The following is a 72089-nucleotide window of genomic DNA, read 5'->3' on the forward strand; positions in this document are numbered from 1 at the left end:
GCAGATGAGGTAATCTACAATTCAATTGCAAAGAAATTATAGTTGAAATTAGAGTTATGTTGATAATTGTGAACTATTTTGTACAAAAAGATTCTACCTTGGCTTTTTAATTGTGGTCATGCAACCATCTACATAGTTGTGTATTGCATCAAAGAAGCTCCATTTTGATGATCCACCATAACTATATGAATCATATAGTGTTAGTTGTGGTCATTGAAGGACCAATACATCTAGATATAGTCTAAATTTTTATTGTATATCAATCTGGACATGGCACATGCCATATTTTTGTAAAATTTTTATTGACTTGGCATATATTCCATTTTTTGTATACATACACAATTATTGTGCATTTTGGTATATATAAATGTTGACATTTGATCCAATAAATGTGCATTGCATTCATTATTGTGCATTTTGTTGATATTGATATTGATATTTTTTACATACACAATTTGTTCATTGTGTTCATTATTATGCATTTTGATATATATAAATGTTGATTTATAATTGATATAGTTATTTTTTTCTCAAATAAAGACATACAATTAATTATGTGAGTAATATATCCAAAGCGCTCAACGAAATAAGTTTGAATGACAACAAACAAGCTTACAAAATTATAATAAAAGAGCCTCTAGCACACAATCATTAAAATTTGTCTCTACCTAAAATAGTAGTTACAAGATAGGCATTGCCAAAACCAGTGTCTTTCTAATCAATTACTTCAGCTAAACAAATTCTTTTTGTTGAATTCTACCCCATATAAAAGACTTAACAATTGCCATCAAAGAATATGAAGCATTACAACTATGGAATATTATTTGATAATCTTTTTTAGATATTGAACTACCCCTAGAAAACTCCATGTCTCAATCACAATGAAAGTCTTGGATCACTTCAAAATAGCTTCCACTGGATGTTTTTTATTCCTTTCCTTTATATTTGTCAATGTGAGTGGTGTAGGAGCACCCTCATGCTCGCAATGGTCAAATTTGGGTTTTTGTATTGTGTTGTGTTGTTTCATCTAAATAAGGTCATTTGGGACCATTAATGGTCATTTGGAGTCATATGTGAAAGTTTGGGGTCATTTGGATAAAATATGTAAAAGTTGCTCAGTTGTTGTCAAAGTTGCTCAGTTGTTGTTAAGGTTGCAAGTAGGCTAAATTTGATTTCGTTCATCATGGGCATGATCTAGAACTAGGAGAACATCTAGGTGGGAAGGTTTACAATAGGAATGCTCCTGTTGTGCCTCCCAACTCACTGGAACATCCAGAGCCATACCCTACCAGTGTGATCTCTCAAGTTCCCTAAGTCCAAAAAATTGTTGAACTTTGACAGACTGTTTCTCGCAATCTAGGATGCATGTGATTGATCTATTTAAACCTATAGGGTCATGTGAGTCTCGTCTAAAATGACCTATTGTCTACAATGACCTATATCTATTTTTTAAGACTTAGAGCCATTTTCACATGGTAATACTTTTTCAGTTGGTGCAAAAATTGTCAGATGCATGCAATGCAAGGTTGCAAGAGAGGCTAAGTTGGATTTAATTTGTCATGGGAACAAACCAATAGCATGAGAATGTCTGGGTGGGTAGGTTTATAGTAGGCATTCTCTTGTTGTGCCTCCCAGCTCATTGGAACATCGAGAGCAATACCCTACCGACATGATCTATCAAGTGCCCTAAGTCCAAAAAATTATTGAAATTTGACAAACTATTTCTCACAATATAGGATGCATACAATTGATCTGTTTGAACCTATAGGGTCATGTGAGGCCTGTCTACAATAACCTATCTCATTTTTTCAAGACTCAAAGTCATTTTCACATGGTAGCATTTTTTCAGTTGGTGTGAAAATCATCAGATGCATGCAATGCAAGGTTGCAAGATAGGTTAAATTTAATTTTGTTCGTCATGGGCATGAACCAACAACATGAGAATGTCCGAGTGGGAAGTTTAACAGTAGGCATACTCCTTTTGTGCCTCCCAGCTCACTTCAACATCTAGAGCCATACCCTACCGGAGCGATCTCTCAAGTGCCCTAAGTCCAAAAAATTATCGAACTTTGACATATTGTTTCTCGCAATATAGGATGCATACGATTGATCTGTTTGAACCTATAGGGTCATGTGATGTCTTTCTAAAATGACCTATCTCATTTTTTGAAGACTCAAAGCCATTTTCACATGGTAGCATTTTTTCAGTTGGTGCAAAAGTCGCAAATGCATGCAATACAAGGTTGCAAGATAGGCTGAATTTGATTTCATTCGTCATGGGAATGAACCAATAGTATGAGCACATCCAAGTGGGTAAGTTAATGGTAGGCTTGCTCTTGTTGTACCTCCCATCTTGTTGGAACATCCAAAGCCATACCCTACCAACGCAATCTCTCAAGTGCCCTAAGTCTAAAAAATTGCCAAACTTTGATAGACTATTTCTCGCAATCTAGGATGCATACAATTGATTCGTTTGAATGTATAGGGTCATGTGAGGCCTTTCTACAACAACCCATCTCATTTTTTGAAGATTCAAAGCCATTTTCATATGGTAGTATTTTTTTCTATTGGTGCAAAAATCGTCAGATGCATGCAATGCAAGGTTGCAAGATAGGTTAAACTTGATTTCATTCATTGTGGCCATGAACCAACAACACAAACGTGTCTAGGTGGGAAGGTTAATAGTAGGAATGCTCCTATTGTGCCTCCCATCTCACTCAAACATCCAGAGCCATACCCTACCAGCGCGATCTCTCAAGTGCCCTAAGTTCAAAAAATTGTTGATCTTTTATAGATTATTTTTTGCAATCCAGGATACATACGATTAATCTATTTGAACCTATAGGTTCATGTGAGGCTCATCTACAATCACCTATCTCCATTTTTGAAGACTTGGAGCCAATTTCACATGGTAGCATTTTTTTAGTTGGTGCAAAAAATTGTCAGATGCATGCAATGCAAGGTTGCAAGATAGGCTAAATTTGAATTTGTTCATCATGGGAATGAATCAACAACATGAGTGCATCTAGGTGGGCACGTTTATGGTAGGCATGCTCCTTTTGTGCTTCCCAAGTGGCTCGAACATCCAAACCCATACCCTAATGATGCTATCTCTCAAGTGTCCTAAGTCTAAAAAACTTTCAAACTTTGACAGATTGTCTCTCGCAATCCAACATGCATACGATTGATCTGTTTGAACCTATAGGGTCATCCAAGGCCCATCTACAATGAGCTATCTCAGTTTTTGAAGACTCGGAACCATTTTCACATGGTAGCATTTTTGCACTTGGTGTGAAAATCATCAAATGCATGCAATGCAAGGTTGCAAGATAGGTTAAATTTAAGTTTGTTTGTCATGGGCACAAACCAATAGCATGAGCACGTTTGAGTGGGTGGGTTTATGGTAGGCATGCTTCTGTTGTGCCTCATTGCTCACTCGAACATCCAGAGTCATACGGTAGGCATACGCATGTACTCATAAATAGTCATAAATTAGGTCATGTACTCATAAATAGTCATACAAAATTTCAAATATAATAAAAAATACAAAATACATCACAAAATTCCATTTATGCACAAATTTACATATACAAAATTTGCGTATACACAAATTTACATATATGGAAATTGACATATATTCAAAAATTTGCCTCTAAAAATGGACAAATCAGCTCTTGGCTATTTAAATATACAAAAAAATTATTTACAAATCAGCTCATGGGAATTTATATATACAAAAAATGAATATAGAATAATTCACTGACGATATATACAAAATTCTAAAATCATTCTACCCTGAACCATAGAATCATTGTAATGCTGCAACAATTGAACACTTGTAAATAACCCAAAATCAATCAAGTGAGCCTTTTGGATCAACTCTAACCCATATTGTGTCAAGTATTGCCTCATGGTCAGATTCACTAAATTCTTGTTATGAGGTCTACCATGATACTTAATCAATTGAATATTTGTTGCAACAAGGTTGGAGAAATGAAGAATATGTCTATGTGTTTCAAAGTCCTCAAACAACCAAACATCCAAATTCCTGATAGAGTATATACTAATCCATGTGCTTGTCATGACAACAAAGCCTATTGGGTCCTCAATTGATAAACTTATAAGGCACTGAGAGGGTAGGGTGAATCAGTGCAAGCAAAAACAATATGAATCTGATCACCAACTTAAACAACTTAAAACTTTACAAGCATAAGAGGAATATCACCACATAAGCTAATACCCAATAAAATAAACTCCACATGACGTAAGGTATTTATATGTGGAAACCCAAAAGGGAAAAACCACAGTGGGAGTTAGTACCCACAAGATTCACTATCTTCATAATACAAATCTTGACCAGTTAAGGTCTTACAAATATCCCATGTTAGGAGCAGACCCTATTAGAAGTCACCCAGTTAAGGGATTTGCTATGATAAGCCATATTAGGAGCTTTGACCTGTTAGGATCAACCTCGCGAGAGAATTTAAACTCAGATGTTGAGCTACCCTATTAGAGGATTTAAAAATTAAGGCATGTTAGGACCTACCTGGTTACAGGATTTTATTGCTGCAAACTGTTAGGAAAACAAAAGTCAAATGATATTCATGTAACACCTCTATGTCAAATAAGATCTGCTTAAGATCCTTAAAACTTCAAGAACACATCAATACGGAGCTTCACTAATCACCGCACAATCAAATTCGTATCCTTTGCTAATGATCTCTCACTCTTACCAACTCATAACTCATCACACTTTTTATAAACATCTCTTAGTCGGCTACAACCTTGGAACAATTTCCTAGGTTCAATGAATCTAGACAAACTTACATTACACGCTTTACTTAAGTTGCCCGCTGACATAAGAAACTAAAAACACAATAAAAATTGTACTAGTTTACTGATTTAAGTGACTTTATCACTACCGGTTAAGTGTTCATCCTGAATGTCTACTCTATACATCAAATCTCTCTTTTCTAGTTGAATCTACCAATGCAGTCATGGACATAGCTCCTAGTGCCTATTTTCATTACTCCTATAAAACCACATCATCCAACTCTCTATCGATCGCATGTACCAGTTGTTGGAAAGAAACTCTATTCCTAGTTTACCGGTTGAAGTCCTAATTACCGGTTCACTATTAAATTGTCTTATGTACCGGTTAAGTCTTACCGGCTGGTCTACAAGACTTAAATGACTACAAAAACATAGTTTTCATCAATGACAACATAAAACTTAGTCAGCAATCTCAATCTCTTCATCATATTACAACATCAATCCTTTACCAATTGCATATCATCACCAACAATCCTTACCGGTTGTTCATCAACTATGCCAACATTCTCCAAAACATCATCAAAAATGCCAACATTCTCCCCCTTTGGCATTGATGGCAATGCTTAGGAAAAATTTCATCAACTAAGTGTGCAATAAAAAAATTGACTCTACTCATGGCACATACTCCCCTTTAGTAATTGCATGCTATTACAAAAATTTAAATACTCATACTACTACTCCCCCATTACAATTACAACAAAATTTTGATTGACTAACTGACTCTTACAACTACTACTCCCCCTTTGACAATAATGACAAAGGAAAGTAAATACATGAAAGATAAATACATTTACATCAAAATTGCATAACATATATAGATATGAAAGTTTAAATGTCTTTTACAATGCACTTTTAGAAAAAGCATCACTAAAATGAGATTTCAACTACTTAAGATCATTGTGCCAGGTCTCCAAAATAGTGTCAGTTTTCTCCACATGTGTTCTAATATATTTAGCAAGCTCCTCCATGGTATCTATAGTGCTCATCTTTGGTGTTGCAAGAATAGCTTCAATTTTCTCATAAGCTCTCTGCAACATTTCCACCTTAGGTATCAACTGCATATGTAATTCCTGCAGGGATCTAATCCTCTTTACTTGTTCATTTTCATAAGCTTTTAGCTTCCACTAAATTTCTACAACAAATCATCCAAAATTTATTGCAGAGTCATTCAAGGGCTTAAATGACTCACATATAACATCAAGTTCTTTCTCAGCTTCCTCCTTTTTCTTCTTCAAGTCTTCACAAAATAAAGAAAATTTGGCCACAATAGAAAGGATCTTACCACTAGTTTCTAAAGCTTCTTTCAAATAGTCCTTATTCATAGTCAAAGCAACTTTACCTTTATCAATATCTTTCATTAACTGTTCAGTCTGTTGCTTCTTGTACTCCTTTTCAACACTCACATAGGTTGCATCTTCAAAATATTTCATCTGTTCACTGACATCAGTAACCAGTTGACCAAGTTTGTCAATTGGAGTAACAAAATTATCTATATCAGTCTCTATTAGGAGACTTGACAAAATCTCAACATCATTCTTTATTGTTTTTGCCTCCTTCTACTGCCTCTTCATTCTCTTCTTCTTTTCCCAGGATTGCATGGCTGTTGCAATCTCCATCAACTCAGTAGAACTCAGATTGTCCATATAAAGGGGTACTTTGATACTTATAGCATCATCATCATCTTCATCAATAATTTTCTTTTTAGAATCAAGTGACACAGGTGTCACTTTGGGCTTGCTATCCTCTGGTTTCTTCTCCTCTTCTCCTTTCTTTTCCTTTGTTTTCTCTTCTACCTCATCCTCTTGTTTTTCCTTTTCCTTCTCCTTGTCATTATCTTTCTCCTTTACTTCTTTATTGGCCTTTACTAGTGGCAATTGTGTATCAGCAGTTTGAGTTACTACTGGTGGCTCCTCTTCTTTCTTTTCTTCTTCATCTTCCTTCTCTTCCTGTCCCTATTCCTATTCATGTTTCTCAGACATTTGAACATCAACATCATGTACATTAGCATTATCAATTGTGTCAACATCATCATTTTTACTAGTATCATCATCATTTAGGGAAAACCACAGATTTAGTGTGTGTGTTCACCGGTTGATCATCTACCAGATCATCTCCCATCATAATTTCATCCAGCTCAAAGTCACTTATTTTCATACCTTCAGGAATATTTTCAGCCTTAGGCCACTCTAGTTCATCATTTACTTCCTCTTCATCAGGAATAAGAACCAGTATCTTCTTCAAAATTTTCTCAGTCTCTTCATGGACTGATTGGGTCTCTCCAATCAACAATCTAGTCAACCTCTTCTTTGACCTAAAGGATGATTTTGCCTTGGCTAAAATTTCTTCTAATTCCTCCTTAGTTGCTTTAGGTTGCAAGTTTTTTAGATCAAATTCAAAGTATTCTCTATCTTGCTTCATGGCTTCCTACCATCTAGCATTAATTTGATTATACAAAGAATTAGGGATTGTTCCTTGCAATTCAATAAGGGCCTTGTTGTATTTATTCATGCTATATACAACATCATCTTCAATTTCCCTTTTCTCCTTTTCATTCAAATGATTAAGCAATGTATTCAACCCTTTATAAACTCCATAATTTTTAATAGACATAATCATTTTCTCAAAAATGTACTATAATGTTTCCAATTTCTTTGAAGATTTCACAATTATTTACCACTGACCTTAGACCTTATACCACTAGCCCTTAGGGCTTTCTTCTCTCCTTCAAATTCAGTCTCTTCATCATCTACAACTATCGGTTTTTGTGCTTGTTGCTTTTTCCTTTTACCAATTGCTACTGGTGCATCACAAGGTTCTACTATCTTCCCTTTTCTCTTGAATTGTATCTTTGATGGTTTCTCCTTCTTTGTCTTTGTTGGATTATCTTTCTTTGCAACTTTCTCTTTTTGAGCTCTTGTTTTCATACCACTGGAGCTACCAATTGGAACACTTGATGCTCCTACATGTTGTGTAACATGGTTTTCTCTTGCTTCAATAATGGCTTCCTTTGTGAATCCTTCTTTCTCTACAAATGCCTCAACTTCTTTCCTTACTTTCTTTGTTATAACCGGTTTATTAAGTTCTGAGTGCACTTGTAGGGATTTCTCCTTGTAAGTGCCAAATCATTCAATAGTTGTGTCTACCGGTTGGGGAAAAAGATGATCAACATATGCAATCAAAATATCTTTGTCCACTTAATATCCCATGGGCATCACCCAAGTTGTCATGGGATCAGCTGCCTCTATCATGCATGTATCAGTGTCTATCATAAAACAAAGTGTTCTCATACTAGTTGACAACCTTTCTCAGTATTCTCTCCCTTGCATGCATTTTCTTTTGAAAATCTTTGAAATATCCCCATGTAATCTTGCTAAAATAATTTCCAAGCATTCTTATGGTGTTCTTCATTTGCATTAGTGTTGGAGTACCATCTATCTAGTGCACATCACTGATACCGAGGAAACAATTTTGAAAGTAAAAGAATAAACCAAGAATCAGTTGACCAAATTTAAACTTCAACCTCTTATCCTTCTTGATGGATTCTAGGTTCAACATAAGTTGACTCCTCAACGCCTCTAAAAGATCATAATCATTATCTTCCTTGATCAGCTTGTAGGCAGTATGAATGGCAAAAACAGGGATGTTGTTCCTCCTTCTGGAGTGATAAATCCGGTAACCGATTATCATAGAAGCATATTTAACTATCAGATCATTAATATTATTCACTGTCATTGTTCTTACATCCCATTTTGAACCTATCAAATTATCTACATCATCCTTAGGAGCAAATCTCAATATTGGAACCTCACCGATGGCACAAAATTTGGTGACTGCGTGAATAGCTTCTTTTGAGATTTTATGTGGTCTATCGAGCCAAATGAACTGGTCATGAATCCTAATAAGAACATATCTTAAAAGTTCATCATCAAAATCATCAATAGAGTTAAGGGCATGGTGAAACCATTTCTTGGTAACTCTCTTGTATTCATCCTTCAGCACACCATTCTTATCACACAACACTCTATATTGATAAAAAATAGCAGCAATACCCAAATCTTCAAATTTTCTATGATAAAATGATCTAACATCTTCAGCATGTAAGACACCATAAGGAACTCCGAATAGGGCTCCAGCGGGATCAGTTTCCTTAGACTTAAACAGGTGCCTTTTGAATTCAGGTCGAGGTCTATCGGTAACATCAACTAGATCTAGTGTGTCCATTCTCAAAGATTCAGGCTAGATAAACAAATAACAAGATAAATACCTTTCAATGCTTCCACACTAGGGTTCCAAACACTAAAAATGTTCACTCACCGATTACCGATCATAGATCACCTCAAATCTCTTCGAATCTATGTCAAATAGGTTAGATGCTACAAGCACAAGCTTGTCTCTGCTCTATTTTCTCTCTGAGTGCTCACAAGAATGCAATGTGACAAATGACATTCAAAAAGTTCCTTTTATTTGTCCATTATCTACTGCATTAAATTCTATTACCAATAAAACCCTAAAACTCTTTTAACATACTACCGGTTTCCAAAAATATAACATTTCTACCAGTTATGATCCAAAAGCACTTCATAACGTCAAAGAGTATCAAAATATATAGATCTGACTCACCGCACTTCATCCAGGGGTTTCTAAAAAGATTTGACAATAAGCTTTGTTGGCAAATGCACACTCCAATTAGAAATTGTAGGTGATTGAAGGTATTGTAATTGATGGCAACCTTACAATCCTATGGCATTGGAAGACATCGACATCGGTAGATAGTTCACCAACAGAAACCAAGAAGATTACTAGCACCCTAAGCCAACAAGATTTTTCTTATTGCATAATGTATTTAATTGTAATATCTTTTGTAAGCCGACATGGTATATTGTAATAAGACTCATATAAGTATGAGATCTTGTAGGAACATTTAGTATGAAATGGTTATAGATGGATATAATGAGCAAATGTTGAAGTAAGGTTTATGATTATTGCAAGAGCTTAAACCGGTACTGAATCTGGCATAGCAGATGCTTTTTGTAGCAGTACATCACTTTGGATTTCTATAATTCACTTTTGTAAGTCAGTGAGACTTCCTTTGTAATTGAGCAGTGAGCCTTCCTGCATGTGCAGGCACCACATTTTGTAAGTAATATTCACTTATTAACCAGTGAGCGAATATTGTGGGTCACAAATCCCACTGAGGTTTTTCCCCCACTGGGTTTCCTCACTAAAAATATTGTGTTATGGTGTGCTTTCTATGTTGTGTTTACTATTCTTATTTACTGCATTAATTCTTATTTACCAATACACTATTTTGGATTTCAATTCACTTAATAAATCAAGAAAATCCATTAACCGGTTAGATATTGATTCATCCCCCCTCTTAGTATCTTTGGAAATCCTAGCAATTGGTATCAGAGCCTGGTCCTCTATTTTCAAAATCCTAATAGCTTGAGGAAGATTCTGACACCGGTAGAGATGGAAAACTTGAGAAAGCAATTGGAAATGACTCTTTCAGATTATGATGCAAAAAAGTTAAAGAATATGAAACTTAAAGATGATCTAAAGATTGCACAGGAAATCATTCAAGGACTTCAAGAAAATATCACTATTGCTAGGAACAAAAGAAGATAACTTTCTGAGAAGATGCAGAGTGATGATGGTGAAAAAGACACTCTTAATGACCTTGTGAACAAATTGAGACAGGAAAACAGTACAATAAGGAATGAGATGCAAGATATGACTATGAGGTTTTGTAAAGACATTGAAGATAGAAAGAAGAATGAAGATGACTTGGTTAGAAGACTAAATGATGTTGGAAATGAAAACACAAGACTTAGTCATGAAAAGGATATGTTGAAGATAGATTTGATGCATACAAAAATGATAGAACTGAACTCTTGAGACAGAAGGGAATCTTGGAAAATGAGTTGGCTGCTGCAAATCAACACAAAGGGAAATTCAAGAAAAGTTCAGAGGAACTTGATAACATGCTAAAAAATTAGAAACCTGATGGAGATACAAATGGCCTTGGCTTTGAAGTTGGTGAAAGCTCTGGTACTGCAAACAATCATGATCACAGTAAACCTGTAAGACAACCTAATGCTTACAAATTCAATGGGAAACACTTTAACTGTAACAAGTATGGTCATAGAGAAAATCAGTATAGATCTAGAAACTATCAGAACACTAATGCACCCACCGATGAATGTTCTAAATGCAACAAAATTGGTCATAACTCAGAAAATTGCAGAATGAATATAAGATGTTATGTTTATGGAAGATTTGGACACTTATCTAATCAATGCAGAACACATAACAACATAGGATATGGAAAAGCTATTAAGAAAAACAATGTGACTTGTTATGCTTGTAACAAGATTGGACATATTGCAAAATTTTGTAGAAGTAAGGCATCACCGACAAATAACAAAGGACCCAGTTTGAAAGGTAAAGAGAAGGTTGAAGAAGTAAAGCAAGAATTTTCAAAACAATGGATTAGAAAGTCAGATCAGAATATTAATGAAGTTATTCCTTCACTGGTAGAACATAGTATCACTCCACTAGCAAGAGATTTTTCATCTAACTAAAAAGAAACCTTTTGGGGGTATGGCAACAAATTGAAAACTATGCTAATTTACCCTCGGCTGATAGTGAGAAGTTGAATTACTTCTTTACCGGTAGATGTGTTAAGTTTCACTTAACCGACATGCATTTAATGTGGTAGTTGAAGGAAATGACATTATAAAGCAAGTGTCTTTGGCTCTTTTTCATTCACCGAGCATTCAAATTTCCTTAGAGCGTGAAAATATCGAGCGAAGGCATCCATAGCGAGAAGTGAAGAAAATCATTCAAGCACTCATACCTAAAGGTAGATTAAGGTATTTATACAATGGCTTCCTCCTCTGCACCTGAATTCATTGCAAACCCTATAGTAATTGAAGTGATTAAATGCCTTAGGCCTGTATTTAAAATCATTCCCAAAATTGGGAAGAATGATGATACCCTAGGAGCATTTTCTAAAATACCCAAAGGAGTTACATATGCTGAGGATCCTAGAATTTACATACATTGTCATATTGAAGAACTAGGTGTTGATGAGATTATGAACATGTATAGGACCGTTATATGTGATGTTAATGGTAATGTAAAACCGAAACACAAGATAGTTGAAACCCTAGGTTTTGTGGACATATTTAGCATTCCTGATTTTACCAAGGATGTTATAAGGATTGTATTGAGTAGAGTACATGGGGAGTTCTTCTGGTTAGATTCCATTCATAAGATAACAAAAGAAGTAGTTAGGGTAGTGACAGGCTTACCTTCCAGTGGTAGCAAGCTTGATAAGACTAAAAAGGTTTCAAACGACATTGTAATGACCCTAGCTAGTGCAACCTATGACAAGAGATCCTTAAGAGTCAATGATGTAAAGGATATCAATGTAAGATTCATTAGCATGATTCTTGGATACAAGGCTACACATGCCAATAGATTAAACTTTTTTTCTAGTTTATGTATCAAGAGTGCTTATGACATGGTAAATAGTAATGCAAAGATTGACATATGTTAATGGTTAAAGGATGAACTAATAGACAATCTGAAGAAAATCAAAGGTGACAAGAAAGGCACATTCAAATTTGGCAACTTACTTGTATGTCTATTTCTATATATCACCAATGAAGTTCCCAGTATAGGTAGAAAAGAATTTGGATTTGACATACCGGTAGTAAAGCAACTTTTGGATATTCTAAATAACATGGGAGATGAAAGAGAGAAGAACATAAATGAATATTTTCAAGCACTGAAGGCTAGAATGAAAACTAGAGAAAGACTATCTCAATCCATAGTTGATAAATATCAGAAGGAGATATGTTTTGTCATAAAGAAGGATGAAATCTGGATGGAGGCAGTGGTTCCAAGGATAGTTTGGGTTATAGAGATGGGTTATGAGGCAGATGAGAGCATAATTGAAACTTATTCTAAATCCCTTCTAGAAGCCCCTAAAGAACCAACAGAAGAAGTATTTGGAAATGCAGAAACCATTGAAAGCAAAGTTCAATCACAGAAAAGAATAAAGAAAATAGAACAAACAATTAGAAAGGCAACAAGATAGGAAAAAGTAATTAAGGAAGATATATTGAATAAAATGGGTATTAAGGAGAGGAAGGAACACAACCGGAAGCACATCTTTCACAAGTTGCTACCTCCTTTGACAATGAAATACCAGCAAAATTCAAAAGGGTAGAAAGAAAAAGAAAACCTTCATCGGTACCCTCTCCTGCACCCAAGAGAACAAGACAGAAACAACAGGCAATTAGGTCTCCAGCAAAGAAGATGACACCTAAGAAGAAGAAGGAAAAACAAGTTATCCCTCCACTTGATAATCTTTTGAATGAGATAACTAAAGATGGTAATTTGTGAAATGTTAGCAAGTTGTATAATACATTTTTAGACAAGGAAAAGGAAAGTATAGAAAGCAGTGTTATCTTACACTTAGATATCTACAAGAAATTTTTGATAGAAGTTGTAGATGATCTACCTAGTGACTTGTACAAAAGGTTAGATGCAAAAAGGTTAGCAATTGTTGAACTAGACAAAAAGATAAAGATAGAGAAACTACTTGTAGTTCACTTAGTTGTTGGCATTACAATAAGTTTGTTGGAGATTGATGATATAATTGATAAAGGATGATTACTATCTTAATAATATTATTTTGTCATTGATGTCAAGCAATTGATTTTCTGATTCAATATGATGTTGCCATATCTCAAAGAGTATGTTTTGAATGAGTAAAGGTTTGATACTATTGTATTTTATCGAGCAAGGAGCTAGTCGGTAAACACCAAGGTTATCGGTATCGGTTAAAGAAGAAAGAAGTTACCGAGTGTCATCATCAAGAAAAGCTATCGAGACTATAACCGAGATGAATATAGAATGTCTACCAAGTAAAGTTCGGAATTAACTGAGTATCAACCAAGTAGTAACAGAATGCATTATTTGAATAAATACATTATTAAATGAAGGATGCCAATGAGTTGGAGATTTATAGAAAATTGGAATGTCGTGCAAGAAGTTTGTTAAGGATCAATGGCAATGAAAATTCAAGAGTTAGATCTACAACACAGATTGAATAGTCATAATCAAGCACAAGTACCAAGGAAGGAATACAAGTTCCAAGGCAAGATAAAACATTTTTCAGTTTGAAGGATTCAATGAACCTAGTCAAGTTTGAAGATTTGATGGCTAATATTAATCATGGGAAATGTGATTAAGGAGATTAGGCGGTTAGTAATTGCTTATAAATAAGGAAAATTTGATGAACAAAGAATGCAGGAAAATAGAAGAGCAATGATACTATAGAGGTGATTACCAAGTACAGAAGATTGAAGATCTGATTGAAGAACAGATTGAGAAGCCCATCAAGGAGGAAGATAAGTCTTATGACAAGATTATTTTGAGCAGATAGAGTCTACTTTAACATTTCAGATGTGAATTTGTAGATATATTTTATTACTGTTATTTATTTCTGTAAGTGACAGAAAATCTCTTAACCAAGTGGACCTAACAGTCTTATTTGTAAATCCTCTAGCAAGGTAACATTTTGAATGAGTGTTTGAAATCCTTTAACAAGGTCACTTCTAACAAAGTGCAAGATTCTGATAGATCTAAGGGAAATCCCTTGACCGGGTCACATCTAGCAATGTGTTTATGTAATCTTTAACAAGATTGGCTTTTAACCAAGCATACTCTAGAAGAGTATATTTTCTTTGTGGGTCCAAAATTCCACAATGGTTTTTCTCTATTTGGGTTTCCACATTAAATTTGGTGTTAAATGTGTTTTGATGTTTCAAGTTTATCAGTTTATAAGTTTGAATGATTTACAGTCATAGTTGCATATCAAGTAAGTTCTACCGAGGTTGAATCTGATGAATATGTTGAATTGTGAGTTTATCTAATTCACCCCCCCCTCTCATCTAACTAACAATTGGTATCATAGCTAGAACTCTGAAAGAAAAGTTTAAAGGAACTTGAGGAAAGATCCGAAGATGTATAAAAGGGATGCACCAAAGTTGAACAAGTCAAGTTTCTCCACATGGTAGAAAAGGATGAAGCTGCACTTATCAGGAATTGGAGAATATGCAACATATTATCTGGAGAATGATTACACTGTACCTAGCACCTACCCTATGACAATGGAAGAAATAAAGGCAAAGCAAGAACATATTCAAGCAATGATTGAAATAACATCAGCTTTGACCAACTCAGAGTTTAATGATCTAGAAGGTTGTAATGATGCCAAAGCTATGTGGAATAAGCTTATATTTGTGTATGGTGGTGATGAACATGTTCAAAGAGAAAAAGTAGATAGTCTAAGAGGACAACTTGAATCCATGAGAATGAATGAAGGTGAGAACATAATCTAATACAGTACAAGATTAAAGGAAACTATCAATCAAATCAAAGGATCGGGAGGAACTATTGAAGAAAAGGATGTAACAAGTAAGTTGCTGAGAACACTTCTACCTGCTTATGCCATTCGAGTCTCTACAATTAATGAATTAAGGTATGTACCAAACATGCCAGTCTCTTTGGATGCTACTATTGGTAAGCTACATGCTTTTGAGTTAACTAATTTTGATAACAGTGGGTCTTCAGTAAACAAAGTTGAATTTGCATTCAATTCTTTTCATCTTGGTGAATCTGATGATTACAATGATAGAATGTATAAGTATGTTGAAGGATATCATAGTGGAGCAAGTGAAAGATTTCACAAAAACATGGAACAAGTGCACAAACTATATGAGGAAATCAGAAAGCAAGAAGAGTTTGAAGCATTATTGGCCAGAAGGTTACCGAGAGGCAAAGGTAAGTATAAAGGAAAGTTACCTTTAAAATGTTTTAACTGTGATAAAATTGGACATATGGATTCTAACTGTCCTGACAAAGAATCTAGTGAAAAAAGAGAATACTGAGATGATAGATAGAAAGACAACCAATACAGAGGGCATCGAGACTTCAGAAGGAGAGATAGAAAGACATGCCTAGTAGCTGATGAGGAATCCAATGATGATAAATATGATGGGACTGAGACAGAGGAAGTTGTATATGTGGCTATCAAAGATGGATCAGATGAAGAAAGGTATGAAGAAAAAGCCTTAATATCACACATAAATAATAATGATTCTTGGATCATAGATAGTGGATGCTCACATCACATGACAGGTGATAAACACAAGTTTGTTAATTTAGAAGATTATGATGGAGGTTATGTAAGATTTGGTAATGTTGCACCATGTCTGGTGAAAGGTAAAGGACCTATCACACTTCTTGACAATGCTAAATGTGATGATGTATATTGGGTTGAAGGTCTGAAATACAATTTGTTGAGTGTAGCACAGCTAAACAATACAGGATACCAAATAAATTTCAGAAAGGAATTGTCAAAGTTCATGACAAACATGGAAAGTTGGCTGCTATCGGGACTCAAACAAGAGGTAATACATTTCATCTTGACTCAACTTGGAACAATTGTCTATATGCAAAAATAGAAGATACTTGGTTATGGCATAAAAGGTTTTGTCATGTAAATTTTGATAACCTAATCAAAATAAGTAAGAAGCACCGAGTAAGAGGTCTACCGAGCTTGGAAAAACTTGAGAATGCAATATGTCGAGGATGCCAGATGGGTAAGATGACAAAATCAAGCTTTACAAGTAAGTCTTACACTTCTAAAGGAATTTTAGATCTTGTGCACACTGATCTTTGTGGTCCTATGAAAGTTCAAAGTTATTATGGTGATAAATACTTTATATTATTTGTGGATGATTACTCAAGGATGATGTCAGTTAGGTTTTTAAAAGAAAAATCAGAAGCCTTTCAAATGTTCAAATGGTATAAGGCAAGAGTTGAAAATGAAACAAGAAGGCAGATGAAATGTCTAAGATCTTATAGAGGAGGAGAGTTCATTTCAGATGAATTTAACTTATTTTGCAATGATCATGGTATAAAGAGACTAGTATAAGCACTGAGAACACCATAGCAAAATGGGATAGCTAAAAGAAGAAATAGATCAATTGTAGATTGTGCCAGAAAATTGATGATAGAAAAGAGAGTACCTCAAACATTTTGGAGAGAAGCAATAAGCACTACAGTTTACACCCTGAACCGAGTACAACTGAAGAAAGGAACTATGAAGACACCATATGAAATCTGGTATGACAAGAAACCAAATGTAAGTTATTTTAAAATATTTGGAAGTAGATGTTATGTTCACAAAGATGACAAATGGAAAATTTGATCAGAAAAGTGAGGAAGGAACATTTCTTGGTTATTCCTCTAGGAGTAAAGCATTTAAATGTCTAATCAAATCATCTAATAAAATAGTGGAAAGTGCAAATGTGAAAATTGATGAATTTGTAGAAAGGAATGATGAAGGAAATTCCAAAGAACCAGAAGATTATGAAGAGTTTGTATATGTACAACCGAGAAGTCTTACCAATAAAGCCAATGAAGAAAATGAAGAAAATACTAAGTTACCGAGTGATGAAGAAGATCATACAAAGCCTATCAAGCCTATATTAGCAAAATATGTCAGAAGAAATCATGCATCAAGTCAGATTATAGGAGATAAGGATGATCTAGTGATGACAAGGAACAAACTGAGACAGAACACATGTCTGATATCTGAGTTTGAACTAAGGATAGTAAAAGAGGCATTAAGCAATGAAGATTGGGTGAATGCTATGACATAAGAGATTAAACAAATCTAGAAAAATGAAACATGGACACTGGTCCCAAGACCTAAAGAGAAAAATGTAATCGGCACAAAGTGGATTTTCAGAAATAAGCTAAATGAAAAAGGTGAGGTCATTCAGAATAAAGCAAGGCTAGTTTGCAAAGGTTGTGCTCAAGAAGAAGGAATAGACTATGGTGGGACTTTTGCATGGCAAGACTTGAGGGAGTAAGAACATTGTTGGCACATGCTGCTTACAAAAATTTCAAGGTATATCAAATGGATGTTAAATCTGCATTTTTGAATGGTATACTAGAAGAAGAAGTTTATATTGAATAGCCTGAAGGATTTATTGAAGAGAAGAATAAAGATCAGGAATGTAAGTTGAACAAAGCTTTATATGGCCTAAAGCAAGCGCCTAGAGAATGGTATGAAAGGTTGCACTCCTACTTAATTAGGATTGGATTTATAAGGACTAGTGAAAACAACAACATGTATATGAAGAATGATAAGGAGAATGGAATACTGATTTCAGCCATATTTGTTGATGATATTATTTTTTGTGGAAATGATTCTTTATGCAAGAACTTTGGAAATGAAATGTGCAAAGAATTTGAGATGTCATTAATTGGTGAAATAAAGTATTTTATAGGTTTACAGATACTTCAAATCAAAAATGGGATTTTCATTACTCAATCCAAGTATATAAAGGAAATCTTGAAGAAATTTGGAATGGAGGATTCTAAACCTATAAGTACTCCTATGACTACTAATTGTAAACTATCAAAGAATGATGAATCTACATCTGTTTATGAGACACTTTACCAATCTATGATTGGAAAGTTACAATATGTAGTTCACAGCAGGCCTGATATAGCACATGTAGTAGGTATAGCTGCAAGATTTTCTGCAGATCCCAAAGAAACCCATATGATAGCAATCAAGAGAATTTTCAGATACTTGAGAGGCACTGAAGATTATGGTTTACTATATAAAAAGAGGAATGATTTTGACTTAACAGTCTATACTAATGCTGATTGGGCAGGAAATATTGATGACAGTAAAAGAACAAGTGGTGGAGCTTTCTTTTTGGGAGAAAGACTAGTGAGTTGGCTTAGCAAGAAACAAGGATGCATTTCATAGTCAACAGATGAAGCTAAATATGTCATTGTAGCATTGAATTGTACCAATATAGCATGGATCAAACAACTGTTGGAAGGTATGAATGAGATAGTTACTGAGGCAGTAACTATATTTTGTGATAATACTAGTGCTATTAACATTTCAAAGAATCTGGTAATGCACTATAAGACAAAGCATATTTCTATAAAGTATCATTATCTAAGAGAAGAAGTTCAAGAAAAGAAAGTTGTGCTGGAATATGTTAGCACAAAGGAACAAATAGCAGACATCTTCACTAAGCCACTGCCAAGGGACACTTTTGAGTATCTTAGAAGTAAGTTAGGGGTCCTACCCCTATCTAGTACTCATTGACAGAGTTTGGTGAAAGCATCAATTCTATGACTCTACAGAATACTATTTGTGAGTTGATGCTGATTTACACACATTAGGAGGGTTTCTAAAGTTGTGTAGGAAATAGTGAATGAAGACAAGATGCTCTGACCGAGACTAAGATGATACATTTGTATATGTTTTAATAGCAAGGAAATTACTTCACAGGGGAAGTAATCATTGATTAGTTTTACTTTTGGCATTGTTGTCAAAGGGGGAGAAGACTAATGACAGGGGGAGAAAATTACAGGAGAAGTTTACAACTCAAGGATAATAGGAGAAGAATTATAGCAGTCTGAACCAATTAGAATAAATCAAAAGTTGGTATTGCCATCAATGCCAAAGGGGGAGATTGTTGGCATTACAATAAGCTTGTTGGAGATTGATGATATAATTGATAAAGGATGATTACTGTCTTAATAATATTATTTTGTCATTGATGTTAAGCAATTGATTTTCTAATTCAGTATGATGTTGCCATATCTTAAAGAGTATATTTTGAATGAGTAAAGGTTTGATACTGTTCTATTTTATTGAGCAAGGAGCTAGTCAGTAAACACCAAGGTTATCAGTATCGGTTAAAGAAGAAAGAAGTTACCAAGTGTCATTAGCAAGCAAAGCTACCGAGACTATAACCGAGATGAATATAGAATGTCTACCGAGTAAAGTTCAAAATTAACTAAGTATCAACCGAGCAGTAACAAAATGCATTGGATGAATAAATACATTATTAAATGAAGGATGCCAATGAGCTGGAGATTTATAGAAGATTGGAATGTCATACAAGAATTTTGTTAAGGATCAATGGAAATGAAAATTCAAGAGTTAGAACTACAACACAGATTGAATGGTCATAACTGAGCACAAGTACCAAGGAAGGAATACAAGTTCCAAGGCAAGATAAAATGCTTTTCAGTTCGAAGGATTCAATGAACCTAGTCAAGTTTGAAGATCTAATGGATAATATTAATCATGGGAAATGTGATTAATGAGATTAAGTGGTTAGGAATTGCTTATAAATAAGGAAAAGTTGATGAACAAAGAATGCAAGCAAATAGAAGAGCAGTGATACTGCAGAGGTGATTACCAAGTACAGAAGATTAAAGATTTGATTGAAGAACAGATTGAGAAGCCTAGTAAGGAGGAAGATAAGTCTTATGACAAGATTATTTTGAGCACATAGAGGCTTCTTTAACATTTCAGATGTGAAGTTGCAGATATATTTTATTACTATTATTTATTTATGTAAGTGACAGGAAATCTCTTAACTGAGTGGACCTAACAGTCTTATTTGTAAATCCTCTAGCAAGGTAACATTTTGAATGAGTGTTTGAAATCCTTTGACAAGGTCACTTCTAACAAAGTGCAAGATTTTGATAGATCTGAGGGAAATCCCTTGACCGGGTCACATCTAGCAATGTGTTTATGTAATCTTTAACAGGATTGGCTTTTAACTGATCATACTCTAGAAGAGTATATTTTCTTAGTGGGTCCAAAATCCCACAGTGGTTTTTCCCTATTTGGGTTTCCACGTTAAATCTGGTGTTAAAATTTTTTTGATGTTTCAAGTTTATCAGTTTATAAGTTTGAATGATTTACAGTCATAGTTGCATATCAAGTAAGTTCTACCGAGGTTGAATATGATGAATATGTTGAATTGTGAGTTTATCTGATTCACCCCCCCTCTAATCTAACTAACACTAGTAAGATCAGCTGAAGAGATTGATTAACTGATAAGTGAGGCTAACTGAACTGTATTTTCCACTGGTCACCGGCATGTAGCATTAATGGCTGGCAGAGTAAGTGAGATATCAGAAGAAACCGTAGACAAATGGGATATCTTCTTTGTTGAGAAGGAAAAACAAGAAGAGCTTAAATGACCAAAGGCTTTCAAAGTCTATCAAAAGGACAACGATAAAGGTAAAGGTAAGGTAGGTGGTCCTCCGAGCATAAAAATAACAGATAACTTGCCCCCACCTCCTTTTGATACTCCACCGATTGTAAATATTGATACACCACTGATAACAAAAAATGTGGAAAGTATGGAGACAACACATGAAAAAACCAATCCTGATTCATAGGTGTTGTATAAAATGAATATTGACACACAAGAAGTCAACATTGTGGTTGATAAGGAAACAACTAAGAAGAGAGATGTGGCAACTGAGCCACCAGCAAAAAATATTGCAGTTGAGACAAATATTGAGGATATAGTTTGAAACATTGAGATTGGGATTGAAACTCACACTAAAAAATCAACTGATACCCTGGATACTGGAAGGACATGTACCACTGATGTACATACTAAAAAACCTACTAAGCAATCGGCAAATGATAACACTGATAAATCTATTGAGATACCGACAGTAGACAGTTCAAAGGTAAATACAGAGAAACTGGTAGAAAACATTGAGACACAATAAGAAAAACCAGCAGTGGAAAGCTCAAAGAAATAGATAGAGGTACACATTACAAAACCGGAAGAGAAAAAGATTGAAGAAAAGGTTCAGACAGAGACTGTGCCACCGACATCAGCTGAGAAACCTAGACCCTTGTTAGTAGATATGCAGACTGAAACTGACCTACTAGAGGTCACTACAAGCAAAGAGGTTACTCACACTGGTGGATTACAAATTGTTAAGGCAGTCAGACAGTCATCTGGTTCCTCCTTAACAGAATTTAGATCGACAAATGTAACAGAGGTATTGTTGGATTCTATTAAGAAAATAACTGATTGCAATGCAATTGCATACAAGGCAATTGATGACACCATTCCAATTTTGAAGATGATTGCACCCAAGTGTAATATAGAAAATAATGATTCTTTAAGCCAAATAGACACATTGTCTAAGTACATAACCGACAATCTACTAACAATTGATCATATCAATGAGGAGACTTTTAGTGAGAAAATGAATAAAGGGAAAGAAAAATTCTTTGAGTCAGTAAAGAAGTGCAAGGAACATGTTGACGCATTATTACCGGCACGAGGCAAGACAATTATGGACTTCAAGAAGTTGTATAGAGATTCATGCAAGACTAACTTTTTGACAGAGGATATAGATAAAAAGATCAGCAAAGCTCAAAAGGAAATAAATGACATTGCTGATAATATAATAGGTTCATCTATACCCTTATCAGTAATAGAACAGGAAATTGCAAGCTTTGAAGAGAAAATTGAAAAACTTGAAAAAGATAAGGAGAGATTAAAGTTTAAGGCTAAGGAACTCAAATGCAGAAGAGATCCAAAACTAGACATCCTCATCTCTTTGAGAGAAGAGATTTTTGAGGCTCTTGTTCCAGGACTTAAGACATCGGAAGAGAAAATGCACATATTCACCGGTACCATCCAAAGGACAGAAGCAGCTTTGAAGGAAAGTGAGAGGTTCACTAACAACCTAAATTTGGCATTAGTGGATCTATTTCAGATTGTAACCCACTGGTTACAGGGATCAAGATAGAAACTACACTCAATTGACATTAATTGACAGCCTTTGTCATTGATGCCAAAGGGGGAGTAGTAGGATGAGAAAAATGAATGACAGAAGACATCATCTGCTCAGGGGGAGCACACAGTTTTGGTAAGATTTTTGGACAGCACATTTTGGATACAATTTTGGCTTTTTCTCATGAATGTCGCCATCAATGTCGAAGGGGAGATTGTTAGCAAATGCACACTCCAATGAGAAATTGTAGGTGATTGAAGGTATTTTCATTGATGGAAACCTTACAATCCTATGGCACTGGCAGACACTGGCACCGGCAGATAGTTCACCGGCAGCGACCAAGAAGATTATCGACACCCTAAGCCAACAAGATTTTGTTTATTGTATAATGTATTTAATTGTAATATCTTTTGTAAGCCGACATGGCATATTGTAATAAGACTCATATAAGTATGAGATCTTGTAGGAACATTTAGTATGAAATGGTTATAGATGGATATAATGAGCAAATGTTGAACTAAGGTTTATGATTATTGCAAGAGCTTAAACTAGTACTGAATCTGGCATAGCAGATGCTTTTTGTAGCAGTACATCACTTTGGATTTCTATAATCCACTTTTGTAAGTCAGTGAGACTTCCTTTGTAATTGAGCAGTGAGCTCTAGGCAATGAGCCTTCCTGCATATGTAGACACCACATTTTGTAAGTAATATTCACTTATTGGCTAGTGAGAAAATATTGTGGGTCACAAATCCCACCAAGGTTTTTCCTCCACCAAGTTTCCTCGCCAAAAATATTGTGTTATGGTGTGCTTTCTATGTTGTGTTTACTGTTCTTATTTACTGCATTAATTCTTGTTTACCAGTACACTGTTTTGGATTGCAATTCACTTAATAAATCAATAAAATCCATTAACCGGTTAGATACTGATTCACCCCCCCCCCTCTTAGTATCTTTGGGAATCCTAACAATCTCTCCCCAAGTTGTACAAACAACTCAGTTTACTGGTGAAGGGTTCTCCATACTAGGTGAAGAATGGGACACCTCTGATGGTTTCTCATCACTCTTCTTTCTCTAGATTTTGTTCATTTCATCTCTAGTTTCCTCCACATCAACTTTCTTCTTCCCTTTTCGGTCAATGGATTGATTTATCGATTGATTTATCTTTGCTCTACAAAACTTTGCAATGTGTCTCGGTTGATGACAATGATAACAAGCCATACCAGATGCTCTCCAAGGTCCTACATTTCCTCTACCAGTCCTTCTGCAATTCATAGCCAGATGTCTATATTTAATATAGATTGTGCAAAGCACATTATTTCTCTTTTCCATCTCATAGGGGATAGACTGGTTAGCATAGGGTCTCTGCCAATGTGTATTTCTCTAGTCATTAAAATTTATTCTTCAATCACCACTAGATCTCTGATTCATGTGAGGTGTTGGATTATTTGCTCCATACCTACATTCAATAGATCTATGCCCATACATTTTGCATGTGTAACAATATCCATTAAATTTTCTAGGCACATTTCTTTGATAAGTATTATAACCAGTATCAACATTTGTTTTGCTTCTACAAACATTAACAATATGTTGTGGTTTATGACAATTAAAACATACAGGCTTATAGGATTTCTTATCAGTGGATCTCTGAATCTTGGGTGAAAATTTACCTTCATGCATGTTGTCCTTAGTACCAGAAGACTCACCTTTCTCATATGATGTATAACCCAATTTAGTAGTGTCACCTTTTATCCTCTGAGATTGAATCTGTTCATCAAGCATGGTAGAACTTTTGTTAAACTTTGCAAGTTTTTCATTTATATCAGCAAGTTCTTTTGTAAGATATTCATTCATTTTCATAAGGATCTCTCTAAGAGACATTGCCATATCAAGATCAACCTTTATCTCTTCTTTTTCTTCTTTCTCCTCATGCCAATAAGCATACATGGTACTGAGTTCCTGATTTAACTTAAAGATCTAATGTTCTTTCTCTCTAACCTTGTCTTCTATTCTCCTTCTCGCTCCAAGTTCTTGACTCATTCAGATTGTTAGGGCTTCTAGCTCTCTCCTTAGGTTAGACTTCTCATCATTCAACTTTTCAAATTCATTAACCAATGCATCCATGTTTGTTTCATCAGAAGAGTTATTTTCAGTAAATTCCATCAATTGTTCAGCTAGCTCTCTTCTCTTAGCAAGTGAAGCCTTAAACTTTTCTCTCAATGTTTCTAATGCTTCCTCATCTTTTGCAAGTCTAATAGACATCTCTATAGCTCAATCCTTCCCCCATCTCTATATTAGGGATCCTTCCCAAGCGATTAAGCCTCAAGAAGTTAGGCTCTGATATTAATTGATAAAGTTATAAGGCACTGAGAGGGGGGGTGAATCAGTGAAAGAAAAAACAATATGAATCTAATCACCAACTTAAACAACTTAAAACTTAACAAGCATAAGAGGAATATCACCACATAAGCTAATACCCAATAAAATAAACTCCACATAACACAAGAGATTTATACATGGAAATCCAAAAGGGAAAACCATGGTGGGAGTTAGTACCCACAAGATTCACTATCTGCAAAATAGAAATATTGAACGGTTAAGGTCTTACAAATATGCCCTATTAGGAGAAGACCTTGTTAGGAGTCACTTGGTTAAGGGATTTTCTATGATGAGCCCTGTTAGGAGATTTGACTTGTTAGGATCAACCTCACAAGAGGATTTAAACTTAGATGTTGAGCTGCCTTGTTAGAGGATTTACAAATAAGGCCCATTAGGACCTACCCAGTTAGGGGATTTAACTACTGCAAACTGTTAGGAAAACAAAAATCAAATGATCTTCATGTAACACCTCTGTGTATGATAAGATCTATTTCAGATCCTCAAAACTTCAGCAACACATCAATACAGAGCTTCACTAATCACCACACAATCAAATTTGTATCCTTTGCTAATGATCTCTCACTCTTATCGACTCATAACTCATCACACTTTTTATAAACATCTCTTAGTCGTCTACAACCTTGGAACAATTTCATAGGTTCAATGAATCTAGACAAACTTACATTACACTCTACTTATGTCAGCCACTGACATAAGAAACTAAAAAATACAACAAAAACTGTATCGGTTTGCTGATTTAAGTGACTTTATCACTACCAGTTAAGTGTTCATCCAAAATGTCTGCTCTATACATCAAATATCGCTTGTTCAGTTGAATCTACCAACCCAGTCATGAATATAGCTGCTAGTGCCTATCTCCATCACTCCTATAAAACTAGATCATCCAACTCTCCATCGATCACCTATATTGGTTGTTGGAAAGCAACTATGTTCTTGGTTTACTGGTTGAAGTCCTAATTACCAGTTCATTGTTAAACTATCTTTTGTGTCGGTTAAGTCTTACCGGTTGGTCTACAAGACTTAAATAGCTACAAAAACATAGTTGCTTTCAATGACAACATAAAACTTAGTCATCAATCAACAATATCAATCTCTTCATCACATTACAACATCAATCCTTTACTGGTTGCATATCATCACCAACAATCCTTACCAGTTGTTCATCAACTATGCCAACATTCTCCAAAACATTATCAAAAATGCCAACACTCAATACCCTCTCCGTCAATGATTGTGGTTGTCAATTTTCTTTTAGGCTCAATACAATGACACAAAAAGTAATATGTTCCTTCTTCATTGTTCTCTTCTACAACAACTACATACACATGATCTTCATTTTATAGAATGATAATTAATACCAAAAAGAATGTGTGATGTAACAAAATGAGCCAAAAAAATTCTTGCAAAAAAATTAACCAAAAAAATCACTCAGTTCCACTAGCTCGGATAGATGATCGAAATCCATTAATGCTTCCATCTGGTTCAATTGCAGTACTCTGGGAACTTGATAGGTATCAATTGGAAACAATGGTGTAGAAGACCATTTTTCAATGCACTCTTGTGATTCACATTCTTCCCACAAAAAATACATACATGAAGAGCAAAAGCATACAATCTGTATAGTATAAACTACTAGTGAACTTGCATTTGAACTTCTAAATGAGTGCATTTCACTCGATCCCACAACTATACAATTATCTTTCTAGATTTCAATGTTAGATTCACTGATCAACCAAAAATATCTATGAACCATTGACATACCTGCATTACCTAGTCCCATTATAGAGTTACACCATCACACAATTGTTGCTACATCTATCAACTCAACACCACCTTCGTACTTTAATTCTTCTCTAGCTAGGGATCTTTTTATGCATTCTCCTACACGATCATGCTCCCCCTTTCCATGTCAAGCCTCAGTGAAATTCCAAAAATGTTGTACATCGCTTGTCATATGCATCCTAGTTAACCAATAGAACGCTCTTTCATTCTTGAATTGTGAGGTACAATTATCTGACTATATTATGTGTTGGTTGTATCGTATGTTTCTTTCCCTTAAATTATAATAGAAAACTTTAAAGAATCCTTGCAATTATCTGACCATATTATGTGTTGGTTGTGTAGACACCCAAAAATGATCAACGCTTGCAAGGTCATACTTTAACAATTGCGCATTGCCTCATTTTAGGTTTTTGCGTCGCATTAACATTTCTCCTATGTCACGCACTTGGTCTTTATCATTTGCGAACATCGAGTCATTTTTCTACATTATTCAATCATCTCGTCCTCAAATTTGGTCTTCTCGACAACATTATCCAGTCATGATTTTGATCAATTTTATCCTGTCGCATCAATGTGCGTATTCATTTGTCATCATTTTGGACATCGTCAATCCTAATTAGGGTTTTGTCCTCCTGTCAATCTTATCAATTTTATCATCAATCTCATCATTTTGGACATCGTCAATCCTAATTAGGGTTTTGTCCTCTTATCGATCCTGTCAATCTTACGATCAATTTATCATCGATCGTTGTCCTCTTATCAATCTTGTCGATTTATCATCAATCCTTCAATCTTGTCGTTTTACGATCAATTTGTCATTGATCGTGGTCATGTCTAATCTTGTCATCTTGCAATCTATCTTGTCGATTTTGTCATTTTGCAACCGATTTGTCATCATTTCACTATCAATCATTATCTGTCTCAATTGTGTCAATTTGGATCAAATCATGTCAATTGGCGTATTTCTCAATCAAATCATTTTGTCGCATGGGTCATTTATCAAAATCAAATCATGACATTAATTATCTTCAATCAAGACCTAATTGTCATTTTCACATTTCTAATTCGTCTTCTAGGGTTTTATGATTTAGTCATTTAACCTAATGTGTCATTTCTTCCTCTAGGATTAAATAATTTATTTATTTATCCTAGGTCTTCTTATTACAATTAAATCTTTATTTAATTGGCTAATTATTCCTCTTTGTGAATTGATTAATAAATGAAAAATTATTAATTAATTCACTAATTCCTAAATTCTAATTTCTATCAATTTCTAATTCCAATTTCCTAATTGGTCATCAATTTCAATTTCCTAATTTCAAATTTCTAATTCTTTTTCCCTCCTATTGCATCTCCTAATTCTATGGGAGTGGCATTTCAATTTGTCATGAAATTGTCATAATTGATTAATCAATCAATTTTGACATGAAATGTGTCATAATCAATCAATCAAAATTGTGCATGGAAAGTGCATAATTTGCATAATTTGTCATAATTAACATATTGATTTGCAATTTCCATTTGAATTGCATCATGCCAATCTTGTCACTTCTCCAATTTCTCTATAAATTGGATAATTTTTCTTCAATAACCCCTTCAATTACTTCTTGAAATCCGAATTGCTGTCAAACTATCAAATCTTAGTTCTAGTACTCTTGAGCTTTTTGCTTTCAATTGTGAGGGCACTTGTAGGTGAGATCCACAAAACTATTGAAGAGGAAAGAACAACAATGGAGCCGCATGGAAGGAGTATTCAATCTTGGATCTGGTTTGCTTCATGTTTTCTTTTGAATGCTTCATTTTCATACCTTCATTGAATGGTGAACCCGACGTGAATACTAACCTTCTAACCATCTTACTGTGTTTTTGAGTGCTTCTAAGTTGATTTGCAGGTCAAAAACTCAAAAACAGGGCTGTGCAGTGCATTCTGGACACTTCTGCGCCTGTGTGAAGCATCTTGCGCCTGTGTTGAAGAGTCTTGCGCCTGTGTCAAGACATTTTGCACTTGTGTCAGACATCTTGCGCCTGTGTCATGACTTTTGCGCCTATGTAAAGTCCAGAACAGAGGTAAAAAATGTAGTTTTTACTTGAAAAATTTTCTATGTTTTAGTAAATTGCAATTTTGAGGGTCTTCAGTGCATTTTTGGACAAATGTTGTGCGCGGAAACATGAAGAGATATCTTCAATGTTTCCGAAATTTGGTTCTAGATTATTTGAATACCTTTCTAACGCATTAAACGGTTTGTAATTTGGAGCTAGGATGAGAAAGTTATGCCTTCTCAAAGTGGACTGAAATTTTGATAGTTTTTATAAATCAGATCATCTGTGTTTTGGATTTTGGTACTAATTGTTGGTGCAGGATCTTGGCGTACGCATGACAAAGACTACAAATCAAACTACTAACATGTGTTATGCAGATTCGATGGTCAAAGATAACAAATCAAACTTCTGACATGTGTTTTGCAGGTTGCCTTGGAGAAACAACCAAATCGTGTGTTTGATTTTTAATTAGGCACTTAGTGATTTTTTTAAGTAGGTGGAAATGAACCCTTGTTTGCTTTGTTTGTTAAGTATGACATTGGAGTAGGAGAGTATGCTCTCATCCTTTATAGGGTGATCAGAAATCCAGATCTTCAATACCATGCTTATGTTGTTGATTGTTTCTCTCCATTAGAGGGCCTGCCTTCCCGACCACTTTGCTTTAGCAAGCGAGTGATAATCGTGAGAAGGGAACGACCCAAAGTGAGTACGGCTAGAATTCCTGGGCATTCTAACTCACTATAAACAAATACCTGATGAGCGAAAGCTTTGAAGGAAGTGTTACGTGGGAATTGTAGTTACTTGGGAAGTGATGCCCCTTGAAACTCTTTCTCATATCAACATCTAAGTAGGGCCTCTTGGTCTAAATCGCGCTTGCGTGACTACATTTGTTTGGTATCTTGATGGGCTTAATGTCTCAATCATGCTTGCATGACATCAAGGAGTAACGCTTAACAGAAATCCTTACTACATACCTTGTTTTTAGAGGCCAAAAACCCTTCTAGTTGCTTGAGAAGGACAAATTCGGATACTTGGAAGAGATACTAAGTTCGCCATGGGGAGATTCCATGGGGACTGATGCTTGGCTGCCCTGAGAAGTGAGTGCCGTGGAGGGGAGCCCGTGGGGTCAAGCATCTATGTATTCTCCTTGAATCTCATAATGAGTCTACCTCTCAAGTACCTAATGTCTTTGCCTACCCTAAGAAATGTGGAAATGAGCATGATTGTCTTGAGTCTAAGTTGAAATATCTTGTATTCTTTGATTGTCAAAAGTTGAATCCCATTTCAAGAACAAACACATTGATCAAAACAAGATTAAACACAAGAGACATTCATCCAACAAAAATTCAACAAGATTCAAAGATCATCTTCCTAAAACATGGTTGTCAAACATTGTTCCAAATCTTGTCTTAACATTCATGTCACTTGCATTTAGGTTCATCCTAGGTTGCATTTTTCAAAGTCATTGTCAAGTATCAAGGTTAGGTTTCACCTAAGTCATACTTCTTTTGCATATCAATAAAAGTCATCCATTTGCATATGTCCTCTTGCATAAGAGTAATATCATTTCATAATTAAACCCTAGGTTTCATCTTAGGTGGACATTGTCATACATCGACATTTGCATATCCAAAGTCTCTTCATTAAACCTAAGTCATTGTCATATCATAATAAAATCATTTGCATATGTCCTCTTGCATAAGAGTAATATCATTTCATAATTACACCTTAGGTTTCATCTTAGGTTGACATTGTCATACATTTGCATTTGCATAGCCCAAGTCTCTTCATTAAACCTAAGTCATTGTCATATCATATTAAGATCATATACATATTAATTATCCTTTCGCATATAGTCTCAAAACCTAGGTCTTGTCATACTTAAGCAATCCAAATCTTTGATAAACCCTAAGTCATTGTTAAGAGGTCTAGACCTTATCAAAGTCCTTTGTCCTTTTGTCATCAATATCATTTCGTCAAACCTAGCTTAGTATCCAAACATATAGGGGAGACATTGTCATCTTATCCTTTGTCAATTAAGTCCTTTTGTCCTTTGAGGTCTAGATGTCATTTCAATATTCTAAGGGTCTCTTTTAGATTTGCATTTCAAAAGTTTGTCAAAATCTTCAAAAACAACCAAAAACATAGATTGCATTTTCATTTATTTAGTTTGCATTTAGTTGCATATCATATATTATCCTTGAAAAAATTCCAAAATTATTGCATTTGCATAGTGACATGTCTATTGAAACAAGGTTCCAAGCACCAATGATGCAACAAAGTTTGACATATCAACCGACAATGCAATCACAATTCTATTCAACCCAACAACAAAGCAACATTGGTCAAACTTATCATGATGATTTAAATGTCCAAATACAAAAACTAGAGGAGAAACTAGCTCAAGAAAAGGAGATATTGGAGCAAAAAGTGATAAACAGTGAGAAGATAAGATCTCAAATGTCCAAAATGTTTCGAAAATTTCCAGGTCAAAATTTTGAGCCAATTAATGTAAGATCTCTTCTTGAACGATCAGACATACCAGCTCTCCTCTCCCAAATAGAGATGATGAAACAATTACAAGAAAGGAGACAACATCAATTTCAACATTATGTGCCTCCACAACAAGAACAAGAAGGTGTTTACTATCAATCATATTTTCAACCATCACAACCAATGACACAACCAATTGTTCAACATATGCAACCAACACAATCAATGGTCCAATTTCAACAATATGTCCAACCAACAATACAATGTCAACAAATAGTTCAACCAATGGTGGAATATCAATGTCAACAACCGCAACCAAACATTCAAAAACAAAACTTGCAACATGCACCAAGCCGAATTTTGAACATGTCAAACCAAAATGATCAACATCTAGTTCAATATCAGAAAATGACATCAAATCAAAAACAAGTTCAAGTTCAATCAACATATCAATGTCAACAACTGCCACAAAACATTCAAAGGTTGCAACACACACCAACCCAAGTTTCAAACATGTCAAACCAATCTGATCAACATCAAGTCCAATATCACAACATGACATCAAATCAAAAACAAGTTCAAATTCCAAGTCCAATCATGTCAAAACCTAAAAAGAAGGGTGGCCTTATTGCAATGCTCTTAAGGAAACGACTAAGTGAGTCTTTTGAGGAAGATAAAGATAATACACTTATGTCTAGCAATGCCTCATCCCCCCGCAAGAAAATTGACTCTCCAGTGGCATCTATCCCTACACCTTTAAAAGTTTCACAAGAACCTTCCATATTGTCCTCATCAAACAATACACCCAAGGCTGCAATTATCCAAGAGCTATCCATAATTGATTGCCAAGATAATCCAATTCATGATGCACATCCTTGCCATGTTTCAGAGATACAAGACCCAATGCCACCATACACTTTATTGCCATTACCTGTTTTAGAGGACCCCATTCAAAGTCCCTCTTCCTCATGTTCAAGCATTGATTCCTTGCCAGAACCCATCACAAATGTTCAAAGTGCATCCCCTTCATGCCAAAGCATTGATTCCTTGTCAGAATCCTCCATGCATATCCAAAGTCCAACCTCATGTCAAGAGGATAATTTAGAGCACGAAGAAATGAGTCCTAAAGCAAATCAAGATCAAGATCCTGAAACCTTATCACCCCATCCAATTGTTGACCAAGATCCCATTTCCCCAGACACTCATAATGATTCCCCTATTCTTGTACATCCTATCCAAAGTCCTATTGGCACTCTATTCCCCAGGCAAGATCAAGATATCCCAGTCCATTCGATCCCAAAGGATCCCATTCCATTTCATGAACACAATGTCCTTTCCAATCTCATTGGCATTCCACTTCCCGAGCAAGATCAAGATATCCCTTCCATCCTTTCCGATGATCCCATTGAAAGTCAAGAGCAAAGCACCTTTAAAGAAGATTCCAATGATCTTCCTCCTTGTCAAGATCAAATCATTCCTTCAGATCCTCCACAAGATCCACTTGTTCCTCCATCTCCATGTCCTAATGCTCCATATACACCCCAAGATCCCATTTCTTTTGAGGATCCCATTATTCCTCCCACTCCATCTCTTGAAGAGCCTATCATTGAACCATGTCCACTACATGATCCTAATCCCCCTCATGATCCTAACCCCCCTCATGATTCTAATGTGTCAGTGCAAGATGTTCATGAACCCTCGACATGCACAATGGGTTCTTCCACTTTAGTCCATTCTAACTCGCTTCAAGATCTCATTATTTCTCTCATATCACGCCCACCTCATAATGGACTTGCGTCTTCTTCCCAAAGAAAAGAGTGTCCTATTAGTCAAAATATTCGTAAAGGCAAAGGGGTAGACCTTCACAAGCAAGAACCCTTCCATATCAAAGAGTATACTAATGGTCATGGCTACAAAGCTCACACTCAAGGCGTTGGTATCCCTTCAAAGTCAAAATCCAAATGTCCACCTTCCCCATCATCGCTTCCATCCATTCTAGGTCCCTATATCCCTCCATCTCCTATGCAACATCAGCAAAGGCACACATCTTGGAGAACCTTCCATCCATCCCACAAGCCTCCATATCATTCCCATCCACACCGACATTCATTCCCTCCTCCAAGCAATTTGGATGCCAAGCATAAAAGTCATAAGTCTAGCAATCCACATGTATTCAAGGATCAACATGTCCAATCTAATCGACATGTCAAAGCAAAGAACAATATGATCTATAAAGAAAAAGCAATATCCAAAAGGCCACAAAGGCCCATTGAGCAAAATCAAGCAAAGTCAAAATATATATGGGTTCCTAAATCCCTTGTGCAAGCAATGCACTCCAAGGAACCACAAAAGCATGAAAAATCAAAAACCATGTGGATCCCTAAGAAGCTCCTTGAAGCACAAAAGCCTAAAGAAACATCCAACTTGGCATCCAAAATTGCTATTCCTCCATCCAAACCTTCCAAGTCTATTTCTCCATCACCTTCTTCATCCGTTTTGGGCCCTTATGTCCCAAAATTCATAGCCTTTCCTCCATCCACATCTCAATATCCAAAATACATCTTTCCTCCATCAATCCATCACCCCTCAAGGTGTGTGCCAATGTCGATATTGCCAACATTTCCATCTACTCAAGCCCAATTCTTCCAATACCCTATCCATTATCCAATGCATATTTTCCATCCTTCCATCCCTCTTATCCCATCCTTTGCATAAATCCTCGCCTTAGTTTCATCTCATTTTCCATGTCCTTATCCTACCAACGTCTTTGAGCATACTTTTAAAGGTCATGGTCCATTTATTTCAAGGCTACTATCCAAACAAAAAGACGCTTGAGTCCTTCTTCCATCCCCTATCATGTGTCCATCTTCTTCTGAAAAGGTCAAAATACAAAAAAAGAAGAAAAAAACAGTGAAAAGCAAAAAAAAAAAGAAAAGAAAAAGAAAAAAAATAAAGAAAAATAATTCGTCCACTGGTGAAAACCTGGCAAACAGGCGCTTTGGGCAAGTACCATGATGAAAACCTGGCAAACAGGCATCATGCGTAATTTATGAACTTCTTGCACACCACACTTGGGGGCAGGTTTCCTCCTTCATATCCTTTTGTCCTTCATTGTTCCATTATCCTATCGAACCCCTGTCATTACCCTTCATATCCTATTGTCCCTCATGTCCAGTTTTCCTTTCCACCTTTGATCTTGACAAGGCTGACGATCTTCATGAGCATCACGCATCTTGTTTGCAGCTTTTAGTCTATCATAGCTTTTGGTCTTTATCCATTTGCTTATTACAACCTTTCATCCATATTCCCTACCTTATTGCAACTTTCTGCCACTATCCCTTAGCCAATCCCGACCTTCAGTCCCTGTCCCTTATCCATTCTTGGTCTTGCTTATCCTATCCATATCTTATCGCTATCCATACACTCTTTTTGTCCCTTGATCTTGATCTGACATAAGGACATGAAATGCAAAACATATTTTTCAAACACCTCTTGACATGTCCCTCATGCCATGTCACTGCTTTACATTGTCATATCTAGTCTCTTGTCCCATCACGCCATAGCCCTTGGAAATTGCATCCGTATTGTCTCCATAATAAAAGGCCTGTGTTTTCCCTCTATCCACCATCATTTCAGCAAGCCTATTTATTCACCTGTCATATTCCTTGCCTTGCTAGACACTGGGGGCAAAATTTGAAAAAAATCCAAAAAAAAAATTGAAAAATGTCCTGAAATAAATCCATAAAAAATTGAAAAATGTCCTGAAATAAATCCATAAAAAATTGAAAAATGACCTGAAATAAGATCATAAAAATTGAAAAAAGTCCTAAAAAAAAAAATTCTAAAAATCAAATAATGTCCTGAAGAAATCCATAAAAATCGAAAAATGTCCTGAAAAAATCTCTAAAAATCATATAAAGTCCTGAAAAAACGAACAGAAAAATTGTAAACCTCCAAAAACCAAAACACGCATTTTGCAATAAAGTATTCCCTTTATGCATCGACAGATCACTGAGCATTCCTCCAACGACTCGCAATCAAAACATTGTGCTTTAATGAAATCACGCATTAACAGATGAACTTTTTCAACTCAAACCAAGCATTCAAACTGATCCAAATTGTCTTATCAATCGAATATCAGCATCAAAAATCATTTGTCCTTGTCACATTATCATGGGTCTTATACAGGGTGTGGTATACTCGAAACCAGACTGTGTCCTGTCTTAGACGGGGTACCGCATTTCCTGAAACCAGACAGCATGATCGTCCTATCAGCACGTTCAACTTTTGACAATGAAGATCAAGATGTTTGTTTGATTTGCTTGAATTTGTGAGTCTTATCTTTTTATTGATTTATCTTTGGCTTCGATCATGTTCCTATGTTGCTCGATGATGTCACTAAGTGATTTAGAGTGACCGGGATGGTTCATGATCCTTTTCTTTTTTGATTATGATTGTCGTTTGTCTATGCTGTGTCTGTTTTTTGCAAAAAGGGTTGCATTTTAGCTCTGGCCTTTAATGCCATGATGCTACGCATCCATTTTGCTAAATAAAAATAAAGGTTCTCACCTACAAAGTGCATTACTGAAAGCAAATTTTCATCATCTCTAACTGTCTTCTATCTCATTTCTTCTTACTAACATTTCTTCCGTCCGGTCGGATAGTCAGTTCGATCTAGTGCTCTGATATCCACGCACATATGCTGCATCCTGCATCCATTTGGTTAGTACATTTGCATTCCATCACATATTACATCAAGCATTTTATCCATTTCATTTCATAAATACATCCAAAATACATAAAAATGCATCCATACATGTTCATAAACCAGTGCATAAGTCATCCATACATGCAAAAAAAACCATAAGTCATAACATATTGCATCCATCATATCGATGCATATCATATCACATATCATAATAATGTCGGAGTACAAAATCGGACTGTCTGTCCTAAGTATGGCCCGTAGGCTGACTACATAATGTCAAACTACATAATGTCCACTATCTGTCATATGGAGCACGTGCCTCTGTCACTGGGTGCTCCCTCTGTCCTCCTCATCCCTGCCATGTCTCGCAGATGATGTACCTGGTCCTGGTCCTGGCTGCGGTGGTCTCATCGGTCCACTCCCTCCTATGCTGCTCAATGACCTCCGAGAGCGTGACCTACTCTCTGTCCTCGATCGTGCCTGATATGAAGGTGCTCTCCGCTCCGGTGGAACTGCACCCTCATATAGTGTCCTCCAGTACAGTCTCTCCTCGCCGGTCTCTACCAGCATCTTTGCCATCTCCCGTGCACTGGCATCCCTAATCGACCCAATGAACTCAGCGACTCTCTGTCCCTCTCGCTGTGCCTGAACTATGGCTGTATCCCGAGCCTCTGTGAGTCTGGCTATCTCCGCTCTGAACTGCTCATGCTATCTCTCCAATGTTGCAATATAATCCTGCTGGCTCGCTATGGTAGCCCGGTACATGTCTATCTCCTCTGTCCTAGCTATCTCTGGCTCTATGGGAATATCCTGCAAAGTCTCCTGATCCGCTGTGTCTGGCTCCTCATCATCCTCCCCACCATCATCTCCCTCATCCTCCTCATCACCTCCATCAACTCCGTCCTCATCTCCATCACCCTCATCCTCATCATCCTCGTCATCCTCCTCGTCCTCATCATCTCCCTCCTCTCCTGTGAGTGGGAAGTCCTCCTGTCTCCTCGGTACTGGAATATCCGGATCGGTCAAAGGCACTGGCCGTTGCTGTGCGAACCATGTCTCATACTCCTCTGTAGTCCCAGCATCTACCACATCTGACATCCAATCCCACTGTCTCTGCTGTAACTGTGCAAAGTCGGCATATGCTATATGTGGCTGAATCATACTATCCCACTGACTCGTCTCTCGGTGAGATCGGGCAAAGCATGCAGTCCTCCAAGGAACATCCTGTGTCTCTCCAAACTGTCGTCTGACCCTCTCTGGCAGGTATAACTCAATCACTCTCTGACGGTTTACTGGTCGCCCAATCAAGTACCTCTCCTGTCTGTAGTATGGTAACTCATCATGATCATCTGACCATCTGGGGCAATCTAGATATGGCCTCCATATGAACTCTCTCAGTCTGTCTAGCTCATGTCGCCAGTATAATATGTATCCAAAAGGACCCTGTCTCAGTGCTCCACCATAGCTGTACACATATGGTCGGTGTGGTACAACCTGTCTATCTGTGATCGGCCGACATATGGCAATATGCTCGAATGCCCATACCTGAAGCAATGTAACTCCACAGCTCAGCGTCTGCACTCCCTGATACGCTATCTGATGTAGCTGGAAATATAACATAGCAAGTACACATGGTCCCCATGCATACACTGTCCCCTCTGTCACCATCTGCTCTAATACTCTTCCCCAACCAATAGGGAATCCATGTCCTCGTCTGTCACCTGCCAGAAGACATGCTATCACCACTGCTATCACCACACATCGCTGCTCATACTCGGCTGCCATAGTCTCCCACCGAATCTCCCTCTCGACAATGTCTAGATCCTCTGCGTCACACTCAAACAGTCTGCATAACGCGTCTCTCCCTGTCGCTGGGTCGTACTCTATCATCTCCCCATGTATAGGAATGCGGAGGATGCGCCATACATCCTCTAGAGTCACTGTCGCCTCGCCAGTCGCCAAATGGAATGAGGAAGTCTCCGAATGCCATCGCTCTGCCAATGCGGTAAGCAATCCTGTGTTTGCCCTAATTTCGGGCATATATGTGATGTAATACAATCCCAGTCCAGCTAATGTGTCTCTCTCTATGCTCCTGAGTCTATGTCGTAGCATGAAACAGTCCGGTCGATTCTCTCGTGCGATCAATGGATATTGTCGACTCTGCATCACAATCGAGGCATCATTTTGTCAGTTTTAGGGTGTGCTCCTATGGGTTGCATTTCCTCATTTTCATGTCCAAATTTGGGTTTTTTTCATCTACATTGGCCTATCCTACCCATTCCCCCCCTTGTCAGGTCATTTGCATGCCATTTCCAATCAAAAGTGAGTCATTTTTCAACTCTTGCGCTTGTGTAAGATAAATTGCGCTTGTGTCAGGTGAATTGCGCTTGTGTCTTCCTACACAAGCGCAGGTTTAGATGACACAAGCGCAGATGTCCATTTTGGTGTCCCTTGTGGGTCCCGCAATGTCCCGTAAGCCATCAAAATTCATGAAATCAAACACATGGGTTTTCACGATACATACCGCTGCTCCTGCGTCCTCCGGTTGTCTGAATGTGCGTACACGTTCTCCAAGGTGACCCGCCATTGGAATGTTCGCCATCTGTCTGCAAGTGTTCTTGTCCAGAGCAACAAATCCTCCTCTTTAGCTAGTGCAAATGAGTCATTTTCACCCTCTTGGTCCCATTTATAGCTCTTTGTCATTGCATAGATGGACGTGCGTCTTCTCCATCTTATGTTGGTCGCAGTCTTGTGCACCTTAAATTGATTGTCCTTCATGCATCTGATCTCCGATTTTCAGTCCGTTCGATCCTATCATTTTTTATCGATCAATTGGCCTCTTTTCCGCATGTTTCCGGCCAATTCCTCGAGGGGGCATGCATATGTCATTATTATTGTCTGGGGCATTTTTGTTATTGTTCTTTGAAACAACGCTCAGAATCGCATTGTCTCAAAGAGGGGCAAAATGTAGACACCCAAAAATGGTCAACGCTTGCAAGGTCATACTTTAACAATTGCGCATTGCCTCATTTTAGGTTTTTGCGTCGCATTAACATTTCTCCTATGTCACGCACTTGGTCTTTATCATTTGCGAACATCGAGTCATTTTTCTACATTATTCAATCATCTCGTCCTCAAATTTGGTCTTCTCGACAACATTATCCAGTCATGATTTTGATCAATTTTATCCTGTCGCATCAATGTGCGTATTCATTTGTCATCATTTTGGACATCGTCAATCCTAATTAGGGTTTTGTCCTCCTGTCAATCTTATCAATTTTATCATCAATCTCATCATTTTGGACATCGTCAATCCTAATTAGGGTTTTGTCCTCTTATCGATCCTGTCAATCTTATGATCAATTTATCATCGATCGTTGTCCTCTTATCAATCTTGTCGATTTATCATCAATCCTTCAATCTTGTCATTTTACGATCAATTTGTCATTGATCGTGGTCATGTCTAATCTTGTCATCTTGCAATCTATCTTGTCGATTTTGTCATTTTGCAACCGATTTGTCATCATTTCACTATCAATCATTATCTGTCTCAATTGTGTCAATTTGGATCAAATCATGTCAATTGGCGTATTTCTCAATCAAATCATTTTGTCGCATTGGTCATTTATCAAAATCAAATCATGACATTAATTATCTTCAATCAAGACCTAATTGTCATTTTCACATTTCTAATTCGTCTTCTAGGGTTTTATGATTTAGTCATTTAACCTAATGTGTCATTTCTTCCTCTAGGATTAAATAATTTATTTATTTATCCTAGGTCTTCTTATTACAATTAAATCTTTATTTAATTGGCTAATTATTCCTCTTTGTGAATTGATTAATAAATGAAAAATTATTAATTAATTCACTAATTCCTAAATTCTAATTTCTATCAATTTCTAATTCCAATTTCCTAATTGGTCATCAATTTCAATTTCCTAATTTTCAAATTTCTAATTCTTTTTCCCTCCTATTTCATCTCCTAATTCTATGGGAGTGGCATTTCAATTTGTCATGAAATTGTCATAATTGATTAATCAATCAATTTTGACATGAAATGTGTCATAATCAATCAATCAAAATTGTGCATGGAAAGTGCATAATTTGCATAATTTGTCATAATTAACATATTGATTTGCAATTTCCATTTGAATTGCATCATGCCAATCTTGTCACTTCTCCAATTTCTCTATAAATTGGATAATTTTTCTTCAATAACCCCTTCAATTACTTCTTGAAATCCGAATTGTTGTCAAACTATCAAATCTTAGTTCTAGTACTCTTGAGCTTTTTGCTTTCAATTGTGAGGGCACTTGTAGGTGAGATCCACAAAACTATTGAAGAGGAAAGAACAACAATGGAGCCGCATGGAAGGAGTATTCAATCTTGGATCTGGTTTGCTTAATGTTTTCTTTTGAATGCTTCATTTTCATACCTTCATTGAATGTGCTTTAGAATTAGGTTCATTGCAATGAGTATTTCTTTGATTGAGCTATCATGTTTAACGTTTTGTTTGATCTACTTATCTTGTGATGATTCCTAATTTCTACGCCACAGGTTGAATGAGAATACTCTTTTACAACCTTTCTATCATCCTCTATGCTATCATCTGCATGCATAAATTCTATGTGTACAAAAATAGAAACTTGTGTAGAATGGTAATACATAGATGGCACTTCATTTCAAGGTTGTAGTGTATAATTTTTATCAAAATAAAAAATAGAGGCAATGGTACCAAGAGGAAATGTGTCCTTAGATAACTTGAATTGTTCATATAACCACCAAGATCTATATATATGTATTATGTACTCATAAACTACTTTCTCTTGAAACATTTTCATAAATTCAGCTACACATATATCATTTTTCACTAACTCAAATCTCTTCAATCCTTTTCCAACTTTAACCCCATATGTGTCTGTCTTGTATTTTCCAAAAGAAAATAGTTTCTTACCAATTTCATGTGTTCTCTCCAAATGTACACATCTTGGTAAATGTTGCAAACAACCACATGTAGCACAAGAACCTTGTAGAAACATCATCTTATAGTAAATGCAACCATCATGTCTTTTACATATCACACTTGAAATAAATTCTCTTGGTGACTTAGGAGGTGCTTTCATATTGCATTCTTGCAAAACATCGTTAGTGCAAAGTACAACATATATGAAGATAAATATCATAGTGCATGGAAAATTTAGTATGCATCTTACAACAACACATGGTGCATACATGATTAATCTTAACATAAAAAGGTTTTGTCATTTCAAAAAATCTTTGACTAATTCTTATTTGAGGAAACTTTTGAAGGAATCTTTGATCAAGTTTTGTTTGAGTCATATCCGAATAGTGTTTTCCGTGTAGCTCATGATTTCTAGATCCAATTCACCTTCTAACAACATCTCTTTGGTTAAGCAAAATCCTTGTGTTATTGTGCCAAAAAGTTTCAATTAATGTTCTTAGTGCATCAACAACAACCTTGTCTTTGTGTGGTAGTTTGTTGGTTCCCAAAACCACAAATTGGAAATTCTAGAGCTTTGCCAAATCTCCTACTAATTTCTCAATCAGCCTTGGCCAACAAACAGGAATGGTCGAAGACCAAATTCTTTTGCACTTTAGGATCCACTAGGCCTAGGAGGGTATACCTTAATCTCCAAATCAAAAAGAGACTTCTTTATAGTGAACTTAAACTTGTCAAATTAGTTGTTTGCAAGAATGGAAAAATGTTTCCTGCAACTATGCTTTATTATGTGCTTTTAACTTTCTTTAATCTGAAAACTTGAATGTGATTAATAGTGAATGAATGCTTATAAAAGAATGTTGTTGGAACCTTAAGTAATTATAAAAGAACAATACTAATAGGAATAAGAATTATGTTTCCCTGATGAGGACCTTATGCACACCAAATTTACTCACAAAATACTAACAATAGACCGGTGCCTAATCTGAGAATTTATATGTTACTTAGTGGACGAATACTTGTAATCAACTTTAGAGACAGTTTAAAAAACTCACAAATATGCAAGACTATCATTACAATGGTTTCATTATGTGTTGCAAGAATAACAAAAACAATTATGTTTCCTACACAACACCATGTGATGACACACTACAACAAATCTTAATTAGATTTATCCAAAGAGCTTGATTCATCAACACCACGTAACATAAAATGATTTGAAGATAAAGACAACGAATCTTATATATTAATTTTGGAATAAAAAGATATACAAAAGCTATAGACTCATAGGTACTTCATGATATTCTTGCTTGCACAAAAATGGCTTTTCATTTCTATAGACTTGCTTTAACATAACACTACTAGTCCCAACAAACAATCTGAAAGATAGGAGCTTGTAAATTGTGAACTCATGACTTGTATACAAAAATGACTCCCTATACATATGTGACTCAAAAGACACAAATGAAAGGACACACCCTTTCATCAGTATAAACTAAAAACTAACAAAAACCTAACTAATAATTCCCTAACTGCTATGACAACCAGAAACATTACAAAACATATTACAATTGTATAAATTAACTTTTTCCATCTAGCCTCTAACCACACTTCTGAATATGCTGAAGATATCCTTCATCTTTGTAGGTACAAGTGTTGAAGATGATATCTCTAACTGCCACTTCGGATGTAACAAAATTCTCAAGTTGTTCCCATGTTTCAATCATGTCCAAGGTATCTGCATGGGCAATGTTAAGGGCTACACTAAGTAATGATCTGCATTCAGGAATCCATTGGCCTTTATCCTTTATCATCCTTGTATCATCCACAACACTCGGGAATTCATGATGGATAATCCCCTGACACTCCTCATATTCAATTTTCAATTCAGTTGTGAATTTCTCATGAGCATCAACCAATTTTTTGACCTTGTTGACCACTTTGTCACTTTGTGTCTTATCTTGCAATAACATATTTAATCTATCAAAAATTCTCTAGTGTGATACTGTATTGTCCATATTTTTCTGATAAATAATCCAGAATTCCTCTAGTACTTTCTGCAGGTTCTCAAATCTTTTAGTGATCAGCACACATGATGCATCTGCTCTGACAGTTCGTACTTGTTTCTTCAACTTACTATACTCTTGAAACAATTCATCATATCTCTTTTTTATTTTTGCACCATTTGTAATCTGTGGTGTTGGATGACCACCTCTCTTCAATAATACTTCATACAAAGCTTTATATTTTTCCTTTTCTACAATTTCCTTTTTCATCTAGGCTCTATACAACTTTGAAAGATCTATCCCCATCTCTGTTGTGACCATGGGAACTATTTCTCCAACCTTTAATTTCATCATATGGCCAAAGGCCTTATCCACATCTATAATCTTTGGCCTCTTATTCGGAGGATAAAGGGCCCACAAAAGCATAGCCTCGTCATCTGATCCTATCTTGATCCAATAAAATATCATTTATGCCCTGAATGTCTAACTTGAAATCTTTCTTATCTGAATGCAATAAGCTATCAAAAATAAAAGATGCACTGAGGTCCCAGCCTGGAAAAAGAATGATTCCTACCTCTAGAAGAAGTTGTTGGCATTTTACATATACATTGCATTAATAATATGTTGTCATTGATGTCCATTGAGCCAATAAAGGTATTTATGTTATTGTTGATATTGTTGTTTTTGATATTGGCTAAATAACTAGTAGGAAGAGCTTTGTGGAAGATGTTGTAAACCGGTTTGTTGTCTATGAGTTGAACCGATAAACTAATAAACCGGTGTTAAGGGTTAAACCTTTCTATGTAATGTAACTAGTAAACCCCTTGTTGTTAAACCCTAACTGACCAAGTCTGTTGGTTTATTATTTGATGATCGGTACTGATGGAGACACATGTGATCATTGTATGAGGATAAGTTTAGATTGTTTTGGCATGTTTGTTTGATTTCTTGGGAAGGAGCAAAGTGGATTGCATCTAATGCATAGCGCGTGATGAGTTACAAGTCCGATGAAGCGGTGATCATAGAGAGGTTGCAATTTTCTTGAAGAATGTGAAGAGATTGTTATGATTTCGAATGGTCAAGATTGTACTCACTTATTTGTAATCTCGATGATGGGAATTAAATTTTTGTTGTGTTATCGACCTAATTGTTTTGTATTTAAGGTCTATGGAGTTGTTTGTAAAAAGAGTTGGCAAAGTTGGCAAGATTGGCAAACCTATGAGTGTACAATCGCCTAACTAGTGAATGGATTTGTACTTTGAGTAAAGGCAGATTGAAGCTTAAGAAGGATCTAATCAAGCAAATATAGTTCTATTTAGACAGATCAAGAAAACCTATTATTTTCTAACAATTACAACAGAAGTGAAATCCCTTAACCGGGTAAGCTCTAACAAGCTTGGTTACTTATTAAATCCTCTAACAAGGTGGTCCGTGAGGTTACTCCTAATAGGGTATTGTGCTTTTCATCAAGGCATATTTGTAAATCCCTTAACCAGGTGATTCCTAACCAGAATCAGTTCTTAGTAGGACTTATTGTAAAGCTTTAATAGGCTTGGCTCCTAATAGGGCAAACTTCAAAAGAGTTTAGATAGCTATCTTTGTGAGTCCCATCTCACCGTGGTTTTTACCTATTTGGGTTTTCCACATATAAACATTTGTGTCAAGTGGTGAATGTTTTGTGGTTATGATCTTATTTGTTGATTTGATTAATTTCTGAATAAGGCATGATAACGAAGCATTGAGAGATGAATATGTTGAGATATGTTTAAGAATTGTTGATGTCTACAAGGATTGAAGTTGTTTACTATTAAATTTGTCTTAACAATCAAACTGGTTGATGTCAAGTATTCTTATGAATATTGATCTTAACTGTGATAAGTTTACTTTGTGTGATTGAATTTGAGTTTGGGAACTTTGTATCAATTTTTCAGTATACTGAATCACCCCCACTCTCAGTATTCTACCGGATACTTATTCTTTCATCATACCATCAAAAGTTTCCTTCCCCTTTGAGGGATCATGCCTTCTAACTCTGAATTAATCTTCACCTTCAACTTTTTGAGCATTTTTGCCTCATTCTCTGGTGTCAAATCTGGCATTTCTTCTCTTAACCTCTTTCCTTTAAAATGATACAAAAAGGACTTAAACTCCTTTGACCTAATAAATTCATCATTTGACACAAAAGATGTATGCTCTTCTAGCATAGCATCCAAATCTACATTTAATGCTACTAGAATTTTGTCTTGGGCATCTAGTTCATCTTCCTTTTCTGGTACTTGAAGTTTAGAAACTATCTCATTTTTTGTAGAATCACTTTTCACATCCTATTCTTCTTCTCTTTCCAGATCCCCAAGTTTTTGCCTCCTTTCTTCCAATATTTTTTCCAAGTCAACAACAACATTTGCAAGTTCTTCTAACTCTTTGTTCTTGCATAGGTCCTCATAGTCATCATACTCATGGGGATAATCTCCCAGGTTTTGTCTTTTTTTGCTCATGTGGATGTAACCTTTTAGGTCATAGTTCTTCCTTGGCATGTGCATATACAAATTGAACTCATCCACTAGCTTCTTATTTATGGCTTCATAAGCTCTGGTAGAGACTATTTTGAAATCTCCAAACTGAAGAGTTCCAAGTAAGAAGACTTTCTTGTGGGCATCCCCAAAGTGATGTGCATTAGAGACACTCATTTGTCTCACAATCTCCAAGTAAGCAATTCGGTCTGGCACAGGCTTTATTTAGTAGCACATAGGGAGCACCTTCAAATCCAAAAACCCTAACAAATGTGAAATCTCTGCAAGTATACCAATCTCCCCAATTATGGTTGACTCTGGTATCCTTGTATTCATGTGGCCTGAGAAATATTTTAATCACTTCTGAGAATGACCCTTCACACAACACATTATAAACCCTGAATAGTGTTTTAACAAAAAATTCCTCAAATCTCACATAGTGAGATTTATCATACCTCGAATCCCACAACAACACCCACAACTACACAGGTTGATCTTGTCCATCCTTGCCCTGAGGATTTACCCTTAAGCCATCTGGCCATAATCCTTTCAATCTTCCATAGAACAACACAATATGCATCAATAGTGAATAATGCTTGAAGGACTTGTCTGGGTTATTTTGAAGATTCAGAAAATCCTCATGCAGTTTGTCGACCAGATAGGTTGCATAATCAAATTGTCTTGGTTCATTCCTTTGAATGTCTACTGCAAGAAGCAATGGCCCCATCCATGCTACATCTAGAGATTACATTCCTCCTACCCGTCCGCAAGACATATATGTGTATTGTAAATACTATCTGAAAATATTTATGTTGTAGGCTGGACCATCTTCATCAAATAGCTTCCCTTTCTCCACCTTATGGATGGCTAAGTTCCATCCTTGATAGGTTGTGTCCATGTTTATGTATTCTTCTTTCAATTCCTCAAAATATAGAAGCACATCTTCTTCATAACTCAGATCAAACACTTTGTATATTGTGGCCGTATTGAAGTAAATAAATGCATCACCATTGGGAAATTGGATTCATCTCTTTGTAGCATTGTAGTTCTTAACCAAAGTTTTCAATAATTTGATATTCACAAATACATTTGGAAATACGAGCTTACCCAGACCAGTAATCCATGGATTAGATATCGACATCAGCTTCTATCTTCATGAGTAGTGTTAGAGGAACAATTCATGCCCCCTAACCCTAGTCTAGACATCACCAATTTCCTTAAAATCATCCTCTAGTTCATCATGGATAGGCGGATTAACCTTAGACCTTTGGGACTTAGCTCCTGGTGAGCTCATCTAGTCAATCATATCCTGATTTAACTTCCACTTCTAAACACTTTCTCCACCTTTAGATTTCTTTGAGGCACTACCAGAAACCTCAGTGACCTTCCTCTTGCCTTTGGAACTAGAACCCTACATATTTGAATCCTTCAAGCCTTCTGAAATTCAATTTTCTACAAATCAATTTCACTTCAATCTCTTTGTTCACTTCAATCTGTTATGTAAATTCCTTATACAACTCTCATATATAGATTTAATACATCAGAATCATTTACTTAATTGAAATCATGCTATGATTTTCCTCATGCAAACACAGACCTATCTGGTGCTTGCATTTAATAATGGAGGGTTGATCAGTTTCAAATCTGATTCAACAATGGCTAATCGGAAAGTCTCATCCCGATGAATTCCCCTTTTGGCACCATCCTCAAGTGTTTTTCATTTTTGCCACGTTCAACCTTTGTTCCTATTGGCATAACTTTCTCCGATCACTCCATCAAGCATCAAAGTAGCTCATTTTCCCTCATTCCGATGGTTATAGCTTCCCCAATGGCTCCGCCTTCTGGCTAGGTTTTACTTTCACCTTTATGTCACATAGGCGTAGGCCATTCTGATGTACCCTCCTTCTATTCCTCCATGGCATTCTTTCTGTCGGGTATCGACATAGCTCCAAATATGTTCCTTCGATGGTTAGAAGTTATTCCGATGAGTCCTCCTTCGTAGTCCGCATCTCGTTTGTTACATCGGGTCACCTTATCGAGTATCGGAACAACTCATTTTATGTTTCTCCGATGACCCAATGACATCGACCTCATACTTGTGTATCTTTTTATTTCTTTGTCTATCAGCATACGTTTCCCCAATGAGATCTCCTTGCTCGCACCCGTCTCTTCTTTCTCATCGAGTATCGGTGTAACAAAAAATGTCTCCTCTCGATGAGCTGATGATATCCCAATGACTTCGACTTCAATTGGTGTAACTTATCCCGATCAAGTCTCCTACCCTATGCCCAGCTTGTCTTCCTCATCGAGTATCAGTATAACCTGAAACACCTCTCCCCGATGGCTTAAGTTACCCCGATGACTCAATATTCTCCTCCTTTTGGTATCAACTCATTGGAGTAGGTATGATCGATAACACTATCTTTGCCACCTAGTCCATCGGGTGTTGGGGTAGCATAAGATGACACTTTTTGATGACCCGATGACATCACCAACAAGTGCTCTGCTCCATCTGACATCGGCATAAGTTCTATTGATAACCTCATTGGGTATCAAGGTAACTTTTTCTCTGTACTTCTGATAGTGAACACTATGTCGATGACTCTATCTTCTTGTTATGCTATCGGTGTAGCTCTTCTTGATGGATTACTAACTTGCCAAAATTCTTCCTGTCGATCGCACCCTAAGAAAATGCCATCGGACTCATCAGTGTGAGCTTTGTTGATCAACACGCACCCTTTTCTCCTTAGGCAATCTTATCGGGGTGTCTTATGCCGATAAACATAATTTTATATTTTATGAAGAGAAGGCTTTCTTTCACAAATTTAACTTTCCACAACCATGCTAATGGACTTCTAAGGCACTGAAAACATCTCTGAATGCACTCATGACCCTACTTCTATGATGAACCCTAAAATGTGCTCTTGCCATGCAAAGATTGTCATGATGAAGGTTATCAAAATGTCACCATACTTAATGCCATCCCTTAATATGCCCAATTGATACTTGTTCATACAGATTCAAGCTACAATTGGATTTCTCTGACACAACAACATATCTCTTGCACATGCAATCCAATAGTAAATTCTCTTATGATGAAAATATATATATAAAACATCAATAAATAGCACAAAATATTTTGCAAAAATATGTGATAACAATGGCTCTTTTTGGGGATGTATATCCTTTTTAGGGACATACCAAGATCTCAACTATCTTTAGAAAGCATACCCTAAATAAACAGAAACAAAGAACAAAAAAAAACTACACCACTATAGTACAAGAATAATCCCTTCTCCCTAAGAGAAAAAATGCTTTAGATAATGAGCATGTACTGGAAACTCCTGAGTTTCACCATCAGTGTTCTGCAAGAAATATGAATTTTCTCCTCCCTTTTCCAAGATGACATACGGTCCTAACCAGAGTGCTTTGCGTTTTCCATGCTTGCCCTTGTCCTAGTCTTTTGCATTCCACTTGAGCACCCACTCTCCTTCTTCAAAAGTCCTATCAGAAGATTTCTTGTCATGTAATGCTTTCACCATTTTATGCCTCTGTATATTTTGTTCCTGAGCCTCTCTTTTGTACTCATCCAATTCAACCAATTGGACCAGCCTGTCTTAGATGAAATCGACTTCTTCTAGATATCTTTCTGAAATAAATTTATACACTGGGAGCAGGTTGCTCAGAGGCGACCTTTCTTCTTTACCATAAACTAGCTGATAAGGAGAAAATCCTGTGGACTTCTTGATTGTTACCCTATCTACCCACACTGCCAGATTCAACTTTGAGTCCCATGCCCTTTTGTTGTCACCTAACATCCTTTCAATGATCTTCAACAAGTTTTTGTTACTAGATTTTGCTTGTCCATTCTATTGGGGATGATAAGGTGATGAATATGACAAAGTGACTCCATAACTTTCACAAAAATCGGCAAATTCTTTGGATCTAAAACACATCCCATTATCTACAACAATCTTGTGGGGTACCCCAAATCTTGTCAAGATATTTTCCAAAAGAAACTTTGTTACCACCTTACTTGTAGCTTGCGTGGTAGGAACTGCCTCTACCCATTTGGTAAAATAGTGGGTGGCTACCAAAATCCATTTGTACCCTCCACTAGATTTATTTGCAATTTCTCCTATGAAATCAATACCCCACATTTGAAAAGCTTCTTCATTTTGCATGGGTCTAAGTGGAAGAGCTCCATCATATTTAAGCTTTCTTGAAATTTTTTGGCAAGCCTCACATTTTCTAATATAAATATGGAAATCCTTAAAAACTTGTGGCCAATAGTAATCGGCATTACGTAATTTATGGGTAGTAGTTTTCGCTGAAAAGTGTCCCCCACATACACCTTCATGTAGTTCCTTTAAAACAAATTGTGCTTGATAAACATCCAAACAAAATAAAAGGATACCATCCCTGTTTTTCCAATATAAATCACCTTTAAGCAATACATACCTAGATGCTTGAAGCTTAAGTGTCCTTTTCTGACTATCATTTAAATCCTCTAGACACTTCATGTGTTTTAAATAATAGATAATATTCTTATACCAAGGACACATTTCAATGCTTATTTGAGCCTCCTCTAGCTCTACCTGATTTATCTATGTTGCCTCCAAATTTGATTCTGCCATCAATTTAGCCAAGCCCTGACTTCTTACCAATTTAGAAACCTGGATGTCAATGTTGAACTCCTGGATTTGATTGATCCATCTACATCTTCTCCCAGTACTTTCAGTCTGCCTAAAAATATCCTTGACTGATGCATTAGGAACATAGGCAATGACATTAGCTCCCACTAAATATGGTCTAAAATATTTTATAGCCTTTACCAGGGCATATCCTTGCTTCTCATTTATGTCATAATTTAACTCAAAAGCTTGCAGTGTTTTGCTAAAAAATGCCACTAGTTATTCATGACCTTCATTATTCTTTTGTAACATAAGCACAACAATAGTATGAAATGAAGCAAAAGAAAATACTTGAAAAGGTTTAGAGAAATCCAGAGATTTAAGTACAGGTACTTCCTTGGTGGCTCTCTTAATGTTCACAAAAGCCTCAATTGCTTCATTACTCCATTTTATCTCTGCACCCTTTTTCAACATCTTTGCAATAGGTTTTACAATTTCAGAAAAATTTGACACAAACCTTCTCACAAAATTAATTTGTCCAAAGAATGACTGAATGGCTTTACTGTTTTAGGAATCTGAATTTTATCAATGGCTACAATTCTCTCAGGGTCAATCCTTACTCCATATTTAGATACAATATGACCCAACAATTTACCTTCAGTGACTCCAAAGTGACACTTTTTTGGATTTAGATAAATACCATATTCTAGATCATTATAGTGGTTCTCTGATTTCTTGGAGTATGTTCTCAAATCATCCTAGTATACAACTAGAATGTAATCAATGAGGCCTTCAAAGCATCCTAGCATACACATATGTGCCCCATGGCGTAGTGAAATTTGTTTTGTATTTTTCTGATTCCTTGACCTTCACTTGGTTGTAACCAAAGAACCCATCCATCATAGAGAGTATCTCATTCCTTGTTACTTTCTATAGCAAAGATTCCATGTTAGGAAGAGCATAATTATCTTTTAAAGATGATATATTTAAGTTTCTAAAGTCTACACATAATCTGATATCATCGTTCTTCTTTCTAACAGGCACCAAGTTTGACACCCATGTGGAATGCCTTATAGGCTCTATAATCCCTACATTCCTCATCTTCATCAACTCTTCCTTCGTTTTGGGAGCCAATGTGGGATGTATAAGCCTTTTATTTTTCCTAAATGGTTTTGCATATGGGTTTAGTGGGATTTCATGCTAGAACAAATCCTCTCTGTATGCCTTAAGGTCATCATATGACCAAGCAAAAACATGTTTGTATTTTCTTAACAGAGTGATCAATGCAGTTCTGATTTTTGGTGTAAGCTTCTTCCCAATTTAGACCTCTCTAGGATTGTTTTCACTTCCCAAGTTTATTTTCTCCATTTCTTCACAAATTCCAGTGTTGGGCTTGAAATTTGCCATATCCTTATTGTCAAACATCCTATGTAGTTCCACCAACCCTTTTGGAATCTTGTTTGTTTTAAGTTGTAGAATGTCTTTTCCAAATAGAGACTCCTTACCATTCTCCACTCCCACATATTCATTCCAATCCATGTGTTGGCCCTCATATTGATCTTCACAAAATAAGAACTTCAGAAGATCCCTGTCATCATCAAATATCTACCAGTTCTTTATGTTATCTGGTACTACAGGTCTAGTTTTTATTTCAACTTGGGTAATGTCATCAAAAGGAATATCATTATGTTTAACTACTAGGTTAGCCATAAAATCAGATAAAATATTGTTAGATCTTTCAATCCATGTTATAGAAAATGCATCAAAAAATTCAATAGAGTCCCACACCTCATTTCTGTAATTTTGAAGCCTTACATTTTTAGTAGAAAACTTTTCCCTTACTTGAGATACAACTAACTCTAAATCACCATAAACTATTAGTAGTTTGATACCATGGTTATTTTCTATTCTAAGACCTAAGAAGAGTACTTCATACTCAGCAACATTTTTTATACATTCAAAGGCTAACAAGAAAGAATATTTGAATAATTTACCATTAGGAGAAATAAAAACCACACCAGCTCCATTTCCTTCTTTACTGCAAGCACCATCAAAGTACATTTTCCAAATTTTATCCTCATGTGCTTCAATAGTATCTTCAAGCTTATTATTTTTGCATTGAATGAGTTTAGAAATACTTACCTGAAAGTTATCTATATCTGATTGGAGGAAAAATGTTGTCTCATTTGGATCAACTTCTTCTATCAGGTAGAATGATCTCGACTCTCTATCAATCCTTACATTTTCCCCTTTTACTAGGATGGTTTCATATGATAGATCTAATTGAACATGTCCCCCTACCAAATTTGACCATTTCCTTGATAGTAACAACCCATAATTTGGAGGCACTTGAACAACTGTGATGTTTGTTTTATATGAGGCATCTGGGCATGCTGGAAATCAAAACTCCACATTCTTCATAATTCCAACTCTATTATCCATAGCATAAAATTTCCCATAGGGAGTGTCTACATGCATCCCAAGTTCCTTCATGACATCTTCTGGAATTATGTTCACGGCTGCACCTGAATCTATCATACAATTCTTAACCATTTTATTGTTAATCAACAAGGTCAGATAAAAAGGATCAACCTAAGTAAGATTCTTAGTGATAGAAGTTCCCAAATAGACAATAGGTGGATCTTTAGCTCTTGTCCTATGATCCTCTTTATTAACTTCACCAACATTAGACAAAATCTTGATTGTTTCATTTTTGTAATCAGGAAATTTCATTACTTCAAGCAAGGGAAAATATACTTTCACCTGCGATAAAGCCTGAGACATAAATGATCCACAATTTGAAAGTGGCTTACTAATTTATTTCCTTTCAATTGGCATTGTCAATTTAGGAGGTTCCGTTTGTTTGACCTTTTATGTTGCACCTTCCTTTTCTTCATTGGTGATGGTGTCTTTGTTTCCACTAGCTTTAGGAACCTTTGCAAATATCCCAGTTGGTTTACCTTTCTCTAGGTTCACTGTTATGTTGCTTAGCTGATAACTACTTTTTGCCTATGCTACTCTTGCCACAGTATGAGTTTCATTTTCTTCATCTATTAATTTTATCAAGGAATGCACTGGCTCTTCATCATGGAACAATCTCCTCAAGGCTGGAGTGTCCATATCATCGTTAGTGAAAACTTGTTGTACGTTGTGCTGCTGGCCCTCTCTCCTCCATTGTGCATATGATGAATCCTCATCCCTACCCCAAAATGGATCTAATGAGATTACATTCACTGTGGGCTTATACTCATCCTCATGGTCCTTTTCTTCTACAAAACCTTGAGCCATCATACATTGTTCTGCAACATGGGGTAAATTACAAACTTCACACCATGGATATTCCTACACAAAATTGTTTACTTTTTTCAATGGATCAGGAGTTTCTTTGTTTAGATTGGCACACTGGCTTACCATATTTCTAGTTTGTGTTATATGGCATGTCGTGCAATCTTGGCCTATTGTAATTCATTGTGCAATCTTGGCCTATTGTAATTCATTGTCTTGTTGCTTCTATATGGGGGTGGCTTCTCATTGTGATTTTACTTACCCTTTGTATCTTTCAGCATGTCCATGATTTTGCTAAACTCATCCCTTTTTGTTTCTCTGGGATTATATAATTTTGGAACATCTCTCTTGCCAATTCTCCCAACAACTTTTATGTTATTTTCAATGGTAGTGGTTATCTTAAATGTTTGCTGCAAGGTGGTAGGATTATGAGATAGAATCTCATAGTGAGTCTTTTTGTCAAAAGCACTTAAATAAAAGTCAATCAAAAATGAATCAATAGGTCTAATATCCCAACAACCACATGTAGCACAAGAACCTTTCAGACACATCATCTTATAGTAATTGCAACCATCATGTCTTTAACATATAATACTTGAAATAAATTCACTTGGTGACTTAGGAAGTGCTTGTATATTGCATTCTTGCAAAACATCGTTAGAGTGCAAAGTACAACATATACGATGATAAATATCATAGTGCATGGAAAATTTAATATGCATTCTACAACAACATGTGGTGCATACATGATTAATCTTAACATAAAAAGATTTTGTCATTTCAAAAAATCTTTGACTAATTCTTATTTGAGGAAACTTTTGAAGGAATCTTTCATAAAATTTTGTTTGAGTCATATCCAAATAGTGTTTGCCATGTGGCTCACGATTTCTAGATCCAATTCACCTTCCAACAACATCTCTTTGGTTAGGTGAAAGCCTTGTGTTGTTGTGCCAAAAAGTTTCAATTATTGTTCTTAGTGCATCAACAACAACCTTGTCTTTGCGTGGTGTTCTACCCAGGAATGCCCAAAGAGAATTATTGTTAGGATCCTCTATTTTCTCCTTCCTCTCTAATTCTTTACGTAATGTTGTTCTACTTATGTTTAATGACTTACTTGTTTTTCTTATCAAATGATCTTTTTTTATTTTCTTGCTCATTATAGTTGATGAAATAACACGTTGAGTAACATTAGAATCTTTAGTACATGATTTTGACCCAATAGCTTGATATGCATCAAATATATTTCTCACAATAGTTCTTTCACTATTACTTTCTGATGATCTTAGGCCTAGAATTTTTGTTGTCTCTCTAAAATTCAAGTTTTTAATCATTTCAATAATTAATTGGCATCTTCCAGTTTGACTTAAGTTTTCAAAATAGTGTTACCATATTCTTTTAACCATTCTTCTACAAGTTCGTTCATTTATTTTACCGAGCATTGGCTTCAAAATATTCTCATCGATGTCAATTAGATACTTTGGTTTCGTATGAATAATTATAGGAGGTGTTAACATTGTTGCATTAGGTACATTTGTCACATCAAATTGAGTTATTGTATGTTCATCATTTGATGGATTATTCATTAAGGTCTCTTCTTCAATTGTATTAGGTTCATTTGCTAAATCAAATGTTGTTGGTGCATCTTTATCATTTGTTTGATTATTGATTGTGATTTCTTCTTCAATTGCATTAGGTTCATTTTGTACATCTAATTGAGATGTTGTGGATGACATAACTTCTTGTCCCATTGTTCTTAGTTCACATAATTTCTTCATATGCTACCTTTGTCTTTCCTTTTTCAGCCTCATATTATTTGATTGTTCCTCACTTGTTCATTCCCATCATTAATAATGATTGTCCTAAATAGAATCATTTTGTACTAATTAGAACAATTTAATCATTTGAAATCATGTGAAAAAAAAATTCCCTTACTTTGACATATAAAATTGTTACAAAATCACAGTATCAGTTGCATTGGGGATTTCAACGACTTCAAAAACTCCTTTTGCAATCACTGACCAAATAAAAATATGTGCAAGAAATGCATATAGGTTATATTTAGTTAACCCATATGCGTAATTAGTCCCAAAAAATACCCCAATAGGCCAACGTTCATAATTCCCATAACTCGTATGCACTTTTTAAGTTGAAAAACCCATACGCATTACTTATAGTAAAGAAAGGGTGAAGGAAAAGGGGGAGAGAGAGAGAGAAAGAAAAAGAGAGAGGCAAAGGGAAATAGAGTTGGGGAGGGAGGGAGAGGAAGAGTGAGAGGATGGGGAAGGAATGGAGATAGAAGAGGGGAGGGAGAGAGAAAGAGTTGAGAGGGAGGGGGAGAGAAAGAGTGGAGAGAGAGAGAGAGAGAGGGAGGGAGGGAGGGAGAGAGAGAGAGGGAGAGAGAGAGAGAGGGAGAGAGAGAGGGGGAGGGGGAGAGAGAAAGAGTGGGGAGAGAGAGGAAGGGAAAGGGATAGACAGAGAGGGAGAGAGGATGGGAAATGAAGGGAGATAGAGGGGAGAGAGAGAGAGAGAGAGAGAGAGAAGGGGGAGGGAGAGAGAAAGAGTGTAGAGGGAGGGAGGGAAAAAGAGAGGGTGTGTGTGTGTGTGTGAGAGAGAGAGAGAGGAGAGGGAGAGAGAAAGAGTAGGGAGAGAGGGAGAGAGGGAGAGAGGGAGAGAGGGAGGGACAGAGAGGGAGAGAGAGAGAGAGATGGTAAGGGAGGGAGGGAGAGGGAGAGAGGGAGAGATGAAGGGAAAGGGAAGGACAGAGAGGGAGAGAGAGATGGTAAGGGAGGGAGGGAGAGGGAGAGAGAGGATGGGAAATGAAGAGAGAGAGAGAGAGAGAGAGAGAGAGAAGGAAGGGAGATAGAGAGGGAGGAAGGGAGAGAGAGAGAGGGATGGAGTGTGGAGGAAGAGAGAGAGGGGGAGCATACTGGTTTATTAATTTCATCCTTGAACGTGATGCTCACTCTCAGGAGATGATCTGAACTTATTTTTGTAAGCAGTATTGGCACTGCTTTTAATATTATAATAATGGTTCATCTTGCCCCTTAAGACACCATACGACCCCTTAGGACACCATATGACCCCCTAGGACACCATTAGACCCATTATGAGTGTTACTAAAAAATTTCTATAGCCAAATTTGGTGACCTCTTTTCTTTGATCAAATATTAATTGGCTTAATTAAGACAACAAAGTGTAAAAAGGTTTTTAAAAGTAGTGGGTTGTGTTTCCATCATATCTAAAAATGTATGATCTGGGTTTTCGTGATTTTTACAAAGAAATTAGAAGACTTCAAGGAAAAAAAAACCCATTAAATTTTGTGTAAACTCAATTTTTTTAATTTTTTTTTGAGAAACCTTCACAACAAAATAATAGAACCTAACTGTCAGTTTCAGCAATTCAACATTGGTTTGGGTCAGTTTTCACCTCAGTTTTGTATTTTTTTTCATCAAATTCGACCCAAGGAGAATCATTCATGCAATTGATAGAGATTTCAAGGTGGAAGATCAAGTTGAAACTACTGTTTGTTCTTAATTAAGTTATGTTTAAAAAAAAAAGAGTTATTAGATTTAATATTTTATTTTATTATTTATTGAAATTAATAAGTAGATTATTTCAATAAATATTAAAACAAAATTATTATAAGGAAAATAAATAATTTATTTTAACACTTTAAAATAAAATGAAATATTTTATATTTTACATGTTAAAATAAAATTATTTAAAAAAAAGTTAAAAGGAAATAAATAATTTATTTTAGTACTTAAATATAAAATGAATTGTTTTATATTTTAAGTGTTAGAATAAATTATCTCAAGAGATAAAGGGAGAGTGCTATTTTGGCATCACGACGTAGAGTTTCAGTAAAGGGGATGTTTCTTTTTTAGTGTTATTTTTGGCTCACGGTTTCATCAAAAAAATTTAGAAAAAAGATGATTTTTCAAATTGGCTATTTTTAGCAGAGTTGACAGTTCTATATTTGGCAAGAGGGTGTCTTTTTCATGCAGTTTGAGTCGAAAGCCTATTTTCAACATTAGGAGCTATTTTTGGTAGGGTTTTGTATGAGTTTTTTATGCCATTTTGGGCAAATCCACCCAAGGCTTTTCTTTTAATGTAGTTTTTCATATTAGGGTTTCAGGATGCAGATTTCTTCAACTTCTCTTCTATATATTCTCTCATATTCATTATTACAAAGTTCTTTTTCTTTCCTTAGCATGATTGTGGGTTATTTTCAGACCCTTTCATGCTCAAGGACATGATTATAACTCACATTTTTTCATTTGTAATAGCAATAATTCCTTTATTTTCAATAAAATAGCAATAGATTCCTTCTCGATACTTCTTGTCTAGTGTTGAATGAAAGATACTAATGATTTTTTTTGTGATTTACTCTTCGAATATTTTAATGTTGTCTCTTTCAAGCAGTATTATTTCAGGAGGATACACGGTTTATTTTCCTTCAATCAAGCTTTCTAATCAGGCCCTTTCTATAAAATATTTATGTATTCACATGTTCAATTGAGTTGCGAAACTTTCAAAGTTATTTATTGAACATTTTGTGGGTTAAGCAGTTGTAGATTTCAGAAGCAATATTCAGTGCATCACTTCGTAGGATAGGTTTAATTTCAATATTCCTTATATCCCTTTTTCTCAAGAGGTTAATTACGAGAGATTCATCAAACAGGAAGTCAACCTGATCTCTAGAGGTCTACTTTCACGATAGGCATACCCACAGGCTTGAAAATATTCCCATATTTCATAGGATTGTTGAGCTTTCAGTTTCACAATAGGCATACCCGTAGGCGTGAAATTATATTCCCATGTTTCACTGAATTGTTGATCTTTTAGTTTAGCATTACGGGTGCAATCTTTTGTGACAACAATGACACCATATGACCCCTTAGGACATCATACAACACCTTAAGATATCATATGATCCTACTTGGTGTTGTATGGTGTGCTAAGGGATCTTATAGTATCGTTAGGGATCATGTGGGGTCCTAAGGGAGCGTATGGTGTGCTAAGGGCCCGGGTGATTTGAACTTATTTTGTAAGTAGTATTGACATTGATTTTTATATTGTAATAATGGTTCATCTTTCCCCTCAAGACACCATATGCCCCTTAGGACACCATATGACCCCTTGGGACACCATACGATGCCTTAAGATATCATATGGTCCTACTTGGGGTCATATAGTGTGCTAAGGGCCCGCATTATCTGAACTTATTCTTGTAAGTAGTATTGACACTAGTTTTTATATTGTAATAATGGTTCATCTTTCCCCTTAGGACACCATACAACCCCTTAGGACACCATATGATGCCTTAGGATATCATATGGTCCTACTTGAGGTCATATGGTATGCTAAGGGGTCTAATGGTGTCACTAGGGGTCATGTAGGGTCCTAATGGGGCCACACATGTGTTACAACACCATATGACCCCTTAAGACACCATATAACCCCTTAAGAAATCATATGGTCCAAAAGGGTCGTATGATGTGCTAAGGGGTCATATGGTGTCGTTAGGGGTCATGTGGGGTCCTAGTGGTGTCACAAATGTGTTACAACACCATACGACCCATTAGGACACCATATGACCTCTTAGGACATCATATGATCCTAAGGGGTCATGTGGTGTTCTAAGGGGTCACATGATGTTGTTAGGGGTCATGTGGGGTCCTAATTGGGCCACACATGTGTTACAACACCATATGAACCCTTAGGATATCATACATGATCCTAAGGGGTCATATGGCATCATTGGGGGTCATGTGGGGTCCTAATGGGGCTGCACATGTGTTATAACATCATATGACCCCTTAGGACATCATACGCCCCTTAAGATATCATATGGTCCTAAGGGGTCATGTCATATGCTAAGGGGTCGTATGGTAGTGTTACAGGTCTTTGGGGTCCTAATGGGGCCACACGTGTGTTAGAACACCATATGACCCCTTAAGACACCATACGACCCCTTAGGACATCATATGGTCCTAAGGGGTCATGTGGTATGCTAAGGGGTCATATGGTGTCGTTAGGGGTCTTGTAGGGTTCTAATGGGTTTGCACATGTGTTAAGACACCATATAACCCCTTAAGACACCATATGACCTCTTAAGACATCATATGGTCCTAAGGGGCCATGTAGTGTGCTAAGGGGTCATATTGTGGCATTAGGGGTCATGTGGAGTCCTAATGGTGTCACACGTGTTACAACACTATATGACCCACTAGGACACCATATGACCCCTTAGGACATCATATGCTCCTAAGGGGTCATGTGGTATGCTAAGGGGTCACGTGATGTTTTTAGGAGTCACGTGGGGTCCTAATTGGGCCACACATGTGTTACAACACCATATGACCCCTTAGGATATTATGCATGGTCCTAAGGGGTCATACGTTGTCATTGGAGGTCATGTGGTGTCCTAATGGGGCTGCACATGTGTTATAACATCATATGACCCCTTGAGACATCATATGGTCTTAAGGGGTCATATGGTGTGCTAAGGGAACTTATATGATGTCATTAAGGGTTATGTGAGGCCCTAAGGGGGAGAGGGAGAGAAAGAGAGAGAGAAAGAGATTAAAAGAGGGTAGGAATACAATGTACTAAGATATTGAGAGACTATATATGTATATATTTTACATACATATATGTATACATACACATAGACATTTTATATACATATACATACACACATGTGTGTGTGTATCTATATGTATATGTATATATATATATACATATATACACATATGTATACATAGACATACACATATTATATACATACATATGTATTTATATGTGTTAGAATGTCTATATGTTGATATAACTCATACGCGCTATTGTTTCTACAAACCCCGTACGTGCTATTAGTAAAAAAAAACCCATATGTGTTTAGTGTGTTTAGGCTTGTGATTAGGCTTGGATGACAATGCTAAGGGTTGGAAGTTTCATTTCCCTCCATTTCCCTCCTTTTTGACATGTTTTGTTTTATCAAATTGGTTTCTTGACTTTGTCATCATTAGGTTTACACCTCATCAACTGGGTATTTCTAAAATTGCCACCATATTTTCACCCATCTTCTAAGATTTCTAACCATATAATTTTTTTAAAAATTGAACAACAATAACATATTAATCTTGAATTTCTTTTACTAGTGTCTCCATAGTTCATAGAGACATATGTGTACCATTTTTTTAATAACTTTTGATCTACTTATCCAAATTTTAAAAACTTTATATATTATTGTAGTGCACTTGATTCTTTACACTTTAAAAAAAAATCATTTTCGATTATTTTGGTGCAAGTTATCCTTCGCGCACGAATAGGTACCTAATTTTTCAGGATGTGGCAGATTCAAAAAATCATAAAAAAAGAAATACTCAACAAAAAAATACACAACTTCTAGTACTCACTCTTAACTATCTTTATACCAAAGAATTTGTCAAAATATTAAATTTAGCTATGAATTTTTTGATGCGCATGTCAGACGCTATGTTATGTTTTTTTCAGAAAAATGAATATCTATTTTTCGTGTGCAAAGGACTTGACTCCCTTAATCTTATCCAATTTTGAAAATAATTAGTAGTTTATAAACTAGATTCAGAGTAATAGAATCTTTGTTCTTTGAGTATCTTCATATTTTGAGTGGATGACTCTCAAATTTCTCCTCCAAGTTCAGGTTTAGCTGATTTCAAAAAACAAAAAAAAGTGTCCACTTATACCCCCCTTTTTGCATACCATCTTGGTACACTTACCCATAGGGAATACTTGAAAGTACCTTGCAATTCTTTGAACACTCCCTCAACTACATCCCAATGCACCTACCTAGAATCAGCCATAAATTGACTAAGGACTCCCATTGCTTGTTCAATGTCTAGCCTCATACAGAATATAACATACATTAGGCTACCAACAACACTTGCATAAGGAACTTTGGTCATGTCCTTTATCTCAGTAGGAGACTTTGGATGGTCTTCCACAAAAAAATTCGTCCTCTGTAGAACATGAACAACTAACTATTTGCAATCTGGCATGCTAAATCTCTCTAACACAGAGCTCACATACTTTCTCTGGCTGATCCAAATATTTTTGTGAGCTCTATCTCTTTTGATCTCCATTCCCAGAAAATACCTTGTTGCACCTAGATCTTTCATCTCAAACTATGTTGACAACTGAGACGTCAAATCTAAAATCATTTTCTTCCCATTCCCAATGAAAACATATCATCCACATACATGACAATTATGAGAATACGACCATTCTCATCTTTATAATAAACATAATGGTCAGATTTAGATCTTTGAAATCTAACAACTCACTTCCCTATAATTTCTCATACAACAAACCATACTAACAAAATAATAATCTAACAATAATACAAAGTTGTTTGTCAACAACTTTGTATCTAATCTAAATACTAATGTGAACACTAATTTCCAACATTCCCACCCTTAGTGTGAACATGGTAAAAACTCGCACCCTTCATGTGCAGTAATCCCAACACTTGTGGGTCATGATCTTGATTCAAAACTAAAGGCATCTCCCATCAACCTTTCATGGTTTTCACAAGGCTTACCACAAACCTGGACATGAACAGGAATGCATCAACTATCCATCTCATGTGGTTTTTTGGATCCTCCCACAAACCCTTTTAAGATCCATGAACTTACACTAGTGCTTATATTTGTCCAACATTAGGGGAAAATATAGGAAATGCACCTCACACAAAAACAAAACAAGGAATGATTTCACATTACATCTACGAGAACTAAATGTTCTTAATTGCAATCACTGTTGCGACCATTGTTCCCTGATCTCGAACAAAATAGGAAACTGCCACTGTCACTGGAAGATGTCCTTGACTTTAGTCATTTTGGCATGAGATGGGAATGGAACATTGGTTATATCCCCCCCACACAATGTGAAATTCCACTTATTCACACAACTAGGAACATTGAAAAGCATAAAAAATGAAATGCCACCAAAGCTGATAAGCGGCCCCATTGTTGGTGACTAACAAGAGGACGATGATTGTCCTCCAACCTCCAATAAATTAGATACTAACTTAGAAAATTTGTCTTTTGAAGATTAGTTTTAAAATACCCCCCCCAATATGGACGCCATGTACAAGCAATAATATGTCCATTTACAATTGAAATAATTTTACAATTGTTTGTTAGTTTTTATGACTATTAAAGATGTGAAAATGGACCCTATTCACAACTTGACTTTTAAACAACAAATAAAATATTTTTATAAAAACTAATACAAATTTTTGAAACACTCAATCTACATGCATAGGCTTTAAGAGACTAAACAAAAGACAAAACATTTCCTCATATTAAGATATGAGAGAACTTGACTTTCTTGAACACAACGGGATGACCAAAACACCTTAAAATTCCATCACTAGCTCTTCTTCAATACACATTTGCTTCCAATGCTCACTAAACAATAAATCTAAACACATATACGCTCCTATTATCATGTGCTGCTATCAAGAGGAGGAGAGTAGGATGGCATTAAAGAATGCATCTTGAAGATAGTGGGCTAACCAATGGAGATGAATCGATATCAAATCCTCTCCTTGATAACAGATTCATACAAGTAATTTACCATGACACTCTATCCACTGGTTCAAAACATATGGGTACACCAAATCTCTTTATAACTTGTTAATCTGTGTCCTCTGTTTTTCCTCAATAAACCATAGGTCAAACCTGAGGCGATGTCTAGACAAATGCGCAAAAACATGAGCAAGTGATTGTAATGCAGCTGTCACAATCCTTATTATTTTCATAAAATTATTAATTTTTAATTAAATTAATTATGATTTAGTTACTCGTAAAACAAGATTTATGACTGCATGAGTTTTAATATATGTAATCAAATTATTAAACTGATTAAATATAAATATTAATGTTTGACATGCATTTTATAATTGATAATGGAAATCTCCATTATCTGTTGTTAAATTTACCGGTTATCTATTATTAAATTACCCATTATCTAGTATCCATTATTAAAACTCTCCACTATCCTTTATCTATTATTTTTAATTATTCATTATTTTGATATTCTCCACTAGCTTTTATTTAAAATTCAACACCCTCTATTATTCTCCACTATCTAGTATTTTAAATTTAACACTAGCGACTATTTAAAATCTTCCTATGATTTTAAAACTCCATTATTTTAAATCTCCTTTAATTATTTTAATTATCTCCTGTTTTATAAATAAGGGGGGTTTCAATCCTATTTGGATCATCAAGCTGGCTGGTTGATGAGAAAAGGAATTGCAATTTGGACCATGTAAAGAGGCAACAAGAAGAAGATCAGTATGGTGGGGAATTTGAAGGAATCCTCTCAAATCTATGTCTGTAATGGATTAAATAGATAAGTTCAATTTGTAAACTTGCTTGCTTGCATGATTAAATCCTTACACTGATACTTACATTTATTTTCTCCTTGTAGATCTCTTTGTTTAGTCAGTATTGAGTCACATTTAAGCTGAGTAATAGCTAATCTAGTGTAGTAGACATTCATATATCCATTTTATTGTGTAGTTATTAGATTGGCATAAAAGAAGTATTCAAATATCATTATTTTCTATTTGTTGTTGTAAAGTTGTGCTATAGATATGAGATTATTTATTAGTTTAGAAGTAAAATTTATAGAAGATTAAAATTAAACAAAATGATTTAATCTAAACCACAATAGAAATGGTGTATCTGATTTTCATATCAGATGTATTCTCATATATTTGAATATATATATATATATGATTAAAATTGGATTTAAATCGATTTTAAACTATTTAATAATAAAAAAATTATTAACAAAAAGAAATTGCAGGAGGGCAAATCGCAAGAGGGGGGAGCCTTGCCTCAACCTCCCACTGTCGTGGGCCGCGACCCATAGTCATGGGCAACCATGACTATGGGTTGAAGCCCACAGTCGTGGCATCCACGGCAGTGGGCCACTTCCCCACCGGTGTCACTGACTCTGTGTGTCGTCGCGCCCTCCTCCTTGTCAACAACGGTATACCTCCCACTGCCCGTTCACCTCCTCTCCACGACCTAGTTACTCTAACCTGCAAGTAAGAATAAAATGCATCCAAGGAAAGGAAAACGCTAACCTGAAATTAGGGTTAGGGAAGAATATGTGAAGAAGAAAATAAAAGAAGAGGGAAGAGTGAGAATAATCTCACCTCATTTGAGTAAAATAGAAAGAAAACCGTAATTAGGGATTAGTAAATGGATTAAAATAATAGATGTAGTATTCTATTTTAAATGAAGAATAAAGAAAAGTAAGTAGGGTCAACTAATATGAAATAAAATAATAAAAACGAGTTGGAAATTTAAATTCAAACAAAGTTAATGGGGAGAATTAAAGAGCACTTATTATCAAAAGGGGAAAATATATTTTAAAATTTTAAATAAAGTTAGTGGGGGACAATTCCCTCCATTTAGGTTAGGTAATTGTTATAATGAAATAATGAGTATTTTTTACTTAAGAGGGGCCTTTAGTTTTAGTGGTTGGTTATTAAATCCCTAAGGGGATAATTTTATTATAAATAGTTATTTAAATCTTTTAGAGGATTAGATATCTTTAATGGAAGAATTAACTTTCTAGACAAAGTAACTAATGATTTATTTAATTTAATGACAATTGGGGACTTTACATTTATTTGTCTAGTGAATTAATATTAATACTGTATGTGGGAAAAGTGGGCTGATAAAACTTAATATGTGAAAATATGGTTATATACTAGTCCACACACACACAGGACTTCTTGGTGCAAGCTATGGAGTAATGAAGTATTACTCAGCTTCCCAAGGTGGGTCCCATGGTTCTCTATCTCACAATGTCCCTCAAACCAACGTTTTTGCTCTCAGATCATTGAGCAAAATGGTTTAGGGATGGCAAATGCAAGAATGAGGGATGCTTTGATAGGTTTTAATATGAAAGGTATGCTAAGCTATGTATGATTCTAGAAATGCAATAAACTAGATGATAAGATGACAAGGTTAGTATGAATACTATCCTAACATGCATATTTAGACTAATTTCTAGTTAAAGAGAGGCTACAATGATGAGCATAAAATGATATGTGAAAGCTTGAATGTATTTGAGCATAAGTGTGATAATACAAATTTGGAGGATCATCTATGAAAATGGAGGAATGAGAGCTCTATTTATAGCAAGAATAGGGCAATGGATGGTCAAGATTGAATGGTTTAATCAAGGGTTGAGTTTGAAAGTTGGGGATCCATGTTTGTATTTGGCACCAATGAAATGGTGACAAGTGTCAACATAAGATTGGGTTGAGAGAAGGGTTTGGAGACATTAAATGTCTAAGAAGACCTCATGGTTATCTAGAGGGTAAGGGTCAAGTCTAAGTTAAGATTACCCACTGGATTAAGAGTTAATCCAAGGATAAACCTTTGTGCAAATGATTAAGAGATAATCATGGTCAAAGCATTAAAGGCCTGATGAGACCCTTGGGTTGGGTGAAGGTTGAGTTAAAACAAATGTTTTAACCATGTAGGAGGATTTGAGTTAACCATTAATGGTTGTAGATGTATAAAAATGACCATATTCCTAAATAGATATTTTATGTTCATTTCCCTATTTAATTAAAACCAATTATCCACATTCTTCTATTTTATTAAGTAAATTACTCAATTTATTTAAATAAAATTCACTATACCATTTAATGAATAAATCATTTTATTCAATTAAATCCCTCCTATCCACTTTTAATTAAATTCAAATTTAATTAAATAGTTATCCTAAATTGAATAAATCAAATTTATTTAATTACAACCAAATTGAATGAATTAAATTATTTCAATTAAATCCTATTATCCCCCCATCCACTTGCAAAATCCCAAACCCCTTCCTAATCCCTTCTAGAATCTTCTAATCGCTTCTAATTAACCTAACCCTCCTCTAAACTTTGTCACATCCCTAAGCAAAGGGAAGTCACTTCTCAAAAACCTTAAAGTCTTTGATAACCATTAAAGGTTTTCAACTTTCAACCACCAAAACCCTTAAAGTTTTTGAAAACCATTGAAGGCTTCCAACCTTCAACCACTTAATCCCCAAAGTCTCCAATAACCATTAATGGTTAATTCAAACCCTCCCACATGGTTAAAATATTTGTTTTGACTCAACCTCTACCCAACCCAAAGGTCTCATCAAGCCATTAATGCTTTGACCATGATTATCTCTTAATCATTTGCACAAAGGTTTATTCTTGGATTAACTCTTAATCCAGTGGGTAAACCTAATTTAGACTTGACCCTTAGCCTTTAGATAACCATGAGGTCTTCTCAAGCCTTTAATGCCTCCAACCTCTTCTTTCAACCCAATCTGATGTTGACACTTGTCACTATTTTATTGGTGCCAATTGTGCACATGGATCCCCAACTTTCAAACTTGGCCCTTGATTGAATCTTTCAATCCTGACCATCCATTGCCCTGTTTGTGCTATAAATAGAGCTCTTATTCCTCCATTTTTAACAATCATCCTTCAAATTTGTAGCATCACACTTATGCTCAAATTCTTTCAAGCTTTCATATCATCTTTATGCTCATCATTTAGCCTCTCTTTAAATCAGGAAGTAGACTAAATATGCATGTTTAGATTACTTTTTTTATCATTTTAGTTCAATCATAGACTAAATATAGTATGCTAGGATAGTATTCATACTAATCTTATCATCTTATCATTTAGTTTATTGCATTTTAGAATCATACCTAGCCTATAATGCATCTCATACTAAAATCTATAAAAGCATCTCTCATTCTCATATTTGCCATCCCTAAACTATTTTGCTCAGTGATCTGAGAGCAAAAACGTTGGTTTGAGGGACATTGTGAGATAGAGAACCATGGGACCCTCCTTAGGAAGTTGAGTAATACTACGTTACTCCATAGCTTGCACCAAGAAGTCCTCTGTGTGTGTGTGGACTAGTAATTTAATCATATTTTCACATATTTAATTTTATCAGCCCACTTTTCCACCATATATTTCTGGCGCCCACCGTGGGGCCCGACCCCAAATAACAAATCGATTTTTCAAATTGATCACTTTTGCAAGTCCGCAGGAAACAGGAATCGACACGTCTGAAACATTCCATAGCGCATCTGCCTAACAGTCTAGCGCTTCTAGCCTACTGTTTAGCGCGTGGGCTCTATGATTTAGTGTGTGAAGACCTTTTCTTAGCGCATGATTTTGTTTTAAGATTTTTTCCTATAGGTGTCGACGCGGGCGAATCACAGAGCAGTGCATTCAATAGCCAGAATAGCGCATACGATTCCTAGTTCAACGCTTATAACCCATAATACAGCGTGTGCAACCCAAACATTAGCGCATCATATTTAAAATTACCTGCAGAGTTGGGGCGGAAAAAAAAAAACATAGAGTAGCGCTTCCAACAACCATAGTAGCACACCCAGGGAAAAGAGTAGCACGTTTATCATAAAGTTTAGCGCATAGAACGTATATTGTAGCGCGTACAGTTTGTTCTGTAGCGCATCACAGAGAGAAAAAAACAAAAACAAATTTTTTTTTAATTGTAACCGAATTGAAATTTTAGACTTGTGGAAGTCCCCTAAATGCGCTAACAATTTTCTTTTTTTGGTTTACTTGCAGGACTCTAATAATTTTCTTGTAGGTGGAGCGGACGTCTTTCTTTTGTAACCGATTTCTTTTGTTGATCTCAAAATCGAACATTTGCTTTGTTGACCATTTCCCTTTCATAGATTAGAAAATCATTGATTTTCCCAGATAAAATAAACACCATGTTTTGTGGAGCAACATCTCCACATAGATTTTAGCAAAATCACTGATTTGAAAAGCTAAAATAAAATTGTTTGCTTTGTCTCGAAAGTGGAAGGAATATGCTCTCCCCTTAACTGGGTGATCAAAAATCCAGACCACTCTTAGTGTTTTCAGTAATTCAAGCATTAAAACCTTTAGCAGGTCTGCCTTCCCGAGGAGTTGCAATCAACTCTTAAAGCCATTTATGGCTGGTGTGAAAGGAACGACCTAAGTGGGGAACAGCTTTGATGCCAAGAATTCCAACCCACTATAATCAAATGTGGAAAGTGACGAAAGTCCTTTTCAACGATTGCACGCAATGATTAGCCTTCCCCCAGTATCCTCGAGATACGTAAAGCCTTTGTTCTAAAGGTTGGGAAGCCTCCTGAGGGAGTTTATCACTGACGGTCGAACAGGAAGCCTGATTAAGAACCATAGAATTAGAAACTTTGAACTGAGTCAGTAACCAAACATTTGTAACATCATAGTGCAAGGGTGGGGAAGAATCCGCCCCCAAGATTACTCACCATATATCTTCCAAGATAACTACTCAACTATGAAGCAATTCACTTTGGGTTAACTTCTGGCAAAAGGCAAAAAAACGGGTGCCCTCTAAAGGGTGACACGGCTGTTTGAGCTAACGGAGTATCGAAACTAGTGGGCTATGATGTTATTTATGACCCTTGAATAAAGAGTCTTTCTAAAGTGTCTTACTTGTATCCAAACTTGTTAAAACATTGAGGATTTGAACACATCCTCGCAAGAACATACACTTTTTGTTAGATTAGGCAAAATGATTGTACTTTGTGTGTCGTGCTTACATTTGTTATTTCAGAAAATCATCCATCACACTTGAAAATTTTACAACAAAATTCAAAATTCACAAAAAAATAAAAATAAAAAAAAATTCACCTAAACGAAAAAATCAGAGCAGTCTAGCGCATAAGAGCAACATCTTAGCGCTTGGAACACTTCTATTAGCGCATCCAAACTGCAAATTAGCGCGTGCAGTTAAAACAGTAGCGTTTTATCATCAAGCAAAATAGTATACAATCCTTTAGCGCATCTGAAACACAGTCTGGCATGTGACAGCAACATTTTAGTGCGTAGGTGCCCATAATTAATGCATAACGTAAAACAGTTAGTGTGTATCAGGCCCAGTATAGCGCATAGCTTTTTTGAACAAATTCCACAACATTTTCAATAGCCTAAATTTTAGCGCGTGAAAGAAACAGCTTAGCGCGTTGAAGCCAAATTTTAGCGCACAAAGTCGAACAGTTAGCGCATATAAAACCCAGGATAGCGCATAAACTTTTCAACTGTTCGACCGTCATTTTCCAAAAATCCAAATTTTAGCACGTGTCTAGGGGCAGATTAGCGCTTGTGCTTGTTCCTTTAGTGCATCAGAGAAATTCAGTAGCGCAAGTAAACTCTGTTCTAGCGCGTGATCCAAGGCCGAAAAACAAAGAGTTAAAACTAGAAAATTTTTGAAATTTTCAAAAATATTTTAAAAGACTTTTTCATCAAAAATCATCTTTTATCAAACCAGAGTGACAAAAACAAACCATTAAAAACTTTTCTCAAGCTAAATTTGTGTCAAAACAAAGTTGTCAGAATCTGAAACGAATTGAGCCATAGAGGATGTCTCTCCTATCATAATCCGGAAAATTTTCATCATCAGTATCACTCAAATCCTTTACCATCTTACAGATTTTTATCTCAAAAACACTTGTCTAAAATTTTCAAATTGTCAAATCTAGTTTCCAGATCAGGAAACTTTTTATCCATATCATTTGGCATGCTTTGTCGTGAAGGGGCATCTAAACCTTCATTCTGATAAAGTAAGATTTGAAATTTTCAAAACAAGAATCAACTGAATTCAAACAAATCAAAGGAAATCTGTAATGCCCCGCCAGGAAACCCCGAAGGGATTAAGCCATAACACAAGAATGGAGTGCAATAATTTTTTTTTTTTAAAGTTACAACACATAAGATGCAACAAGATACCAAAGATTCAGATTACAAAGTGGAAGACTTCATCAACTAACACCTAAAGAGTTTCCCAACGAGATTACTTAACTTTCACAATACACTTAACTCACATGATTAATCCAATAAGCTAATTATCTTAACAACGAAATAATTCATACTCAGGATAATTCCTTTCAAAAGAGGGAAATGTAAATCACAAGCGAAGATTCATCATTTGAGATCCATTCATAAACTTCATTCAATCTTTTCATTTAGAATTACAAACCATACATTTAACGTTCTAATACACTAGGATAACATCATAACGTAAGAGATCTTTCCAAGCATATTTAATTCCCTTAACAACAACTGAGTCTAATTCATTACTCTAGGTTACATTATTCCATATTCCAACTTAATGCATTTAAAGGACGATTACACCCATACATTTACGATAAATCGCATCCCAACCAATTATGCATTCGAACAACATAGCATTCAAGATAGAATTGAGTATAAGCATTTAAAGTTAATTCCATTTATCCACTTAACCATTCTAACATAAGCTAAACATACATGATAAAGCTGAATAAAGGAACATAAGAGAATACATCACATAACACCATAATGATCTCGGAGTTCACCCCTAAAGGGCTACATCTCCGGGTCTGCGCAACTGCAAGACCCCTCTGATGATTAATAAAGTTAAGAGTACAAGAGGTTACACCAAGTACCATCCAGCCATCAAGGCGATACATAAGCAATAAACAAACGACCACCCCGGTCAATCTATACATAAACGATCCTTACAAGAAACAGGATCCAGCTGAACATAATCAAAGCTAATAACATAAGAGTCCATGAGAGCATCCATAAAACTGAACCATCACCACCCAAGGGTCTAACATGAAACCGATACTCACAAGGCAGCGACAAAGGACGACTCACAAAGGTACTCAAAACAGGACAAGACGACAACACACTAGCGAACGTAGGGACAAGTGTCATCACACAACCTGGTATGGATACCATGGCAAGTCTTCATAGGTCCCGGCCCATACACTGGTAACCCTGGCAACCTAATCCGAACTTCCGGTCCATCCAAGCCTCATGTGGAACCACACATCCTCTCGTGAAGACAAGGAAGGTGATTTGCCATTTCAGGCCTTCTCACAGCATGTCGAGTCTATACTAGCACTCGTCCCATGTGTGAGGCACATTATCTTATTTATAAATTATTTTCTAATCTACTTAGGTTATCACTTATTAGTCTCACTTTCGACGGGTTACCCAGCAGCCACTTTGGGCGCGGCCCCCAATCGAAAGCCACTTTCCCATACGACACTAGACTAACTCAGACGAACTCGAACCAAGGAATACACATGGTCAGACGAACGGAGTTCAAGGAGATACAATCATCAGGTCAAACACGACTCAAAGATGAACACTTACTGACGGTACTCTAACTAGAGACCTGACAACTAAGGTCAACCATGAATCATCGTTCGACTCACACAAAGAGGATATAACCAACTAAGTCAACATCACAATCCATAGTCAACTCAAAATTCGAGGACTGAAACAGGTACACCAAGTCAATCCATACGACGGGGTCCTATTTAAACAAAGCAAAACATGCCATTTCATAATTAAAGGCGAATACAGAAATTAAACTCGCAAGACAATAATCAGAAAAGACAATATTTTCTCAAATTGATTTAATCATTAAACGACAATCAAGTTTTCTACAAGATCTAAAACAACTTACAGTTATCTACCTTATCAAGGGATAAGTCGTTCTTGGTTTTCTAACTCGTTAAAATTCAAAGCATAAACAGACATATAAGCCAAAATGAGTTTTTAACCAATTCGTATTAATAAAATTCAGACAATCATTAATCGACTGAATAAGACATTTAATCTCCAACAAAAACATCA

General features: G+C 35.9%; 1 protein-coding gene across 1 annotated transcript; it reads right to left on the reverse strand.

Moving 5' to 3' along the window:
* Positions 1-5975: 5975 nt before the first annotated feature.
* LOC131857400 (uncharacterized) lies at positions 5976-24374 on the reverse strand. Its single transcript, XM_059209931.1, has 5 exons — positions 24227-24374; positions 7515-7792; positions 6937-7257; positions 6561-6785; positions 5976-6263 (listed from the first exon to the last, which is right to left on the reverse strand). The coding sequence occupies exons 1-5, from the start codon at positions 24372-24374 to the stop codon at positions 5976-5978; spliced, it is 1260 nt and encodes a 419-aa protein (XP_059065914.1).
* Positions 24375-72089: the final 47715 nt, after the last annotated feature.

This window comes from Cryptomeria japonica, chromosome 1, assembly GCF_030272615.1.
Source record: "Cryptomeria japonica chromosome 1, Sugi_1.0, whole genome shotgun sequence".
NCBI classification, from domain to species: Eukaryota; Viridiplantae; Streptophyta; class Pinopsida; order Cupressales; family Cupressaceae; genus Cryptomeria; species Cryptomeria japonica.

Excerpts from the sequence above, each read along its gene's own strand:
- LOC131857400 (XM_059209931.1), bottom strand. The coding sequence starts at position 24,374 with ATGAATGAATATCTTACAAAAGAACTTGCTGATATAAATGAAAAACTT. Across the intron at positions 7,793-24,226 it reads TTATACATCATATGAGAAAG|GAGCATCAAGTGTTCCAATT; the intron begins GTGAGTCTTCTG and ends CACAACATGTAG. Across the intron at positions 6,264-6,560 it reads CAGAGGATAGCAAGCCCAAA|ATGAAATATTTTGAAGATGC; the intron begins GTGACACCTGTG and ends GTCAGTGAACAG.